This window comes from Oncorhynchus kisutch, linkage group LG13 (genome assembly GCF_002021735.2).
Source record: "Oncorhynchus kisutch isolate 150728-3 linkage group LG13, Okis_V2, whole genome shotgun sequence".
Taxonomy (NCBI): Eukaryota; Metazoa; Chordata; class Actinopteri; order Salmoniformes; family Salmonidae; genus Oncorhynchus; species Oncorhynchus kisutch.
The window spans coordinates 54,430,217-54,489,265 of NC_034186.2; the positions used below are offsets into that span (position 1 = coordinate 54,430,217).

At 41.7% G+C, this 59,049-nt stretch overlaps 5 protein-coding genes across 9 annotated transcripts; 2 read left to right on the top strand and 3 right to left on the bottom strand.

The window, feature by feature from the left end:
- Positions 1-7,313: 7,313 nt before the first annotated feature.
- On the bottom strand, positions 7,314-13,161 carry LOC109902172 (mediator of RNA polymerase II transcription subunit 18). Of its 4 annotated transcripts, XM_020498300.2 has the most exons (8): positions 12,897-13,160; positions 11,956-12,273; positions 11,727-11,855; positions 11,446-11,586; positions 11,264-11,307; positions 10,320-11,143; positions 9,932-10,028; positions 7,314-8,138 (listed from the first exon to the last, which is right to left on the bottom strand). In XM_020498300.2, the coding sequence occupies exons 7-8, from the start codon at positions 10,002-10,004 to the stop codon at positions 7,585-7,587; spliced, it is 627 nt and encodes a 208-aa protein (XP_020353889.1). In that variant the 5' UTR covers positions 10,005-10,028; positions 10,320-11,143; positions 11,264-11,307; positions 11,446-11,586; positions 11,727-11,855; positions 11,956-12,273; positions 12,897-13,160; the 3' UTR covers positions 7,314-7,584. The 4 variants fall into 4 exon arrangements, with proteins under 4 accessions (XP_020353889.1, XP_020353891.1, XP_031642438.1 ...); XM_020498302.2 differs by lacking the exon at positions 10,320-11,143 and having other exon boundaries at positions 12,897-13,161; XM_031786578.1 differs by having other exon boundaries at positions 9,932-11,143; positions 11,264-11,586; positions 12,897-13,161.
- Positions 13,162-13,878: 717 nt separating this feature from the next.
- Positions 13,879-21,268, top strand: LOC109902171 (cytochrome P450 4B1-like). The gene is made up of 12 exons (XM_020498299.2): positions 13,879-14,169; positions 14,313-14,457; positions 14,584-14,628; positions 15,355-15,482; positions 15,758-15,894; positions 16,554-16,708; positions 16,935-17,041; positions 17,494-17,684; positions 18,576-18,709; positions 19,550-19,614; positions 20,092-20,174; positions 20,676-21,268. Exons 1-12 carry the CDS (start codon positions 13,978-13,980, stop codon positions 20,851-20,853), a joined length of 1,560 nt encoding a protein of 519 aa, XP_020353888.1. The 5' UTR covers positions 13,879-13,977; the 3' UTR covers positions 20,854-21,268.
- Positions 21,269-22,755: 1,487 nt separating this feature from the next.
- On the bottom strand, positions 22,756-32,095 carry LOC109902170 (nuclear inhibitor of protein phosphatase 1-like). Its single transcript, XM_020498298.2, has 7 exons — positions 31,961-32,095; positions 31,696-31,756; positions 30,781-30,934; positions 30,350-30,576; positions 29,942-30,086; positions 26,183-26,247; positions 22,756-26,002 (listed from the first exon to the last, which is right to left on the bottom strand). The coding sequence occupies exons 1-7, from the start codon at positions 32,062-32,064 to the stop codon at positions 25,649-25,651; spliced, it is 1,110 nt and encodes a 369-aa protein (XP_020353887.2). The 5' UTR covers positions 32,065-32,095; the 3' UTR covers positions 22,756-25,648.
- A 790-nt stretch (positions 32,096-32,885) lies between these two features.
- LOC109902168 (protein THEMIS2) lies at positions 32,886-42,800 on the top strand. 2 transcript variants are annotated; one of them, XM_020498295.2, is made up of 6 exons: positions 32,886-33,072; positions 37,817-37,957; positions 38,196-38,624; positions 38,917-40,199; positions 42,090-42,207; positions 42,429-42,800. In XM_020498295.2, the coding sequence occupies exons 1-6, from the start codon at positions 32,967-32,969 to the stop codon at positions 42,527-42,529; spliced, it is 2,178 nt and encodes a 725-aa protein (XP_020353884.1). In that variant the 5' UTR covers positions 32,886-32,966; the 3' UTR covers positions 42,530-42,800. The 2 variants fall into 2 exon arrangements, with proteins under 2 accessions (XP_020353884.1, XP_020353883.1); XM_020498294.2 differs by having other exon boundaries at positions 32,904-33,072; positions 42,426-42,800.
- Positions 42,494-53,443, bottom strand: LOC109902169 (replication protein A 32 kDa subunit). The gene is made up of 9 exons (XM_020498296.2): positions 53,234-53,443; positions 52,641-52,738; positions 52,357-52,458; positions 52,072-52,185; positions 51,807-51,881; positions 45,718-45,837; positions 44,463-44,594; positions 44,027-44,121; positions 42,494-43,696 (listed from the first exon to the last, which is right to left on the bottom strand). Exons 1-9 carry the CDS (start codon positions 53,244-53,246, stop codon positions 43,609-43,611), a joined length of 837 nt encoding a protein of 278 aa, XP_020353885.1. The 5' UTR covers positions 53,247-53,443; the 3' UTR covers positions 42,494-43,608.
- Positions 53,444-59,049: the final 5,606 nt, after the last annotated feature.

Consider the following 59,049-nt stretch of genomic DNA (forward strand, 5'->3'; position numbering starts at 1 on the left):
CTGTCAGGAGACGTAGCCTAGCGCCGAGAGTGTGTGTACGGCCCGTCCAGGCAGGCATGCTGCTTTACACTGGTCCCCATACCAGACATTCCGAGGCAGGAGGGCTGGCTTAAGGCGCTCTCTGTGGCTGATCTTCGAAAAGCCCTTCACCACAGCGAACCACTTCAGCCACAAGCGGGGCAGCCGCAGGCTGGGCTAAGAGCTGCTCCACAACAGCACAAGTTGCGCCTGTAAATTGGCACACCGAAAAAGCACTCAGTGGAATTTCATTCACCTACAAAAGATAAAAGGGTTCCCTCCCACTTCCCCACAGCCAAGACCCACCCATCATTCCCCTCCCACCTCCAGTACTCACATCTTTACTTAAGTAGGCCATGTACCCGTGTCGCTCTGGTGGTACTGGGATGAGTGGAAGACTGGAAGTTGGAGGAGCAACAAGGAGGCCCTGGGGAGACCGATGTCCGTCCTGGGAAAACGCCTCCCTCCTCTTCAGTCACAGTTCGCCTCCCTCACCAAGCATATGGGCTCCCAATGACACAGGAAGGAGAGGCTCCTTTCCAATTATCAAGAATGTTCCTGAGTAGGCAAGTCTGGATTTCACCCCCTCCGTGGCACCAGCCCAACTTGGGCTGACTTAAATACTTCCTGCCCTGGGCAAAGAGTCAGGCTTATCGTGGCACAGATCTTGGCACGGGCCCTACCTGGTATGAACACAATGTTCAGAGGCACAAAGATGAGTGGATCCAAGAGGCTATAATTACGACGGAATGCAGCGGAGTGGGATAAAAGTGGTGCGCAGGTAACAGTTTCTTTCCTCTGTTGTTTCGAGGGCTCTGACAGTGAGAGGTTTAACTAATACGATACTGGCCCGCTTAATCCTATTTACAAGTTAAACAATGTCTGGATGATAAAAATCTCCTTGACAATTCTCCTGTACTAGGCTGTTTCTTTGGGTGGCAGAAGATGGTAAGGTGGCATAGATGTGTGTTCTGGTTGTCAAATACATGAACATGACATTGGGGAATACACATTGATTTCCCACTTATTAGAGCCATGGCGGGTGAGAAGAGGAGTGGAAAGGTCAGGGTTATGTCCATGCCCCTCTACAATGGACATATAAGTACATTATCTGCAAGTACATTATCCTGACAATCCTCGATTAATACGATTCATATTTCTTAATAGGGGTAGTCTATGAGATGTCCATAACCTTCTGCTGAGCCAAAGATCGATATATGGTTTACTACTGACTGCACATGATGAACATTACTATTGACTGTGTGCAACCCAAGAGGTCATGTTACTGCATTTACCTCATTGTTTAATCTGGTTTTTAGGAGGAACTCTGAGCTCTATTTTCTAAGAAACTGAGGCACCATCGCTTGGCCTCTGCCTCCGGCAGTGAGTTAAATCACTCACTCGCACAAGAAGAAACCATTGGTTGGCTGGATCCACAATGGCTGAGAGGGCCCGATGCCAAGCAGCTGATTAGCCTGGCTGGGTTCCTCAGGCAGCACGGAGGAGAGGTACACAGGGCGGGGGGGGGGGCTCATGACCAGAGATCAGGCTACTAAACACAAGTTTAAGTGGAATAAAGCCAGCAGAATGTTGTGTATGATGGGCTGGACATAAACAGCCCTGGGCATGAGGCATCTGCTTCTTTAATATATAATTCACTTTACAGGCAGCAAGAAACATCAGACTCAGTCCTTGTCCTTCGGGCCATGAGTCTGGTTTTGGTTGTTGGTCAAAGTGGTAAGAAGGGCTGTGTCTCTATCTTGTACTTTCATTGATAAATCAGCCACTATGGAATTCTGTGCACAGAAAAGGGCTGTATTTGAATAATTACAAGCAGACTTAATGGCCATGGGACAGACATGTTGTAAGGCAGGCCGGAAGTGAGATTAGGTGTTGAAATAAAGTAGTCCTCTCTACCAATGAGCAAGACCTCGCCAACCAAAGCATTGCAGAGTGGTGACTAGCTGGCACAACCACAAAGTTATAAAATCAGATTTGAAACCTAACCTTAACCACACTGCTAGTAACCCTAATGCCTGACCTTAAATTAATTTTTACGAGAATATTTAGACTTTGCAGCTGGCCCATCTAGCCAAAATCGCTCGGTTCTGATTTATGACAATAAACGTCAAACTGTTCACCAACCCTGACATGCTAATAAGTCAAGGAGAGATAGCCACCTGCTTCCCAGCCCCTCCTTTCAGACACAGTCGCCTCTTAACACACCAGGGTCACTTGACATTGAACTGCCAGCTCAGTCAATGCAGGGATACTGCGAGATTTCACAATTTAGGTCATTATTCTACTTACCTACTTTTCCATTACCTGTCTCAATGGCACTGGCCGTGCACTCACAGACACCCTGGTGGGACAAATACAACTTTGCAATCTCTATACGACATCGGAGAATGAATAAGGAAGTGGATAGAATCGTATTTCTTATGTTCAGTAAAAGTAACACATTTATAAAATATCGATGACGACAGTATGTTTAGCTTTGTAAGATTATACATGACCAACCACCCAGCTTTGGAGTAGTTCCCTAAAGCTCGCTACTGTACCGGGAGACATACAGCAATTGTCCTAAGCTAATGATATGCAAACTGCATACAGAGACTAAAAATGGTATCCATTCGTTCGTCTGACTCGTTCGTCTGACTATGGGTAAGTATGAAAACAAAATCTTGCAGTATCCCTTTGAGCATTGGCATGATGTGCACTTGCAGCGACAGTGCATTCGGTAAGTATTTCGACCCCATTGACGTTTTCTACAATTTCTTATGTTATAGCCTCATTTTAAAATCGATTAAATTGCCCCCCCCCCCCACCAACGTACACACACACACACACATCAATGTACACACACACAATACCCCATAATGACAAAGCAAAAAAATGCAGAATGAAATATCACATTTACATACAGTACCAGTCAAAAGCTTGGACACACCTACTCATTCAAGGGTTTTTCTTTATTTTTACTTTTTTCTACATTATAGAATAATAATGAAGACATCAACACTATGAAATAACACTTGTGGAATCATGTAGTAACCAAAAAAAGTGTTAAACAAATGAAAATATACACTGCTCAAAAAAATAAAGGGAACACTTAAACAACACAATGTAACTGTCCACTTAGGAAACAACACTGATTGACAATACATTTCACATGCTGTTGTGCAAATGGAATAGACAACAGGTGGAAATTATAGTCAAATAGCAAGACACCCCCAATAAAGTTCCTATGCTTCCTGGCTGATGTTTTGGTCACTTTTGAATGCTGGCGGTGCTTTCACTCTAGTGGTAGCATAAGACGGAGTTTACAACCCACACAAGTGGCTCAGGTAGTGCAGCTCCTCCAGGATGGCACATCAATGCGAGCTGTGGCAAGAAGGTTTGCTGTGTCTGTCAGCGTAGTGTCCAGAGCATGGAGGCGCTACCAGGAGACAGGCCAGTACATCAGGAGACGTGGAGGAGGCCGTAGGAGGGCAACAACCCAGCAGCAGGACCGCTACCTCCGCCTTTGTGCAAGGAGGAGCACTGCCAGAGCAGTGCAAAATGACCAGCAAAATTTACCTCCAGCAGGCCACAAATGTGCATGTGTCTGCTCAAACGGTCAGAAACAGACTTCATGAGGGTGGTATGAGGGCCCGACATCCACAGGTGGGGGCTGCGCTTACAGCCCAACACCGTGCAGGACGTTTGGCATTTGCCAGAGAACACCAAGATTGGCAAATTCGCTACTGGCGCCCTGTGCTCTTCACAGATGAAAGCAGGTTCACACTGAGCACATGTGACAGACGCGACAGTCTGGAGACGCCGTGGAGAACGTTCTGCTGCCTGAAATATCCTCCAGCATGACCGATTTGGCGTGGGTCAGTCATGGTGTGGGGTAGCATTTCTTTGGGGGGCCGCACAGCCCTCCATGTGCTCGCCAGAGGTAGCCTGACTGCCATTAGGTACCGAGATGAGATCCTCAGACCCCTTGTGAGACCATATGCTGGTGCGGTTGGCCCTGGGTTCCTCCTAATGCAAGACAATGCTAGACCTCATGTGGCTGGAGTGTGTCAGCAGATCCTGCAAGAGGAAGGCATTGATGCTATGGACTGGCCCGCCCGTTCCCTAGACATGAATCCAATTGAGCACATCTGGGACATCATGTTTCGCTCCATCCACCAACGCCACGTTGCACCACAGACTGTCCAGGAGTTGGCGGATGCTTTAGTCCAGGTCTGGGAGGAGATCCCTCAGGAGACCATCCGCCACCTCATCAGGAGCATGCCCAGGCGTTGTAGGAAGGTCATACAGGCACGTGGAGGCCACACACACTATTGAGCCTCATTTTGACTTGTTTTAAGGACATTACATCAAAGTTGGATCAGCCTGTAGGGTGGTTTTCCACTTTCATTTTGAGTGTGACTCCAAATCCAGACCTCGATGGGTTGATAAATTTGATTTCCATTGATAATTTTTGTGTGATTTTGTTGTCAGCACATTTAACTATGTAAAGAAAAAAGTATTTAATACAAATATTTCATTCATTCAGATCTAGGATGTGTTATTTTATTCTTCCCTTTATTTTTTTGAGCAGTGTATTTTATATTTGATATTCCTCAAAGTAGCCACCCTTTGCCTTGATGACAGCATTCCACATCCTTGGCATTCTCTCAACCAGCTCAATGGAATGCATTTCAATTAACAGGTGTGCCTTGTTTAAAGGTTAATTTGTAGAATTTCTTTCCTTCTTAATGCATTTGAGCCAATCAGTTGTGTTGTGGGGGGTATACAGAAGAAAGCCTTATTTGGAAAAATACCAAGTCCATATTATTGCAAGAACAGCTCAAACAATCAAAGAGAAACGACAGTCCATCTTTACTTTAAGACATGAAGGTCAGTCAATGCGAAAAATTTCAACAACTTTGATAGTTTCTCCAAATGCAGTCACAAAAAACATCAAGCGCTATGAAGAAACTGGCTTTCATGAGGACCGCCACAGGAAAGAAAGACCCAGAGTTACCTCTAACAGCTTCAGAAATTGCAGCCCAAATAAATGCTTCACAGAGTTCAAGTAACAGACACATCTCAACATCAACTGTTGAATCAGGCCTTCATGGTTGAATTTATGCAAAGAAACCATTACTAAAGGACACCAACAAGAAGAAGAGACTTGCTTGGGCCAAGAAACATGAGCAATGGACATTGGACCGGTGGAAATCTTTCCTTTGGTCTGATGAGTCCAAATGTGATATTTTTGGTTCCAACTGCCATGTCTTTGTGAGACGCAGAGTATGTGAACGGATGATCTCTGCATGTGTAGTTCCCACCATGAAGCATGGAGGTGGTGGTTTAATGATGCTTTGCTGGTGACACTGTGTGTACAAACTTTTGACTGGTACTGTAAGTATTCAGACCCTTTACTCTGTACTTTGTTTAAGCACCTTTGGCAGCGATTACAGCCTCGAGCCTTCTTGGGTATGACGCTACAAGCTTGGCACACCGGGGAGTTTCTCCCATTCTTCTCTGTAGATTCCTTCAAGCTCTGTCAGGTTGGATAGGGAGTGTCGCTGCACAGCTTTTTCAGGTCTCTCCAGATGTTCGATCGGTTTCAAGTCTGGGCTCTGGCTGGGCCACTCAAGGACATTAGGGAGACTTGTCCCGAAGCCACTCCTGCATTGTCTTGGCTGTATGCTTAGGGTCGTTGTTCTGTTGGGAGGTGAACCTTTGCCCCAGTCTTAGGTCCTGAGTGCTCTGTAGCAGGTTTTCATCAAGGATCTCTCTACACTTTGCTCCGTTCATCTTTCCCTCGATCCTGACAAGTCTCCCAGTACCTGCCGCTGAAAAACATCCCCACAGCAAGATGCTGCCACCACCATGCTTCACTGAAGCGATGGTGCCAGGTTTCCTCCAGACGTGACGCTTGGCATTCAGGCCAAAGAGTTCAATCTTGGCTTCATCAGACAAGAGAATCTGTTTTTCATGGTCTGAGAGTCCTTTAGGTGCCTTTTGGCAAACTCCAAGCGGTCAGTCATGTGCCTTTTACTGAGGAGTGGCTTCCGTCTGACCACTCTACCATAAAGGCTTGATTGGTGGAGTGCTGCAGAGATGGGAGTACCTTCCATCTCCACAGAGAAGCTCTGACCTTATATAGACAGGTGTGTGCCTTTCCAAATCATGTCCAATCAATTGAATTTACCACCGGTGCTCTAATCAAGTTGTAGAAATGTCTCAAGGATGATCAATGGAAACAGGATGCACCTGAGCTCAATTTCGAGTCTCATAGCAAAAGGGTCTGAAAACTTATGTAAACAATATTATTTTAATTTTTTAATAAATGTGAAAACATTTCTCAAAACCTTTTTTCGCTTTGTCATTCTGGGGTATTGTGTGTAGATTTAGGAAAACCTGTATTTAATCAATTTTAGAATAAGGCTGGAACAAAATGTGGAAATAGTGAAGGGGTCTGAATACTTTCCGAATGCACTGTATATGGGAGGGCATCAGAGGAAAACTGATCTCTAGCCAAGAATGGATATGATGACACAATGGAGACAAGACCATTTTGAAATTATGACTGTAGATGAAACAACCTGAGGCCTCAAGTCTTGTACTCACAAGAGCCTCCCTCCACACAGGTTGCCATTGATGTAGTAATGGGTTAAGAGAAATGAGAGGGGAAGGGAAATCAATGCTTATGTGAGAGGAAGAAAGGGAAAGCTTTCACAGGTATATATATCATTAAGCAATTGAAAAAGCTAATTAGAGTTGTGGGATGAGATGTGCAGATCTCGTGGCTAACTATTACCATGGCAACCACAGCTCATGTGTAGATGATCCGAGGTGCAAATATAACTGGCTCTAACCAGAAAGGCTGTTTTTACAAATAGAGTAGGAGAGCTCCCTAGTGGTAGTCAATGGAAATGGCACCTGTCAACATTTAGAATACAAACATTGGGGAATGTTGCAGATAGAAATGTTACTAATAGAGCTGGAATGATGGGGCGGCAGGATGGGCATTCGGCCAGTAACCTAAAGGTTGCTGGTTTGATTCCCCGAGCCAGTGGAAAATATGTCGATGTGTCCTTAAGCTAGGCATGCCCAATTGCACCTGTAAGTCGCTCTGGATAAGAGCATCTGCTAAACGACTTAAATGTTATGATACACTTATTCTACATGTCAGGATATGTTGTGAATATGTAGATTAGAACAAACTGGCCTGTCTGAACATTACACGATGTTGTGTCCTGCTGCACACGCACTTGTTGAGTGCTGCAAACCAAGAGGACACTGTTGAGTTGAGACAAATATTTTTTTATAAACACTATAGCGCTGTGCATTTCTTAAAACATCTCAAAGTTAGAACAAAGCACTTACACGTCCTTCTCCAAATGTACGAGACACGCATCAAGATTGTGAGATCTAGAGTTCATTTACAGAGACTGTGGGAAAGCGCTTTCTCATAGGAATCATACAAAAATAAGTCCCATGTAAAAAAAAAAAATGTTTTCATAAAAACTACACTTTGTCCATGACAGCCAAAAGAGGCTCATCATAAAACACTCCTTCTTACATGTGTCTTTTGGGGTCAATCTTCTCCAGGTGAACCAGGGGCTTGAGCTGCTCAGCGAAGCTGCGCATGTCCTCTGACATGGTATCCTGGCCCGCAGGGGCCAATACACTGAGCTCCACCAGGTAGGAGAGTGACAGCGGCTCAGTGTTCTCTGTATTCCCGGGGACCAGGATGCGAGACAGTTTACTCACTACCACTTTGAGCACACCTTTGCGGAAAATGTGGCCCTTGGCTATGAACTCGTGGTCCATGCGGAAGCCCATTTCATTGAGGAAGTCGGGCAGGCTGTGCGAGGCGGCCACATCCACACAGTTCCGAACCAGCGCGTGGCGGGACTTATCACCCACTTCCGGCTGGCCCAGGTAGCGCAGGTGCCAGGGCACTGTGGGGTGGGAGAGGGAGCGGCGGGCTCGCAACAGGAACGGGTTGCCCTGCTGGCCCTTCAGGAGGTAGACCAGCTCATGGTCGGCAAATGTCTCGGGTTCCATGTTGTCACAAAGGCCCCGGAGGCGGTGCAATAGGCTTTCGAGGGCCTGGTCCAAGACGCTGCCTGAGTGTGGTGACATGACAGAACGGTGTAAGCAATGTTATATTATCAAGTGTAGCTTGAATCAGTGCAACTTGCCATTTGGACTTTTTAAGAGTGAATTCAAATTCAAATTCAAAAATTCAAAAAATGTAAAAGGCCTCAATGAAAATAGACAGCAATTTTCAATTATTGAATCGCAACTAACTGATACAGAGGTGACCAAGCCACAGCACAGGGGCTGGTATGGGTTCTTCAGCTGAACATGCAGTGCATTCGGAAAGTATTCAGACCCCTTGACTTTATGCAGACTTTGTTACGTTACAGCCTTATTCTAAAATTAATACAATACATTTCTTTCCTCAATCTACACACAATACAAAAAATAATGACAAAGCAAAAACAGGTTTATACAAATAAAAAACCAGAAATACCTTATTTACATAAGTTTTCAGAGCCTTTGCTATGAGACTCAAAATTGAGCTCTGGTGCATCCTGTTTCCATTGATCATCTTTGAGATGTTTCTACAACTTGATTGGAGTCCACTTGTGATAAATTAAATTGATTGGACATGATTTGGAAAGGCAGACACCTGTCTATATAAGGTCCCACAGTTGACAGTGCATGGCAGAGCAAAAACCTCTCTGAGACAGGATTGTGTTGAGGCACAGATCTGGGGAAGGGTACAAAAACAAATCCGCACCATTGAAGGTGCCCAAGAACACAGTGGCCTCCATCATTCTTAAAACTGGAAGAAGTTTGGAACCACCAAGACTTCCTAGAGCTGGGCATTCGAGGAAGAAGGGCCTTGGTCAGAGACGTGACCAAAAACCAGATGGTCACTCTAACAGAGCTCCAGAGTTCCTCTGTGGAGATGGGAGAACCCGCTTGACATTTGCCAAAAGGCACCTAAAGGACTCAGACCATGAGAAACAAGATTATCTGGTCTGATGAAACCAAGATTGAACTCTTTGGCCTGAACGCCAAAGCGTCACGTCTGGAAGAAACCTGGCACCATCCCTACGGGAAAGCATGGTGGTGGCAGCATCATGCTGTGGGGATGTTTTTCAGCAGCAGGGGCTGGGAGACTTGTCAGGGTTGAGGGAAAGATGAACAGAGCAAAGTACAGAGAGATCCTTGATGAAAACCTGCTCCAGAGCACTCAGAACCTCAGACTGGGGCAACGGTTCACCTTTCAACAGGACAACGACCCTAAGCACACAGCCAAGACACCGCAGGAGTGAATTGGGACAAGTCTCTGAATGTTCTTGAGTGCCCCAGCCAGAGCCCGGACTTGAACCCTATCGAACATCTCTGGAGAGACCTGAAAATAGCTGTGCAGCGATGCTCCCCATCCAACCTGAGAGGATTTGCAGAGAAGAATGGGAGAAACTCCCCAAATACCAGTGTGGCAAGCTTGTAAAGTCATACCCAGGAAGACAAGGTGCTTGAGCTGTAATCACACAGCCAAAGGTTCTTCAACAAAGTACTGAGTAAAGGTTCTGAATGCTTATGAATATGTAATATTTTATTTATTTTTACATTCGCAATTACCTATTTTTTTGGTCATTATGTAGTATTGTGTGTAGATTGATGAGGGGAAAAAAACGATTTAATACATTTTATAATAAGGCTATAACATAACAAAATGTGGAAAAAGTGAAGGGGTCTGAATACTTTCCGAATGCACTGTATTGACATTGATTATGATCTGGATATATTTTTCAAGACGCCTACAAGATAGCCAACCACAGAATACCAAATAGGTACGCCTGCCCTACTGGAGACTCAAGAATCTCGAACGAGGTAAACTCACCTTGCAGCAGGTACTCCATCATGTTAATTGTGCCCCCCGTGATGGGCAGCACTGAGACTGGTGGGGCCTCCATCACTCGTCAGTGTCAGACAGGTAACTAGAGCAAGGGGAAAAATTAAAACACCTCAATCAATTCGTATTATATAGACTAACGTTATGACTATAAACATAATTTCTTAATGATTGCATCTCCAACCTAGCCATATTTCCCGACTCGCTAAGCTATCAGGCTAGTTAGAGCTAGTTTAGACAGACAGTATCTCATTTCATTCAAACAAATAGTTAGCTAGCCAGTTAGCTAGCTAGCCAAATAAGCTACAGAAAAAATGAAACAAGTCACCGATAAGAAAAAGTCACTGAGAAATAAGGCAAAATGCACTTAACTCACCTTATGTTTGGCAGCTTGGATTGCCGAGTACCTGCTTCTTCCTTCGCAAACTGCCACTGCAGCAATTCAAGCTAACTTGTAACCTAGCTAACTTTAGCTCATAGTTACATTGAAACAAGCTAACTAGTTTGCTAGGCAGGTACAAATAAACGTTTTCAACGTTCACAGTGACAGATTGGCTAGAGTTGAGCCCCTGTGATGGGGGAGGAATAGCTAGCTCGCTATCATACTTCTCACCCAGATCCGCGTTTGCGCATTGTGCAACGATATGCAGCAAGGGGCATTCAAGAACGAAAACGTTCCGAAAGCATCTGAAAACGTTCTGAAAGCAACTCAGCGGATCGATGAGTTCAAAATGTTACATTTCAGCAACTTGTTTACAAGTATGTCACAAATAAAATGTATAGACATCTGAATACACAGGCGTTATGCTTTTTGATATATAAAGCAGGCTTTCTTCCTTTTATTTTTTTAAATATTGGTTTAAAGGTTAAAAGTACAGAAGTGCGTGACACAGTGCAATACCAATTTAATACAAACAAAAGGTCATGCCAAAATGTGATTATATTACTTTTTGACATAGAATATAAAACAAACCAATTCAAAGCATAAAAATCAGTATGCCTTTTTGGCATTTTGTGTGCCTGAGCACAATGGAAACACTTGATTTAAACTATTTATTACGCCTCTCATCAAAGTAGTGTCATTCTTAGTTCCTAGACCCTGATATGACTGTACACACAGTCATTGTCATTTCTGATGTCATCTCTCTGTTGGACTCTCCTGATAACCAAGGATGAATAAACAAGTGTAGTTTCTTCCGCCTGTTGAAAGGAGATGCATAGATGTATGTGCATAATACTATACTGATGTGCAACTAAACATCATCAATATCGTTTTATCAAGAATAATAGTAGTAATGTCGGCTAGATAAGATAACTTACAAAGCTGGTCCCCTCGCCACCACAGAGAAGTTGATTGGCAGAAGCTTAATCATTTGAACAAACAGACAAACATTTCCATTAAAACAGATAGGGCCTCAAACTGCATTACCATCTCCAAACAATTGTATTAATCTTGTGATCTCCCCATCTTCAAAGATAACAATACGGTATATTTATCCTACCTGCGAGTATTCTCCATTTGAAATGGCATAATTTAGACAGTGCCAGTGCAACAAGGAAAAGGCACACAGCTGCAGAGACTCCAGCTACTGTTGATGCCAGCCATTGAGGTTCTCGGTTATCTGGAGGAGTAGGCCCATTGTCTGTAAAAGAGGCAACAGTGTTGCGTAGTGTTACTACAGAAAATGCTGTGAGTAAAGTATCTGGCAATCCTGTTGATGTTAGAGAACATGTGGAAAGTCAGTGAGATTGGGGTTTAAGAACTACTCCTTTTGGGTCTCACCTATGCTTTTGTTGGAGGTGTTGTTCAGAGCGGAGTCAAGTGCGTAATATGTGCTGGTAATCACATTCTTAGTTACTTCATGCATAAAACCACTGCTTGACACAGTGGTTATTATTTGCATGTGAGATCCTAAATAAAGAGATAGATGGTTAGGGTGAGCTGTAAACTAATTTAGTGTAGACGATCAATCTGCTTGCAAATTATCTCCAATTATAATAGGCTGACTAACCTTTTTCAAGAACAACTGAAGTGGACAATCCATATGTGATCTTGTCATTTTTATACAATCCACATAAGTATATTCCTTGATCCTCCTCTGTAAAAGGGCTGATTACAAGTGAACGATTCCTTAAAACACTCTTTCTATGCCAAAAAATTTTGGAAAGGAGATGTAGGCCACTTTTATCCTCATGAAAAATCTGGGTGCGGCGCCAACCAACATTGTTTGTACTGTAAAACCAGCTAAAAGATTCTGGATGACTTTCATTACTTATGCAGGGTATCAACAATTTTCTCCCAAGCGGTATGCGAAGAGGACTTGAAGATTCTACAACACATTGATAAAAACAATAAGAAAGTACAATAGCGTTACATGAAAGTACTGTTAATAAAGTGTTTATAAAAGGTTTATATGTAAGGAATGGATGAATAAATGATGGATTGATAATTGAAATAGTTAGCAATTTCTCTTATGCCTAATAGAAAACAATAACAACATCATGTTAATTCAGCTTCATCAATCGCCTAAACAAATCACTCAATGCATGTCCTATTTGATTAAACTGATTAGCAGGTTTTCAACGTTCAGAGAGACATTTGAATATTGAAATTTCAAATGAGTATTCAAAAACATCTATTTTTAAGTTTCTGTGGTAAATCAAATCAAATTTATTTATATAGCCCTTCGTACATCAGCTGATATCTCAAAGTGCTGTACAGAAACCCAGCCTAAAACCCCAAACAGCAAGCAATGCAGGTGTAGAAGCACGTGCAGTGTACATCTGTATACTAATTGTTTGGCTGTATAACAGTGTACAATAAGGTTAAACACTGTAGCCTTTTGAATTTTCAATAAAGGCCCATACATATGTGAGAATTCTAACCCCCAGGTAGTTTCACTCAGCTAAGTATTGAGTGATATTAATGTTTTTGTAAATTTCAGACACTTACCTGATGTTGGAAATGAGGCCCAAACCATAAATACAATAATTATGGCAGAGGTAGCGATCATGATTACAATAAACACTGTTGAGGCAGAGATTAGTCCCTACTTAAGCATTGTATTTAAAACAGCCACAAGTCATCTGCTTTAAAATGTGCAGGCTACAGGCCTACGCCGAAACTGACACTTAATGATTATAATTTAAAGCTATAGGAAATTAAGCAGAAGTTACAAATCACAAATCGAACAGTTGACTCAGTAGGAAACAGAGATAAGAAAAAAGACTTTACATAAACATTTATCAACACCGCCCACACAGATGTTTCCTCTGAACCAATGGCATAGGCTGTGGTGTAAGTGTCAGTGGCACAAAATGGGGTCCTTGACTAATGTGGTCTGGAGCTCCATTTTCCATCAGCGGGTTTGCATGCAGCTTCTTGCAAGGCGTTAACACCAAATGTGACATCTGATGTGTTAATTGAGAGCATGCCATTAGTCACTAGGCTTATAAGCCTTCATCGGAAATGTTGGTTCCCTTGCGTTGCAATTGCTGTTAGATACAGTATGTTTCGACCTAGACCGTGGCCTTTATGTTGTTATTCAGAGAGGGATAGCCAATCAAAGGGTTAACAGGAAGTCAACATGTGCTACCTGATTACAGTATATCATCTACTATATAATATAGTGGAGGTTGATGGCCAATGTCCAACATTTGTTTGTATTTTGTCCAGCAGTGTCCTCCTCTTGGGGTTCCCCATGGTTGTGTGATCTCCTGATAATATAGAGCTAATCAGTCATGATGACTGTCAGATGGGAAAACATGATTCTGATATTTGCAGAGCTGAATATTTGAAGATATCAAGGATTTAAGAATGAACCAGAATTAGATACATCAAGGCAAATTATTGGTATGCATTGCCTTGTCTGCTCTGGCAGGCTGGACTCCGCCCCTCAACATTTGTCCCCCAATGACCTCAAACCACCCACCCTACTCTCTTCTGCTTCTCGCAGTTATGTCATTCACCAGACCGTTGCCTTTTGTTGTAAAAGTTGTCAATGGTAGCTTTCGGCAGTTAGACGTCCATTGCAATGGAGTTATTTGAAACGTTGAAAAAAGTGACGCTAGATTCCTATCGCATTCATCACTTGGTTGCAATATTTAGCTTGGTCTATGTCATTCTTAAAATCTCTAAACTTATTGTCAAAAGGAATGAATGGATTCGGGCGCTCGAGACATTCCCAGGACCACCAAAACACTGGCTTTTCGGGCATGTACGAGAGGTATGTTAAAATAAGAATTTCTTGAACGTGCACATTGAGTGACTTCAACATTGTAGCATCAGCTTCAGAGGCAAGTTTCGGTGTCACGCTCGTGCGTTTCCTTCTTTATAATATAAGTGCATGTTTTCTCTGTTGTCTTGCAGTTTAAACAAGATGGGAACGACATGTATAAGGTTGTCAAATGGGGAGAATCGTACCCCCTTGCATTTCAAATGTGGTTTGGTCCATTTGTTTCCATCCTCAATATTCACCACCCAGATTATGTCAAAACCATCCTGGCATCAACAGGTTGGTCTCTTTGGAACGACAATACTCTCATCATTATTTAAACAAGTTGCATCTATGTACAGTATGTCTATCTATGGAATCTCAGTACATGTGATAGAATACCTGTTTCACTCTCTTTCTAAATAGAGCCCAAAGATGACCTTTCATATAGATTTCTTATTCCATGGATAGGTAAGGTTGCATTGTCTTTGCCATAATCATATATGTTACAAATATTGAACCAACATTAGATTATATAGATTTAACTGCAGATATTTTAAGAATAGGCATTTTCAAATATTCTTCCTTTTGGGTGCAGTTCTGGTTTTCAATAACGTTGTGACTCATGCTACTTCGGCAATTATACAGTTATGGTTATAATGTCCACTACCGCACTTGTTTTTGAAAGAAAAGCACATATTTGGTCCATTAAAATAACATCAAATTGATCAACAATACAGTTTAGACATTGTTAATGTTGTAAATGACTATTCTAGCTGGAAACGGCAGATTTTTTTTATGCTGAAAACTGTTGTCCTGATTAAAGAAGCAATAAAACGGGCCTTCTTTAGACTAGATGAGTATCTGGAGCATCAGCATTTGTGGGTTCGATTACAAGCTCAAAATGGCCGGTAACAAATAACTACACTGTATTTCTGATCAATTTGATGTTATTTGAAGGGCAAAAATGTGCTTTTCTTTTAAAAAACAAGGACATTTCTAAGTGACCCCAAACTTTTGAACAGTAGTGTATATTCTTTACTTCTATTCTTTTGCATGAACGTACAACATATGTGTTTCTCTCTCTCTCTCTCTCTCTCTCTCTCTCTCTCTCTCTCTCTCTCTCTCTCTCTCTCTCGCTCTCGCTCTCTCTCCCTCTCTCTCTCTCTCTCTCTCTCTCTCTCTCTCTCTCTCTAGGGGATGGTTTACTGGTGTCTGAAGGTCAGAAATGGTTCCGCCACAGAAGACTCCTGACCCCTGGCTTCCATTACGATGTTTTAAAGCCCTATGTCAAAATGATGTCTGATTCTGCCAAAACTATGCTGGTGCGTTTTGCTATCTCTACCCTAATTACTGTATAGGTTGACAACCATAGCCTATATGGGGGGAATTTCTGGATACAAAAAAGCTAATTGCATAACAGTTAACGTTACATATTCTCCCAACTGTATTAGAATGCTGTATAGTTTGACAACTGTATTTGGAGGGAAATTCTGCATGAACACGCTAAAGGGGTAATTTAATAAGGGAGTGATGTACTATGAGTATGTAACTATCCATCTTGTGCAAGTTGACTATGTCTGTCCTTTTTCTGTTCCAGGACAAATGGGAGACTCACTCAAAATCCGACGAGTCATTTGAGTTATTTGAGCATGTGAGCCTCATGACACTGGACAGCATTATGAAGTGTGCCTTCAGCTCCAACACTAATTGCCAGACAGTGCGAGGGGGAGAGAGGTCAGTCAGTTAACTGTTTTTAACCACTGCATTATCTGCCATTTACATCTGTGTAATGGTCTGGGTGTAGCTGGTGCAGAGGATTCAGGTGCAGGACAGCAGAGATGACTTTACTCAAAATGTCAAAATACATGAAGTAATACCAAGCCCACAAACATCGGACAGAAGTTACAATAAACAAACACTCACAAAAACCATGGGGAAAAACAGAGGGTTAAATAATGAACATGTAATTGGGGATTTGAAACCAGGTGTGTTAAAACAAAGACAAAACAAATGGAAAATGAAAAGTGGATCGGCGATGGCTAGAAGGCCGGTGACGTCGACCGCCGAACGCCACCCGAACAAGGAGAGGGACCGACTTCAGTGGAAGTCGTGACAATCTGCCCATGTTGAAAATCTTGTCTTGTCAGTGTTAATGTTATAAAAATTGAAAGCTGATATAGGATCAGATTTTCTTTTTAGATCATAATTCATATGATTATATAGACAGAGGGGACCTGATCCTAGATCAGCACTCCTACTCAGAGACTCTTTGTAAGTACGGGCCCAGAGGTTTTCAGGCCAGATCACATGATCAAGAAACTCAGGGCCCTGCCTATAAGCAATGATTGAGAGGAAGTAACTTATACTTTTCTGTTGTTTTACTCTCATTTCAGTGGAACCAACTCGTACATCAAGGCTGTGTACGAGCTCAGTGATCTGGTGAATGTCCGTTTCCGGACCTTTCCCTACCACAGCGAGTGGATCTTCCAACTGAGCCCACATGGGTACAAATACAGGAAGGCATGCAATGTTGCACACAGTCATACAGGTGCGTTCTGTGAATGAAGGTTGACATTATTATTTTAATCCCCTGCACCAGCAGGTCTCAGCCCTGAAAACATTTATTTTCTAGCCTCTGTGCTTCTACATCTGCATTGCTTGCTGTTTGGGGTTTTAGGCTAGGTTTCTGTATACAACTTTGTGACATCTATGATGTAAATAGGGCTTTATAAGTACATTTGATCGAACATTTTATTGATTCCCTCTGCTTGTAGAGGAAATCATACGAAAACGAAAAGAGGCCTTAAAGGACGAAAAGGAACTGGGCAGGATACAGGCTAAGAGAAACCTGGACTTTCTGGATATCCTGCTCTGCGCGCGAGTACGTCACACCTCTATTACTCTACTACACTATTATCCACCATTATGCCATTTATGCACTCATCTAACCAGGTCATTAGTTAAAACGGCTACATCGGCGATGACATAGTATGTCATTGAATGAAGTCAATTCGAATAGAAACTCATCGTAGCCTCAAGATCGCCAGTGTGCTAGAGTTTCTTTTCTATTCGTTATATTCTCTCTCCGTGCAACTGGTAACACGATAGCCTGAGTGCCAGTTTGTTTTTGCTATCCAACTCCTTGTCAGTCATTGTCATGCCAAACACATGGCGTGGCTTGAAAATGAGCAATGGAGTTGGCAAGAGAACAAACAGATCGGAGACCAGACTAGCACCATTATAGTTCTGCGAGTTATACCTTTTCCATAAAATGAAGCCAAACAAGGAAGAACATGCAAGGATCTCATTGTTCCTTAATGGTTTTCAATCCAGGACGAGGACCAGCAGGGTCTGTCAGATGAGGCTATACGAGCGGAGGTGGACACCTTCATGTTTGAGGGGCACGACACCACAGCCAGTGGGATCTCCTGGACCCTGTACAGCCTGGCCTGCAACCCGGAGCACCAGCAGATCTGCAGGGACGAGGTCATCAGCGCCCTGGAGGGGAGGGACACCATGGAATGGTAGGTTCCACTGTCCAGGGCCTGTATTCATAAAACGCCTCAGAGTAGGAATGCTGATCATGATGATTTAAAAGACAAAACTGATCCTAGATCAGCACTCCTACTTTGAGATGCTTTATGAATAGGGGCCCTGATTTACTGTCCTGATCCTGTTGCATGTTAGATATGCATTCATTTGGCTGGAGGAGAGTGACATGAAGTGGAAGGCTGTACTGTCCAGATGTATTTTTCAGAGATCATGCTGTAGGGTGTATTTCAGTTTCAAGGTTTTATTTGGTTATTTTACAGTCCGCAGCTACAGTATATATAAATTACTATTTTGTTACTTTGGAGATCATTTAACCTTTCACTGCAGTGGGCTAAATCAGGGTCACTCAGAGTGATTCTTGGTAGTCTTAAACAAATCTACTTTGAAGCAAAAGTCTAGACCTCACACACATGGTTATGGGCTGTACCGTGTTACCTGTACCATGTCAGATATAGAGTTAAAATGTATTACATTTTGAGTTTGCATCCCAATATTACACTTTATATACATCACAGAAGACTGAAATATAACACAATAGATTGACATAGAAACACCAGATTTTCTTCCTATATTTAAAAAAATATTGATTCAATTATGAAATTATGCAAAATATTAATAACATTCCACCCATGAGGCCAAAGAGGGCGCTTTTGGTCATTGAGGGCTACACAATCACCAGGGCTACACAATCACCAATAGGCTCCATGTTTGGAACTAGTTACCAAAGCCGTTCCTTTATTCTAGATATAGAGTAAAGGAAGGGAAATCAGCCTGTATTTGCTCTTAGATTGGAGCAACACAATACATGGCAACATGTTTACTAAAAGAGAATTGATATAAAGATAATGTTCTGCATTCTTAAGGGAAGATCTCAGTAAAATACCATACACAACCATGTGTATAAAGGAATCCCTCCGCCTCTACCCTCCTGTACCTGGGATGTCCAGGAAGATAACCAAACCTATGACGTTCTTCGATGGGAGGACTGTGCCTGAAGGTAAATGTGTACATTTAAAAAACATGTTGCATTGTGATGTACTGAAGGGGACTTTTTTGTACATTTTACTGGACTGAGGCGAGACAGTGGTAGGAGAGTTGGTCACACAGGCAGTGGGTTGGAATCTACTGTAGGCAGTGGGTTGGAATATACTGTAGGCAGTGGAACTAACCACGACACCGACCACTCCAGGCCATGCAAGGGACTTTTAAAAATAATAGTTTTAAAGGCATAATGGCTCTGTGCCTTAACATGAGGCCATAAGGGGTTGCAATGGAGTCCTCCCTAACCTTTGCCTCAGTCATCGGCTATAACAAATTAAATATTAACTCATGTTTGTTTGTCTCCAGGGCTAGTTCTCCTTATTGCATTGGGATTGTCACCAACTAGTTTGTATGTAGAGACTGTGTCTCTACAATCAGTGTGTTTATTCATCTTTTTCATAAGCAGTGATATATTTTCTAGTGCCAGTTTCTTGGACACACATTAAGCCTAGTGATGGACTAAGTCAAATATTAATTGGAGGTCCTCTGTTTAAAGTGATTTTAGTCCAGGACTAGGCTTAAACTGTGTCCTGGAAACTGGCCCCTAGTATTTTTTTAAATATCAAATGAATTGGTGCTGTTGAAGCATTCTCACCATGTCCTTCTCATCGTGTTTATTACTGCCAATGACCAACAAAAATCTGTCCCAGATAGTCTCTCTTTCTGCCTCAGCAGATGGATCCTTTTGCAGCATGGACAATATTATCACTGTGTCCATAGGAAACTAAACAGATGTCAAGCGCTAACACTGTGTAACACTGTGGAAGTATAATTCGTCTCTCTTTTCTCCCTCTAGGTTGTCTTGTTGGAACCAGCATTTTTGGCATTCATAGGAACGCCACCGTTTGGGAGAACCCTAACGTGAGCACACCATCTTGATGAACACCATTTTCTCATTTAACAGGGTTAATATCATTTGTGATTAGTAGTAGAAGAAATGCTAGTTTGAACAGCTGAACATGCGTCATAAAATCATGTGTTTCTGGTCACAGAGGACAAGGTTTAGAGTATTGACAGAGGAAGGGGCTGTTGCTGAGTTAGTTTGTAATGAAATCCATATGACCTAGCAGTAACCCCATGGGTTTGATTTTGACTAATCTATCGCTATAAGATTCAGGGTATACACAATAGGGAACTGAAACCTGTTTATACAAGCCTGGTGGCAGTTTGTCTCACCAGCCTGGTTTGTTTGTGCTGTCTTGCCAACTCATATGGTCATGTTTGCAGTGACAATGAACAAGACAACACAAACATATTTGGGACTTGCTGTCTACCTATATACAGTCTTTTCCACTGTTTCTATTTACTATTTGTCTCTTCTATTTTGTATTCTCGTAGGCATTCGACCCACTACGATTTCTGCCCAAGAACTCTGCAAAAAGGTCACCCCATGCCTTTGTCCCTTTCTCTGCCGGCCCGAGGTTCGTTACCACACCAGTGCCATGTGACTCAGCCCTTATTTAAGAGAGCAGCATTGGCAGCAGGGTTTGGTTCTCACATTAGTAGGCTGGGACTAGGATGGAACCATAGACCTACTCATTTACCTGACTGGATTTTGGAGCCTTTCGGTCCCTTGATGCCTGTGACCTAGATCCAACCTAACTATAAAAGGGGGATGGGACCTAGCACGGTCCCAGATCTGTCTTATTTGGCATGACAATGAAAGTAGGAGTTGTCAAAATAGCACAAACGGATCTGGGATCCCTCTGACACAACAGTAGTTATTATAGGTCTGTAGAGTTGGCACAGGCTGAACTCACTTCAAAGAGCTGTAGGGTCTGTCTGATGATATGGTAATGTTTTATTATATAAAAGAGCTATAAACCATTGGTAGTCTTACCGCATAACTTCTTTATTACACAGGGTGAATGTACAGGAGTTCTACAGCATAATTATTTCAATGTCTTTTTCTCTGTCTGTAGAAACTGCATTGGGCAGAACTTTGCCATGAATGAGATGAAGGTGGTGGTGGCACAGACACTCAAGCGATATCATCTGACCGAGGACCCAATGAAGAAACCAAAAATGATTCCAAGACTGGTGCTCCGCTCACTCAATGGGATCCATGTGAAAATCAAACCTGTCGATCTTGAACCATAAGGAATGTTATAGTTGCACTTTTGTTATCAGGCATAGGCTACTGTTTGTGGAATGTTCATATGAATTTGTTTTTAACATGCTAATTCACCAGGAAATGGGAAATAAAACTTACATAAGGAATATTTTTTTAATATGAACTTCAAAGCTATATTCAGAATTTTAATTTAAATATCCATGTAAGGAGAATATTATGTCTTATATACAAAGATGAATTTAACACTAATTTATGTTACTAATATTTTGCTAGTAACTAACTGCCTAAATGTTTGTTTTTCCTTTTGACATATAGCCTATGGTAAGTCAATGTCCCTTGTCAGTGATGTGACAGTTTGAAAAGGAATAGACATAGGATTGAGTTAATGTTATTCTCACTATTTCAAATAAACATGTGGTGCAAACCACTCAGGAAAATGTGTATTTTGCATGGTGTTTCCAGCACGCTACCACACGTAACTTAACACTTCTTCCCTCGCTGCTACTTGAATCTACATAGCACTTGAAATGATTTGTGTTTTATTTTACCTTTATTTAAATACATAAAACAATCAATTGAAGTACTATGGGATAGTTCACCCAGATTACAAAGTTAATATTGGTTTCCTTACCCTGTAAGCAGTCTGTGGACAAGGTGCGACAGCAATCCATGCTCTGGTTTAGTTTCCCTGGCACTGTTTCCACACGCTTTCCCATTCAAGTCATGGGACCGGTATTAGCATTTTTTCACGCATCATGTTCAAATAATCTAGAAGTGAGTTTGAGCTTCACAATCAATTTGGAGATACTGTTGGACGACTTTAGACATGATGCACGAAAAATGCTAATATCAGTCCCATGACTTGAATGGGATTTGAGCCACAAATGCTAAAACGGTGCCAGGGAAATTCAACCAAAGCATGAATTGCTGTCATACCTTGTCCATAGACTGCTTACAGGGTAAGAAAACCAATGTGTCATTTTTTTTATTGAGTAAACTCGCTCTTTTACAATGCTTATAATTTTGGATGGTAAATCCTACCATGTGGTGAAGTGAATGTGTTCCTTCCTGGTTGTGGTGATTTGGGGAACTAAACGAAAAAATAGATGGTCAGAAACCCACTGAGAAAGCAGAAGAAATGGAAAATGATTCAATACTAGTGAGTTTGTGTTGGACAGGTCACTGACCTTAACTATATTGTTGTTAAATGATTCTAAGCTTGGCTTGTTGGACTGGTATTCATAATGACTAGAGAAAGCAGCCATCCTGAACATGAACAATGCATGGTGCCACATCAGGGGCCTGTGCAGGAGGATGTAATGTTGCCGAATGTTCAGATAGACAATTTCTGTTCTACACAACACATTTGTCTGATAGATAGGGAATCGTGTCAGCTCCTATTCATTCTGCAATAATACAGTGTTTTCCAATCCCTAAATACACCCAAAATGCTATGGGTTGGGGTCAATTCCAGTCAATTCAGGATGTGCACTGAAATTCCAATTCTCTTCAATGAGGAATTTGGTTTACTTTCTGAATTGACTGGATTTGAAATGGAATTGACCCCAACCCTGCTATGGTGTCGCCATGAGTATGTAAAGAAGTCTGAACCACTAGATGGGCATCTTCCAGCTGATGGATTGAGAAACATTAAGTGCTGTTTGGGCTGAAAGACTGGCATGCTCTGACCAACACCGATGGCTGTTTTCAAAGTCCTCACAAATGAGTCTGCCTGGTCAATGTTTGTTTATGGAATATTCTGTACCAGGCCAAACACTTCATGCAATCTGCTGGTAGATACTGAGATGGCTACTATCCTTGGAATGCAAAAAAATAAGACAAAATCCCCATTTAAATCGTGGCGTTTGAAGATATAGGCCTACTACCGCGTAAAAATGATACTACTCTATAAACCGTACATAAAGACGTTTGTGACAAAATTCAGTTTTTATTTACAGTGTATTATGTGAATAAAAAAAGCAATCATCAGCCAAGAGGGACAAAAGGTCTGGGCACACGTGTCTGTACAAAGTTGATACAAATAGCATGGCTTTTGCAAGATTGTTATATTTGAGTTATGTTTACTTAACCAGTAAAGGGGGCAATCTAAGAATTTATTTGGCTGGTGTGAAAACTAACGCAGTTCTTTGAACATCAAGAAGCTCAATTTTGAGAGCCCTTTTATGGCTGTGATGCAAGACCATGTGTACCATATTTAAAAATGAATAATTTCAAAGGCCTGCAAAACAATAATCAACAGCAAATAGCACCAACTTAGAACCTTACCACCTTTTATTTCATGTGACCGGTGGCTCAGATCAGGCAAATTAACAATGTACATATCGCCATCTAGAGGACCGACTAACATTCAGGCAGAGTTGCAACTCACAGGTCACACCGATATCTTTTTGATAACGGGCTGACAGCATTTAAAAACACTCTGTGCAGTCTATTAACGTTTATTTTATTACTGATATTGATTGTGAATGTAAACCGATTAAACATAACATTCTCTCCTCACGGCACTCATCTTGATAGAAGTGTAAAAATATAAACCTTACAGTCCTATTCCGTCTTTAGAAAATGACATTTTTCAGAAACTTTGAACTGCTTATGTCAATTCCTATAATAATCCATCTTGTATCTATTTTACAAATAGATATTAAAAAAAATGTACAGTGCATTTGGAAAGTATTCAGACTCTACTTTTTCCAGTGTTATGTTAAAGCAATATTCTAGAAAGGATTCAATTTAAAACATTCCTTAATCTACACACAATACCCCATAATGACAAGGCAAAAACAGTTTGACCTTATTTACATAAGTATTCAGACCCTTTGCTATGAGACTCTAAATTGAGCACAAATGCATCCTGTTTCCATTGACCATCTTTGAGATGTTTCTACAACTTGATTGGAGTCCACCTGTGGTAAATTCAACTGATTGGACATGACTTGGAAAGGCACAAAAACACCTGTCTATATAAAAAGGTCCCACAGTTGACATTGCATTTCAGAGTAAAAACCAAGCCATGAGGTCGAAGAAAGACCGAGACAGGATTGTGTTGAGGAACACCAAAAAATGTCTGCAGGACTGAAGGTCCCCAAGAACACAGTGAAGTTAGGAACCGCCAAGACTTTTCCTAGAGCTGGCCAAGAACCCAATGGGAGTTCCTCTTTAGAGATGGGAGAATCTCCCAGAAGGAAAACCATCTCAGCAGGCGGAAGCCACTCCTCAGTAAAAGGCACGACTCTCAGACCATGAGAAATAAGATTCTCTTGTCTGATGAAGCCAAGATTGAACTATTTGGCCTGAATGTCAAGCGTCACGTCTGGAAGAAACCTGGCACCATCCCTACGGCGAAGAATAGTTGTGGCAGCATCATGCTGTGGGGATGTTATTCAGCAGCAGGGACTGGAAGACTAGTCAGGATTGAGGGAAAGATGAACGCAGCAAAGTACAGAGAGATCCTTGATGAAAATCTGCTCCAAAGCACCCAGGACCTCTGACTGGGGCAAAGGTTCACCTTCCAACAGGACAATGACCCTAAGCAAACAGCCAAGACAATGCAGGAGAGGCTTCGGGACAAGAGCCTAGCAAGAGCCCAGACGTGAACCCGATCTAACGTCTCTGGAGACCTGAAAATGGCTGTGCGTCGAAGCTCCCCATCTAACCTGACATACCTTGAGAGGATCTGCCGAAAAGAATGGGAGAAACTCCCCAAATACAGGTCTGCCAAGCTTGTAGCGTCATACCCAAGAAGTTGAGGCTGTAATCACTGCCAAATGTGCTTCAAAGGGTCTGAATACTTATGTAAATGTGATTTCAGCCTTTTATTTTTAACTCTGCTAAAATTTCTAAAAACCCGTTTTTGCTTTGTCATGGGTTTTTTGTTTAGATTGATAAGAAAATAAAAAAATCACCCATTTTAGAATAAGACTAACGTATCAAAATGTGGAAAGTCAAGGGGCCTGAATACTTTACGAATGCTCATGTTTACAGTGAGCAAAAATACTACGCACAACTTCAAACCAATACTGAGACCGTATAGAAGGAAGTGGAGATAGTAATATGGAACTCACAGTGACCAACCATATAACGATTAGGCTGTGATGATACCAGTATCGCAACGTTTTATTCCATGGTAAAAATGATAACACGGAGCAGGTCCTTTAAAAACCTCCTGTAATACTTGCGCTGTAGCTTGGAAAATAAATACATGTGAATCTGGATGAGAACATAATGTTTGTTTCCAACATAAGGGCTGTTTTCCTAAGTTACATCCGCTTCGATGCCCGACTATCAATTAGAGATAATATACCACGGCCATTTATGCCACAAGTTACTCTTACTTGACCAACTGACTTGGTCTGCCAAGAACTGCCTTTTATTTTTTATATATATGACTTAATTTGTAAAACGCATCAAACATTCAGCTCCCGAAGGAGTGGTGTTTCTGTCTTCATGGAATGTACTACTGAAGTCTTTGGGATAATCTTTAGGAGAACGAGGAAGTAACGTAGAAAACATTGACAAAACTATAAAATCCCGAAAACAGTTTTATAAGTAAAATTGATCCGCCTCCAACGGGTCATGGTCCCTGATGTCTCCGCCCATACCCTGAGAGTCAGCCCTGTCTCCACCACATAGGCTCTTTCCCAATTTGTCTTTCCTGGATTCTTCGTGTCCTCTCGCCTCAGACTCAAAATACATTGGAAAAGATCCAAGAGGAAACACCTTGGATCTTCTCCAATGCATGAGAGAGGACACAAGGAATAGAGGAAAGACGAATTGAGAAAGAGCCGTAGTGTAGGGAGAGGGTTAGATTAGTAGGGAGGGGGTGGGCTTCTTGCCTGGCCATGCCTCTTTGGCATACTTTTTCTTGCGGGGCTCGTTGAGGACCTCGGAGGGATAGGGGCCTGTGACGGGGACAGGGTTGAGGGTGACAGGTGGCTGGGGGGCGTCCGGGGCCAGGTTCACCTCTGGGGCCGGGTTGGGGAAGGGCAGAGGGAGACCGCCCAGAATAGTGGCTCCGCTCGGGGGCCCGGTAGGGTGGCCCTCGTGGCTAGTGGGTGGCAGGTCCCCGTAAAGGCCGCCGCCGAAGGTGTAGTTGTGGATGCGCCTCGTCACAACGTCATCCATACTAAGTGAGCCGTGCCTCTCCATTTTCTGTTTCTAGAGTGGAAATGACAAAATATTGAGTAGCAACTCATCTGTAGGCTGTTTCTGGGATTACATTGCAATTTTCTTAATCATAGGCTTCCTTAAATCGCAACGTGATTGTACAAAAAGATATTGACACCTCAGGCAATCAATGCACTTTAGCGGCTTACTATGGATATAACCCAGGCTTACCTTTATAGGGACGACAGCAGTCTGCACCATGTTCCTGAAGCGCCCCACTGAGGGGTCAATGTCCTCTGTAATGTTTCAAGAAGTACCGAGTTACCGCATGCATTACGAGTGAAGCAACAGGTTTAGATTGGTACACACACACTTCATTATTTTCACCCAACCAAATCAAATTTTATTGGTCACATACACATGGTTAGCAGATGTAATGCGAGGGTAGTGAAATGCTTGTGCTTCTAGATCCGACAGTGCAGTAATATCGAACAAGTAATCTAACAAATTCACAACGACTACGTTACACACACACACACACACACACACACACACACAATGTAAGGGGATGGAATAAGAATATGTACAGTTGAAGTCGGAAGTTTACATACACTTAGGTTCAAGTCATTAAAACTTGTTTTCCAAACACTCCACAAATTTCTTGTTAACAAACTATAGTTTTGGCAAGTCGGTTAGGACATCTTTGTGCATGACACAAGTCTTTTTTCCAACAATTGTTTACAGACATATTATTTCACTTAATCACAATTCCAATGGGTCAGAAGTCTACATACACTAAGTTGACTGTGTCTTTAAACAGCTTGGAATATTCCAGAAAATGTCATGGCTTTAGAAGCTTCTTATAGGCTAATTGACATCATTTGAGTCAATTGAAGGTGTACCTGTGAATGTACTTCAAGGCCTACCTTCAAACTCAGTGCCTCTTTTCTGACATGGGAAAAATCAAAAGAAATCATCCAAGACCTCAGAAAGAAAATTTCAGTCCTCCACAAGTCTGGTTCATCCTTGGGAGCAATTTCCAAACGCCTGAAGGTACCACGTTCATCTGTACAAACAATAGTACGCACGTATAAAAATCATGGGACCACGCGGCCGTCATACCGCTCAGGAAGAAGACACGTTCTGTCTCCTAGTGATTATTGTACTTTGGTTTGAAAAGTGCAAATCAATCCCAGAACAGCAGCAAAGGACCACAGTAAAACGAGTCCTATATCGACATAACCTGAAAGGCCGCTCAGCTGGGAAGAAGCTACTGCTCCAAAACCGCCATAAAAATGCCAGACTATGGTTTGCAACTAGACATGGGGACAAAGATTGTACTTTTTGGAGAAATGTCCTCTGGTCTGATGAAACAAAAATAACTGTTTGGCCATAATGACTATCGTTATGTTTGGAAGAAAAAGGGGGAGGCTTCCAAGCCGAAGAACACCATCCAAACCATGAAGCACGGAGATGGCAGCATCATGTTGTGGGGGTGCTTTGCGGCAGGAGGGACTGGTGCACTTCACAAAATAGATGGCATCATGAGGCAGGAAAATTATGTGGATATATTGAAGCAACATCTCAAGACATCAGTCAGGAGGTTTAAGCTTGGTCACAAATGGGTTTTCCAAATGGACATTGACCCCAAGCATACTTCCAAAGATGTGGCAAAATGGCTTAAGGACAACAAAGTCAAGGTATTCGAGTGGCCATCACAAAGCCTTGACCTCAATCCTACAGAAAATGTGGGCAGAACTGAAAAAGCGTGTGCGAGTAAGGAGGCCTACAAACCTGACTCAGTTACACCGGCTCTGTCAGGAGGAATGGGCCAAAATTCACCAAACTTATTGTGGAAGGCTACCCGAAACGTTAGCCTTTAAACAATTTAAAGGCTATGCTACCAAATACTAATTGAGTGTATGTAAACTTCTGACCCACTGGGAATGCGATGAAAGAAATAAAAGCTGAAATAAATTACTATTATTATTATTATTATTATTATTATTATTATTCTCTATTACATTTCACATTCTAAAAATAAAGTGGTGATCCTAACTGACCTAAAACAGGGAATTTTTACTAGGATTAAATGTCAGGAATTGTGAAAAACTGAGATTAAATGTATTTGGCTAAGGTGTATGTAAACCTCCGACTTCAACTGTACATATAAATACATGGATGCGCGATGGCAGTGCAGGATAGGCAAGATGCAATAGATGGTTTAAAATACAGTATATACATATGAGATGAGTAATGTAGGATATGTAAACATTATTAAAGTGGCATTATTTAAAGTGACTAGTGGTACCTTTATTAAATCCATTTATTTAAGTGGCCAGTGATTTAAGTCTGTATGTTGGCAGCAGCCTCTCTAAGTTTAGTGATGGCTGTTTAACAGTCTGATGGCCTCAGTTTATGTAAATACTTACATTACCAGTCAAAAGTTGACACACCTACTCATTCAAGGGTTTTTCTTTATTTATACTGTATTGTAGAATAATAGTGAATCAATCAAAACTATGAAATAACAAATGGAATTATGTAGTAACCAAAAAAGTGTTAAACAAATCAAAATATATTTTATATTTGAGATTCTTCAAAGTTGCCACCCTTTGCCTTGATGACAGTTTTGCACACTCTTGGCATCCTCTCAACCAGTTTCATGAGGTTTCATGAAATGCAATGCATTTCAATTAACAGGTGTTAAAAGATCATTTGTGGAATTTCTTTCATTCTTAATGCATTTGAGCCAATCAGTTGTGTTATGGCAAGGTAGGGGTGGTATACAGAAGATAGCCCTATTTGGTAAAAGACCAAGTCCATATTATGGCAAGAACAACTCCAATATGCAAAGAGAAACGACAGTCCATTACTAAGACATGAGGGTCAGTCAATTCAGAAAATGTCAAGAACTTTAAAAGTGTCTTCAAGTGCAGTCACAAAAACCATCAAGCGCTATGATGCAACTGGCTCTCATGAGGACCGCCACAGGAAAGGAAGACCCAGAATTACCTCTTCTGCAGATTATAAATTCTTCAGAGTTACCAGCCTCAGAAATTGCAGACCAAATAAATGCTTTCAAGTAACCGACACATCTCAACATCAACTGTTCAGAGGAGACTGCATGAATCAGGCCTTCATGGTCCAATTGCTGCTAAGAACGCACTACTAAAGGACACCAATAATAAGAAGAAGAGACTTGCTTGGGCCAAGAAACACAAACAACGGACATTAGACCGGTGGAAATCTGTCCTTTTGTCTGTAGTCCAAATTGGAGATGTTTGGTTCCAACCGCTGTCTTTGTGAGATGCAGAGTAGGTGAACGGACGATCTCCACATGTGTGGTTCCCACCGTGAAGCATGGAGGTGGTAGTGTGAATGGCATGGGGGTGCTTTCCTGGTGACACTGTCAGTGATTTATTTAGAATTCTGCAGCGATACCCCCTCTCATCTGGTTTGCACTTAGTGGGACTATCATTTGTTATTCAACGGGACAATGACCCAATACACCTCCAGGCTGTGTAAGGGATATTTGACGAAGAAGGAGAGTGATAGAGTGCTGCATCAGATGACCTGGCCTCCACAATCACCCAACCTCAACCTAATTGAGATGGATTGGGATGAGTTGAACCGCAGAGTGAAGGAAAAGCAGCCAACAAGTTTTCAGCATATGTGGGAACTACTTCAAGACTGTTGGAAAAGCATTCCAGGTGAAGCTGGTTGAGAGAATGCCCTTGAATGAGTAGGTGTCCAAACTTTTGACTGGTACTGTAAATCAGGGCCCATGTTCACAAAGACTCTCAGAGTAAGAGTGTTAATCTAGGACCAGTATTTTCTTTTAAATCATAACATTTTAAAAAGTCTTAGACACTGTAAAATTTGAAGACAGGCACAGAAACACTTTTCCTCAACTACAGATAAAGAACCAATACTTCAACAGCAATGGGGTACTGGTGCTAGGCCAATGGAGTTGAAGAGAGAGCTTACCCGGGTTGATGACCTCATCGTCCTCGTTGAAGGTGACTCTTGAGTTCCGCCTCTTCCTCTTGGGTCTCTGGATATCTAGGTTGCCCTCCTCGATGGTCAGGGTGGAAATGCGCTTGTTGTGGGCCGTGTTGAACTCCGTCAGGTTCTGTCAGAGCCCAGACAGGGGATGGATAAATGTTTGGGAAAGGAGAAGTAAAACAAAGTTAACACTAAACACACGGAATTGGAAACAGAGAGAGCTAAAAATAAAAAATAAACACTAAAGACACTGACAGAACAAAAGATAAACTATGTAAAGCGGGACATCCTGAGTTATCTTTAGCTACTGTGGTAATAGTACACTCCCTCCTTACCAGCATGTCCAGACAAATGCCCAAGTAGACAACTACAGAAGACACACAGACACACCTCTAGCTCGGTCTCCTCCTCTGGTAACCCTAAGAGACCCTTAGACCCCTCCTCGTCATCTCCGGCCTTGCTGTCCCCCGTGGCGGAGTTGGTTCCTTGCTGGCTCTGAGGTTTCTCCCGGATGGTGTAGGCTCGCGTGGACGCCCCAAACGACATGGTGGAGTCTATGGGGACCTGCTGAGGCTTATTGGGCTCCAGGCGGATGTGTCCCAGGAAGGTACCATGCGCTGAGAATGTAATTTACAAACTTCAAGTCCACATGTCATGTACGGATGTAATTTAGAAAAAGTAAGTGAAGAGTAATAGTTGCACAGCCTTTATTCGACAGTGCACTCCTCTAAGGCAATGCAACTGTTACATTTTGAGTACTTTTTACTAGCTGAGGTAAGATAAACTATTTTACAGACTGATGTACACGACAGTTCACTTACTGCTGTTGTTATCGATAAGGAACACCCTCTTCAGGTGCTTGTGGTAGACCAGGGCAGCATGCACGCGTGAACATGACTGGTGGTCGATGGTGAAATCACACATGTCCGGGTTCCTCCCGAATAAGTAGTACTTCTTCTCGTCAATGATCAGTTTCTTCAAGGATTCATCATCATAACAACAGATTGGGCAATACATGTATTTTCTTACGTCACAACATCATAGCCTGCTGGTCCCAGATATAGTTCTGCTTTCTTGACAACTCCTCGTCACTCATTCTCACGCCAAGCTGTTTTAGCATGACAATTCCATAAGGAGTTGGCAAAAGATCCTAAACAGACACTCAGGCTAACAACACTGATAACATTGAATGATATCCTTGCCAGCTGTAAGACAGTTTAAAGCCCTGTGCCTCTGAGCAATAAATCAAGAGTGCACTCCTGAGCTTAAATATCAGGACTGATGTTTCTGTGGCACCTTTCTTAAAACCCAACAGTCACGGAACTCAGGCACCAGGATGCACTGGGCTGAGGACAGTAGTGTCCGTATCTGGTGCATGCATGTATGATCAATTTGTTTATTTAGTTAAGTACACCATGACACCTAGCTACCTATATTGAAGTATACAGACTGAAGTAGCCTATATTGTATATTGAAGTAGACAGTCTATACTAATAGACATTTATAGGTAAACTACATCACGTAGGACTACATCCTATGGTTCTCTATCACAGCTTTTGATAGAGCTGGTACAGTTGGTTAGTATAGAAAGTAAGTAAACCCATCAGCTCCGTAATGACTGATGTATTATGCAAGATAATAGCCACATTCTAAGGAACCATACAGAATATCTAGCCTTGTGCAGATAATACAGATAGGCGGTTCAAATGTTCGCCACAGAAGCCCTAAGCTCTTACCTCGACCATTTTGTCACCTTTCATCACGTCCAAATGGAGTCCTGGAGGGGGCTTGCCTGCCCTGAAAACAACAATGACCAAAAGCTAAGCACACCATTCAATGAAATGAATCAGCTAGCTAGCATATGTTAGCTAATAAGACGTGGCTAAAAGGAATACATACGTTTCTAGCTACAACATTTTAAAAAGTAATGCTGTTTTGTGATTTTGCATGCACTTGATGTCTTTGTACAACGTAAATATACCGGTAAATGCATTTTCTCACCATGTTGGACAATCAAAAGATGGTAAGTTTGTAGCAGTTGCATTAGTCGCCATCTTGCATGATTCTCCATTCACAAACCCGCTGGGTAAAATGCTCCCTTGCATTGGGAATTGTAGTTTTGTGGGGTTAAACACCTTGACAGCAAAATCTCTCTGTCGCTGCACAAATGGATGAAAAGAATACATTCCATTATCTACAATGATTTGATTCGACTCTAGGAAAAAAGGTTGCCTACTGAAATGTAATGGCAATGGTTCATAACGCTAACGCTAACAGTTATTATGCTTAGCTTTCATTACCGCTCATTCACTTGAATCAGATTGAATAGCTTCAAGAATAGTCAATAGTATAGACGGTTTTTTATTGAAAAGCCACTGGGTAGAATAACATAGACTACTATAGCAACATACTCCTTGTTTCATATTACATCTATAGACTGCAAATTGTAGGAAGTTGCGGTGTCACATTTTTGGTGCACATTTTTGGTGCATGTTGATGTAGCTTCCCATTTATCACAGACCATACACTTTTGCAGAATGTATTTTAATTAGACCTTTGAACTGCTATGGAGTAGAGTATAGAATGTTTATTATTCCCGAGGGGCTGCTTTACAGCTGATAGTGAGACATCTATAAAATATATATTCACAATACAGCAAACATGAATATCATTTTAAAAATCCACAATGCAATACTGTACTGCTAGGATCCATCATTTTTTTTTATAGGAAACATGGTGAGTTGTACCTTCCTTTTTTGATTGTAGGCCAATAATAAAATTTGAATAGTTGCATAAAATAAGCAAACAATAAATAAGTAAAAGTCCAGTTCACATATCTTTATTGGCAACACAAGCTAGTGTCACTGGGTAGGGGTTAACTTTACTTGAAAATATCTGGTTGCCTACTTCCTCATACAATTGTTGCTTTTGATTGTTAGATCAGTGGCACCTCTCTTGGAACCACAGTTGAGCCTTGACAGCACAACATCGAGGCAGCACTGCAGTGATGGCAGGCACTGAAACAGTTATGACCCTGCAAGAATTAATTGCATCCTTGGATAAAACATGTCTGCCACGGATTCTGCAGGTTTGCTCTGGGGTATACTTTCAAGGTAAGACTTTTTCATACTTTCTTTCATAAACTCCATGTGTGGGCAAACCAGTTTTTACATAGCCAGAAATTAGACAGAGAGGCAGAGTAGAACTTACTGATTAACAGTCAGTGGCAGTTTAGAAATGACAGAATCTAGTCCCCACATTTGAAGGTGTCATCTATTTGGACAAATGTAATTATATGTGTATTAAAGTAGTCAAAGTGTAGTGTTCGGTCACATAGTCCTAGCACCCATGACTCTACAAACTTGTTGGATGCATTTGCAGTTTGCTTTGGTTGTGTTTCAGATTATATTGCGCTCAATAGAAATGAATGGTAACTAATTTGTGTCATTTTGGAGTCACTTTTATTGTAAATAAGAGTACCATACGTTTCTGAACACTTCTATATTCATGCAGATGCTACCATGATTATGGAGACTCGCCGGTTTCATTATTTTCATCATTTCTATACCATGCGTGATCAAAGGTTGATAATTTAAAACATATTTTACAGTAATAATCATTGGCGCAAAAAGTAAATGTATTGTTCAGATATCATTACCACATAGGTGTACTCTATTAAAATTAAATCAGTTAAATGAATGAAAGAAAAATAACGTTTAGCAGGCACTAATTCGCATCAAGCCTGTCTTGAGCATTTGGCCATAGGTTCTCATCGACATTGCAGTAAATGCCTTCGTTGTTCATGTACATGTGGAAACACCTTTTGGTATTGTGAATCCAAGCCTGACATACGTCTAGACTAATGTGAAAAGAAGTGGAGAGCGCTTGTTGAGGTGCAACCAAAAAATGTGATAATCTTAGATAGGAAAAGCTAACCATTAAAAATGCAATGTTTATTTAAGTTAAAAGATAACATTTTGGCCTACAATGGCCTTCTTACAAACATTATCTTCCAACTTTGCTAAAATAAAACATTGAGTTTAACAGTTATTTTCAATCGCTTTGTTTTGCTATTTTCCTCTTGGGAAATGTGGTGAATTTTGTGGTGAATTTTCAAAACTCTTAGTACAAAACTCCAAACTGTTAACACTTCTAACGCAGTCAGTCTTACATTCAAAACCTTTCATTGTGCATTCATTTAGTTTGGAAACATCTTTCACCACACAACCATTCATCTAAAATATAAGTTGACTGAAAATATTGGTTAAATCACCAAAATACAACATAATGAAATATTCTCAATTTAGTTGTTTTAATAACCAGTTGATCCAATGGCAAAAAATGCAAGATACACTATATCTTCAAATTAGTTACCTTCAAATTAGTGGATTCGGCTATTTCAACCACACCGTTGCTATCATGTGTATACAATAGACCCCACGCCATGTAATCGCCATAGACAAACATTGGCAGTAGAATGGCCTTACTGAAGAGCTCCGTGACATTCAATGTGGCACCATCATAGGATGGCACCTTTCTAACAAGTCAGTTCCTCAAATTTCTGCTCTGCTAGAGCTTCCCCGGTCAACTGTAAGTGCTGCCATTGTGAAGTGGAAACGTGTAGGAGCAACTTTGCCTCAGCTGCGAAGTGGAAGGCCATACATGCTCACAGAACGGGACCGCCCAGTGTTGAAGCGCGTAGCGTCTGTCCTCAGACCATTCTTGATACACATGGGAAACTGTTGAGCGTTAAAAACCCAGCAGCATTGCAGTTCTTGACACAAACCAGTGTGCCTGGCAACTACTACCATACCCCGTTTAATGGCATTTAAATATTTTGTCTTGCCCATTCAACCTCTGAATGGCACAGAGGTTGAATCCTTCTTTAACCTGTCTCCTCCCCTACACCTACACTGAGTGGATTTAACAAGTGACATCAATAAGGGATCATAGCTTTCACTTGGATTCACCAGGTCAGTCTATATCATGGAAAGAGTATGTGTCCTTAATGTTTTGTACACTCAGTGTATATCATACTTTATATGTATATATTTTACAAACATACACTGTAATTCTGTAGTTCTCCAAATCTATATATAGTAGACAAACCAGTTTAAAATCTATAGGTTTACCAAAAGATTAGGTGATTATCTAATAAGAGCAGTTGGATTAAGTAATAGGGGGGGGGGGGGGGGGGGGGTCTTAGGGATGAGCACGACTGTGGCTTCTTTCCACTGGGAAGGGAATTCACCTCGCTGAAATGATGAGTTGACTCAACTCGCAGGCAAATTCTCATAGGATCTGCTGTGGCACACCGTAGGGGCCAGGGGCTTTGTTGTTTTTGATCACACGCAGCTTGTCATACACCTCCCAGGGTTGGATTTCAGGGAGAGGCTGCAGGGAACGTAAGAAGGCTGGGATGGCTGTTGTGTCCAGGGAAGTTAGTTATTGGCTGACCTGAGAGAACTAGTTGTTAGTTTCATTTGTTATTCCTACTTTGTTGTTTTGATCATTGGCAGGAATATACATGTTCAGAGGGGCCTTGATTTCAGCCAGAGGAGGCTGGTGGGAGGAGCTATAGGAGGACGGGCTCATTGTAATGGTTTGGAATAAACGTAACGGAGTCAAAGATGGTTTCTATACGTGTTTGACTAAGGTTTCCATATGTGTTTGACTCCATATATTCTGTTTCAGCCTTTACATTGAGCCTATCCTCCTATACCTCCTCCTACCAGTCTCCTCTGCTGTCATCCAGGGTCTGTCAGTAGGGTGCATTTTCACAGTTTGGACAGGGAAGTGGTCATTACACACAGCAGTCCATGTTATAGAAGGCAGCAGTCTTGGATGTAGCATCAGGGGCATTGTATACTTCTTGCCAGGAGTGGTTTGTGATCCACTTTCCAAAACTGTCCAGGTTAGATTGTCGGATAAGGCGATGCTCTCACTTCTGGTTTGTTGGGCTTTTCAAGACCATAGGACTGCCTGATGATCACTGAGGCCAATGGCTGGTAGGATGGATGGTTTATAGTAAACCTGGTTCATGTCTAATGCTTAGGTCCAGTATTGCATCACCTCTGGTACCTTCAATGCCTCTGGTCCCCAATACCTCAGTGAACTCCTCAGCCTGAAACAGTCTTCATTGGTCAAAACATTTTTGTATTATTTTAAATCTAACCTTAATTTAACTAGGCAAGTCAGTTGATCAAATGATCAAAGAATTATTGCAGTCCCAAAGACACGCTCAAAAACAATGGCTGACTAAGCATTCTGTTGTCCCCCAGCTCTGGAACAAGCCCCCACCTCTGCATGCCCCAGACCACAACTGCCTTTAAGTCTGAGCTCAAGAATCACTTCTTCAAACGTCTTTGCTAAATATGATCTGTCTGGTTGGTGTCTTGGTCATATACGTTAGTTTGCGTTCTGTAGTTTTGTCCTTGTTGCCTGCTTTATTTTAATGGTTGCTCTCAATGTAAAGAACTTTGTGATTTACATCTGTAAATGAAATTCACTCTACAAATCTAATCATATTATCCTGCACAACTTGGGTAAGCCCATCTATTGAAGTCTCCCAGTATGGCAAGACCACAGTTAGGATACCCATGTCTTGAGCATATGATCTTTGTGCCGCTAACTTTCTCACTCATTATTCACGATTATCCGTAATCATGTTGGCATCCACATGAATGTAGACGTGTTCAGCAACATTCTTAATTACAAAAAGTGACAATACATTATTTACCAGTCACACCTTTTCTATTCATACTGTCTATATCCCTCCATTCACACCTTTTCTATTCATATCCCCCCCCCCCCCCTATATTCACATATTTCTATTCCGGACTCTGACGTATTTAAAAAAAAAAAAAACGAATTAAGACTTTTGGGTATTGTGCGTATTGTTATTGTATTGCTAGATATTGCTGCACTGTTGGAGCTAGAAACATAATGGCACGTTGTATAATGATAGGAGACAGGCGCAGGAATCCGAAATAGTTTTTTTCTCTACACAAAAATGCGTACCTCATGAACATGACGGGGACGAAGCCCAAAACAAACCCACACACACAACATAGGCCTATAAACAAAGAGCGAGGTGTAAACCTCTAATAAATACACTGGACGAGACCCGTAATACAAATACACGGGACGAGACCGGTATTAACAAATGCACCGTAACGCGCAAGCCGATACAACGGCGCACATGTACTCACAAGACCAACGGACATGGAACAATAATCAACAAGGACAATGAGGAACAGGGCACATATATACACATACTAATCAGAGGGAATGGGAAGCAGGTGTGCATAATGAGATAAGACAGTCCGGGGTTGGCGGTAATGATCCAGTTCAGTGAGACAATAGGTGACATTCTGTACTGTCGCCTCATGAAACATTTGATCTCAAATCCAAAATGCTGGAGTGTAGAGCGAAATTAAATGTTTTTGCTTCACTTTCTAAATAAATACGTAGAGGACTATATGTAATATCACATGTTTAAAGGTTTATAGATAATAATATGCTTGGTTATATGGATGGATGGTCAGTCAGTAGACAACCTACAACCAGGTTGATATTGAGACAATGTATCAAATAAATGACCTGCAACCCACAAGAAAAAGCTATTTAATTCCAAATAAGGAAATGGAGGGAAAATGAAAGAAGCAAAGCCTCATGAGTGATGTTCCTGGAACAGATAAGTTAGTACTGTGTACTGTATATCTATTTCCATCAGTTCAGGCATGCTTTGTAACGGTAGAGTATTATTGAGTAAACAACTGCGATAAAAACATTTTTAAAATCAACCCAGTACAGTATGTGCATGAGCTGAAATTGTGGTGTGTTGATGCTTTATAGGCTCTGTTTATGAGCTGTCGGGAAGCGAGGTGTGCCTGTCCACGGGGGACCTGGTGAAGGTCATCGACATCGAGCTCCTGTCTGTCAGCTGTGAGGACACCAGCAACAATGATAAGTTTGAGCTGCCCATCAACCATGCAGGTGAGGCTTACAGTTTTCAACAAATGCGCTTAGGCAGGCCTAGAAAGAGAAAAAGAAATGCCTCCGGTCCACCTAGCACAGATGATTGACTTGACCAAGAATGGCAGTTCTAGTAATTCTATGTATGTGAGCCCCCCTTATTCTTTACTAACCATGGTAATATGTTTAATTAATTTGAATAAAATCACTTGATCAATGCTGTGTTATTAATGGCCTCATTGTGGACTCTCCCGCTCAGATCTGTTCAAGCTGGTTCCAGAGGAGATGCCATACAGCACAGTGGAGGAGATGGTGAGTCTGAGGCCTGTAGGCCTGGACACCTGCTTTCCCTTCACCTTCACCAGCCGATGTGAGCTGACCTTACAGAATTTCACCCTCGGCACTGGGATGGCTGTGACCATGCTACACATCGAGCAGCAGGACGGGGGTGAGGAGAGCTGCGTCCGCTGTCAACTCAGAGGCCAGCAGGGGGCTTCGGCCGACGTGCTAATCCCCTTCTCCTGCCGTGGGGAGTTCTATGAGTGTGAGAGTGACCAGACCTACACCCTCCAGGAGATCATGTCCTCGCCCCACCTCTGCAGCCGGCACTTTTGCTTCAGCAAGAAGACCAAGCACGGGGCATCGCTAGTCTTCAGCCCCATATACCAGGTCCAGGCCATCATGCACTGTGAGTAGAACCTGGTTCTGAGTCAACCAACGGCATACTTCCTTAGCCAATGAAAAAACATTGAGATATCATGTTAGAATCTAGAACTGAGAGAAGTGTTGCCTTAGGAGCACATCATCAAAGCTATTGGCAAACTGTAGCCTGCATTTCTTTTTCACAAATCATTACACTACAAGATTGTGCAATTTGAACATACAGCTTAGTTTAAAAAAAATTCTGCTCAACATCAAGTTTAGTACTTTACTGTATGGGTCTTCAGCCTTTCAACATAATTTCTCAAATTTTCTCACAGTGAGGAAGAACATAGTCAAGTTCCCCTCCAGCCTGGAGGTGGATGTGGTCGACGTGACGATGGAATCCCAAGACTTGACATTTGTGACCCCGCTCACTCTGCTCGAGGTCTTTGCACAGCCAGACGAGGCCTTCCCCACAATGGCTGAAATACTGGAGCACCATGAGGGCCAGCCACTGTTCCGTTGTACCTGGCTGGCTGAGCTACACAAGGGCCATCCTCTAGTCCTTCACAAGCGTGGTTCCTCAGCCATGGTTCTGGCTTCGGGTCTCAAGGGGCGCAAGGCCCGCCAGTACTTCCTAATGTCGCAGAGCTACGGGGGACGGCTGCGACGGAGGCCGCGGGAGTTCGAGTCGGTGTACGAGCTGTACGCCGCCTCGACCCAAGCGCCGTTTCTCACGGTCAGGGTGACGCGGCACAGTGAGGAGATGGAGGAGGAGGGGCTTCTGGCACTCAGTGTGGGCGAGCAGCTGGAGGTGCTGCGCTGCGAGAAGGTGAAGCTGCCCGGAGGAGGAACCAGCCAGGAGGAGAAGAATAACCAGACCGTGGAGGTCCTTGTATGTAGACGTCTCCAAGAAGTGGACGATGATGAGGAGGAGGATGAAGAGGAGAAGGAGGAGAGTGAGGTGGTCCATTTGCCCCTGTACATGCAGAGCCACTTTGTGGAGAAGCTCACGGACAATAAGAAGTACAGCCTGAAGGACTTGTGCAAGGCCTTTGCTCTGCCACTGGACGTTAAGGTGGTGAGCGGTGACGCAGAGCTGGAGAAAGATCCTCTGGTGGGGTTCTCATCCCTGAGGCTGCAGGAGGCTACTATACAGCCCATGGTCCAGGCCAGCCTTCCAGGAAAGCCAGAGAGGTGCTTTGAGATACCCACAGACTGGCTTAACATGTCTTTGTCTTTTACTAACGACCCCTTGCCTTTGACCCAAGAATATCACCTGGAGACAGTTACAGAGGTGACAGACTCATTCTATTACGAATTTCGAAAGCTCACCGCATCAGATGAGCCCCCTCCACCACGTCCACCAAAGCCGAAGCCATCATCAAGATCAAATCCACCCTCAGGCTCAAAACCATTGTCAGGCTCAAAGCCATTGTCAGGCTCAAAGCCATTGTCAGGCTCAAAGCCATTGTCAGGCTCAAAGTCTTCCAAGGCAACCCCTTCACCCTCACACCCAGATGCCCCCTGTCTTCCACCCAAAAGCGGCACCCTTTCCCTGTTGAGTGATCTAAGTCTTGATAGCAAAAAGACTCAAAGGCCCCCTGCTCCTCTGCCTCCGGTAAGCTCTTCCTTTCAGACCTCATGTACTTTCTAGGCAGGATATAGCACTGCTCATCTCCTGTTGTCACTCCTGTCTTGCTGGACTTGTTTACTGTCCTACATGTCCTGCCTACTGTCTTGCATCCCATGTATTGCCCTTGTACTCTGCCTTGCAGCCCCACATCCCTTGTCTTAGCTGTGAAATTGTCAAACAAAAATGTGTCACTGTACTGTTTCTATGTCTGATGTTTCTCTGCTTTAACTTACACATTTTCTCTGTAAAGTATGTTGAGATATTGTGAAATACACTTTTAATCATTTGAATAAATTGTGACTTGATTTGACTAGGACTAAAATGCTGTCTCATATAATAGGGTCTTGGGTTGCTCAATCAATGTATTGTATTACGGTAGACCATTCCATTCTTGTGGGCCGGCTAAGGAGTATTGGTGTCTCTGAGGGGTCTTTGGCCTGGTTTGCTAACTACTTCTCTCAAAGAGCGCAGTGTATAAAGTCAGACAATATGCTGTCTCAGCCACTGCTTGTCACCAAGGGAGTACCCCAAGGCTCAATCCTAGGCCCCACACTCTTCTCAATTTACATAAACAACATAGCTCAGGCAGTAGGAAGTTCTCTCATCCATTTATATGCAGATGATTCAGTCTTATACTCAGCTGGCCCCTCCCCGGATTTTGTGTTAAATGCTCTACAACAAAGCTTTCTTATTATCCAACAAGCTTTCTCTACCCTTAACCTTGTTCTGAACACCTCCAAAACAAAGATCATGTGGTTTGTTAAGAAGAATGTCCCTCTCCCCACAGGTGTGATTACTACCACTGAGGGTTTAGAGCTTGAGGTAGCCACCTCATACAAGTACTTGGGAGTATGGCTAGATGGTGCACTGTCCTTCTCTCAGCACATATCAAAGCTGCAGGCTAAAGTTAAATCTTGACTTAGTTTCCTCTATCGTAATCGCTCCTCTTTCACCCCAGCTGCCAAACTAACCCTGATTCAGATGACCATCCTACCCATGCTAGATTACGGAGACATCATTTATAGATCGGCAGTTAAGGGTGCACTCGAGTGGCTAGATGTTCTTTACCATTCAGCCATCAGATTTTCCACCAATGCTCCTAATAGGACACATCACTGCACTCTATACCCCTCTGTAAACTGGTAATCTCTGTATAGCCGTCGCAAGACCCACTGGTTGATGCTTATTTATAGAACCTTCTTAGGCCTTACTCCCCCCTATCTGAGATATCTACTGCAGTCCTCATCCTCCACACACAACACCAGTTCTGCCAGTCACATTCTGTTCAAGGTCCCAAAATCACACACATTCCTGGGTCGCTCCTCTTTTCAGTTCGCTTCAGCTTGCGACTGGAATCTCTTCATTCAAAGACTCAATCATGTACTTTTACTGACAGTTGTGGCTGCTTTGTGTGATGTTTTGTTGTCTCTACCTTCTTCACTTTGTTGCTGTTGACTCTGCACAATAATGTTTATACCATGTTGTTATGTTGCTACCATGCTGTGTTATGTGTTGCTGCCTTGCTATGTTGTCTTAGGTTTCTCTTTATGTAGTCTCTCTTGTTATGATGTGTGTTTTGACCTATATTTATATTTGATTTAATCCCAGGCCCCCATCCCCGCAAGAGGCCTTTGCCTTTTGGCAGGCCGTCATTGTAAATAAGAATTTGTTAACTGACTTGCCTAGTTAAAGAAAAAATATTAGAACATTCACACATAACACACCCCGCATTTGTTACAGTAGTCTCATCAGTTATGTGAAAATGTTTGCTGATGCAGACTCCTCGCACCATGCAAATATGTGGTTCCTGTTTTTTCAACATAGTATGTGCACTTCCTAGAATAACGGTAGTTTCATTTTCCTGTTGTCGTGAAGGATTTCAAGGATGATGCCCCTCCGCTGAATCCAAGAAAACCTATGACCGATGTCAAGTCAGGCAAGGCTCAGCCAAACACTTACATCAAGTCTATAAGTCACAAGCCCAACAATACAGGTACAGTATGTCTTACATTGAAATGACTTGAGCTATTTCATCAGGGAAGTAAAAGTCAACGGCAAAAATTACCCCATTCATCTTTTCTGAATTTGGTGCATATTTTTATACAACATTTTACTGTTATCTGTAGTTCTCTGTTAGGTAAATGTTTTTGCACTGGGTGACCACTTCACACAAAACCTCAATTGTTCGGTAAGCCTAAAATTGTCTTTCAGCAGCGGCGAAATATGAAGTTCAAGCAGATGTGGACAGTGACCATGATTATGAGCAAGTGGACGACAAGTTGAGAAGAGCACAGGACAATTTTTTATTTTACTGAACCAGCCAGAGGAATAACTATTAAAAGGCTAAAGTCTCATTGCATAAAATAGACGAGACTATAGGGTGCAAAACAATGTCAGAACTACGCACTGATAGCCAGCCACTGTAACCGTGAATACTTTGAGATGGGACTGTGCAAAACAGGATACATGTCTTATTGTACCCATATTTTGTTACTTGGTTTTCATTTTCTACATTGCTACAGTCACAAGACACACTTGCCAACCGATTATCCCAAATGCTTATCATAATAAAAGCGTATTGGTGTTTATGGTTGTTACATTTAATAATTTAGCCATGTATTTTGTAACTTAAAATGTCCCCTTATTTTAAAACTCAATGATGCTATTCTGGTAGCGTCAGTGACCTTACTGTTAAGAGTGGAGGTAAATATAAGAAAGCCGGAGTGATAACAGTGGGGATATTCTTCCGCAACACAAAGCTTTACTGGTGCATATGCATCACTGCTTTGGGTATCGATACTGCATGATATTATACTTCTGCATTCTAAGGTTACATACATTGTAAGAGATACTTTCCAATTGACTATATAAAATAGTAATATATTGAGAACAAATTACACATTTTTCTGAAAATATATGTTTACTAGAGACAAAAACAAAACAGAGACATAAGAATCTGAATAGTAATGACAAAGTTTTGCATTCTGTTCACTATTTTTAAACAACTATCAAGACCAATGATTGAGGAACTGGTAGTCACAGATTGCATTCATTGTGAGAAAAACCATTGGCCTATGGTGCGCCCACTCTTACTGTAATATCATTAACGGAAGTTGAAACAGGATATGTGAACACTGGCCACCATGTCAGTCAAACCAAGGCCTAATTTCGCAGAAACCCTCAGGATTATATAGACATCCCATGATGATCCTCAGTATGAATCATGCTTCCATGAATGACTACAGGCTCTATTTTCAGTGTTGAGATCTTAAAATTCTAAGAGGACTTTGGGTGTTATTCTTAAATACAATCGTCCGCTCATAGCGCAGTGTGTTGAGAATGGACCCAAGACTATGATCATGTTCTTAGTGCTAACAGGGAATGGAGAGATGCTTTAGTCGTCATTGTCTGTAGACTTGAAGTGATCCTCGTCGATGGTGGAGAAGATGTGTCCTTCGTTGCTGAGGAACTCCACTGCATGCCTATGATTAGACAAAGGACAGTAAGATAGGTGCCAATGCAGCATGCTTAATTATGCAGTCTACTCTTGTGCCTTGCACATGAGAGTGCACTGGGCCACGTTCAGTAGGCAAATGTTGAACGTTGCAGATAGAAATACAATGAATAAAGCCAATATGACTTATTCTACATCCCAGAAATACATGTTTTTTTCTATAAAATATTTTTATCTGAAAGCCGACCAAAGTTGTGCCCTGCAGAACACGACCACTGTTGTGGTCCAACAGGACACATTCAAGCATATCAATAACTTCAGAAACTGATTTGAGGATGGAGGGAAGGGAATGTCTTACTTGATGACAGCCAAGCTCATGCCGCTGAGTCTCTGCTTCAAGTCCTGTGTGCTGACACCCTGCGCGTCTGGACAGCTCCTTATCAAGCTCAGCACCTTATGAGAGGACAAGAGCATAACAAAAACCATTCATATAGAATATTGTGCCAATCACATGTAGAACAACTCTTGAAAACTTCCCAATTGTTATGCCAGTCCTACAGATGGCAGTATGGTGAGGCAATTTTAATAAAAACCGATGAGGCCCAATTAATTTTGTAATCATTAGACCAATGTGCTAGATTTTTTAAATAAAGTACACTTTTTTCTCCTTTCACCTGGTAACAGGTGCGGGGGTTTACTTTCCAATTGGTATGGTCGGTGCGTTTAGGCTACCTGTTTATTCTACCAACTATTTAATGTGCCCAGCCATTTTCTTTAGTCCATTGCAGACTCACCTGGTTCTGGCTTGGGCTCAGGCCGTTAGCGGACATGTCGTTGGCACCCGAGTATCCACCTCCCATGTTGCCACCCATTCCCGGCTGCGACAACGGCACCATGCTAGTGTTCATTCCCCCTCCTCCGCCCATCTAAAAAGGTAACCAGAACTGTGTGTGAGTGGTGCCAAGCAGGAAGAGAATCAAAACAAAACTTTATTCATAAAAAGCACAAGCAGCTGATTGTGGCATTACTGAGGTTGAATGGCCTTATTCAAAGCTAAGTTTATTTCATTTATCTCCATTTAAATACGTGGCAGATGGGCCAAGGCCAACTCGTCGGCTCTGTGACTACTGTTATACAGGTGGGATATTTTTTTATTTTTATTTTTTACATCAGGCATATTGGTGCTCTTCAGGGCCTAAAATTTACTTTTTGGTCCACCAGCCACTGTGTCAGTCAGGTAGATTTAAAAATCTACCAGCCACTACATTTTTTACCAGTCAAAATATTTCTTCACCCCTAAAATTACATCAACAAAACAAAAACAAAAAACAGATGAGCATGCTTTGTAATGTTTCTAAAACAATAATGTATTACTAGTATGAAGTAATGTGGTATATTGTTTAATTTCATATACATTTTTGTGACCAGTGTTAACGAAAATAATCAGATGTTCACATGCCCCGTTAAGGGCAGGAGGTTACCGCGGTAACACTACTCAAGAGTCATGTGTCTAAGATTCAGAGTCTGACTAATAACTGCATTGTCTTCTCTTCCCTAGCAGTTGAAAAATACCTAGATTGCGAACAAAATGTAAATTGCCAAGAAACACAAGGACAAAGTATCAGTAGACTTCCGAGTCAAGTAAATTAGACCAACATTATGCCTGTGCACAGCTCTTCTAAAAAAGTATCTTTCACTCAGCTCTTCATGGATGCACAGCCCCTAGACAGGCAGTGTGGCAGCTCGAGGTGGGATAGGCTATAGGATACGTAGTTTTGACTTTGTGTGATTAATTTACCAACTATGAAACAAAATGGCAGAAATACTAGGAAAACAGCTACTGCAGCATTTATTTTGCTATAAATATGATCATACTTGACTTCTTATTAACAAACGTGAGTGAAACTCTTGAAGTGTGAAGCCCTGACCACCCGCCAACATGGCTGGTGAAGAAGGCATCTTACCCACCAATGCCAAAATCTACCCGCAGGAGGCGGGTGTTAATTTTAGACCCTGGTGCTCTTTGTCATGTGTGAAGGAAGTTCTCACCATAATCGTCTGTGGTTTGCTGAGCAGCATGTGTGCCTGCACCACCTCCAGCATGTGGGAGGTGATCTCGTTCATGTCGTCAAGGGGCCGGACGCTGAATGCTACCATGGACCTGTGGTTCTATCGAAGACAGGAAGTTAGACACAAACATCCACAGTCAGTGCATCAGACACAGAGAGACACACAGAACTGAATGTGCAACGCACACTTTCAGTTAACATGAATGCATTTGCACAGGTCAGTGAAGGATCCTCAGAGAATGGAGAACCATCCCACTCAGTGAATTGCATTAAAAAAATTAAGTGAAACATTTTAGATAAAACTATACTAAATATATTAATGTCAACAAATAACTGAAAAAAAACACTTTTGCAATGAGGGGCTATAGTAGACGCAACAGCACCCTCTAGGGTAGCACCATGGTGTAGCCAGAGGTAAGGCATTTTCCCTCCTCCTCTGGGTACATTGACTTCAATACAAAACCTAGGAGGGTCATGGTTCTCACACCCTTCCATAGACTAACAAAATAATTATGAAGAATTCCGGAGGACATCCTCCAACCTATAAGCGCTATCAGCGTAAACTGACGTGCTGTCCATCCAATCAAAGGAGCAGAGAATGAATCTAGTACTGAAACCATATGCTACAGCTAGATAGCACTGCAGTGCATAAATTGTGGTGAATAGTTGACTCAAAGATCGAGAAAGAAAATAGTTGATCAGTTTGCACAAATTAAATTCTTAAATTAAGCAGCAGCAGAGAGAGCTAGCTATACGATGAGTGTACAAAACATTAAGAACACCTTCCTAATATTGAGTTGCACCACCACTTCTGCCTTCAGAACAGCCCCAATTCAGTTCTTGACACAAACCGGTGCTCCTGGCACCTACTACCATACCCCGTTCAAAGGTACTTAAATATTATCTTGCACATTCACCCTTTGAATGGCACACATACACAATCCATGTCAACTGTCTCAAAAATACTTATTTAACCTGTCGCCTACCCTTAATCTACACTGATCAAAGTGTATTTAACAAGTGATATCAATATGGGATCATAGCTTGTCAGTCTGTCGTAGAAAGAGCAGGTGTTCATAATGTTTTATACACTCAGTGTATTTTTAAATTATTGGTTTAGCTTTCACATACTTAGCTAATGTAGCCGATTTAACCTACACAAGAACCTGACAGAGAGGAATGCAATTTGTTGGCTAAGGCTATTCAACACTGCAACTCTTCCAAGTCAAGGGGAGCTTTCTGTTTTATAAATGTATTGCCACAGGGGCTCGCCGGAGTAACTGCTAAACTGACTGCTGTACTGCGTGATTGTACACAGGGATTGATTGTGGGTTTACTAGTTCTACTTGGTTGATTATGACGTTAGCTCATATGGTGACAGCGATCTAGGCAGTGTCGCAGTTTTGGTTTGGCTTGGGGAGATTTTTGCACCTGGTCATCGAAGTGATGATGCTGTACGTGGCTGCTATGAAAGTGAACCATGTGTGCTTGTGATCAACGGTGTATTCACTTCACCAATTCTGGTGCAAAACGTTGCTTAAATGGAAGCAAACGGAACTGGACCTACCCAAATTTGTCCAATAGAAACTCTTGATTAAAACGGAACGTTTTGTAACTGTTTGGACAAATGATTACACACCAGATCAGCTAGATGCAGGCAAGAGTGTGCAAGGCAATATTTAAAGTGTCAAGGTCTCACCTTGATTACTCCAATTTGCCTCTCGACCTGTGTACCAAGGCTATAAACATTCAATTGTAGGCTCTCATGATAGGTATATGGCAAATTTGCGTATCATGTAATCGCCTAAACCTATCGATGATACATTGAGCTGGGTGAATAGAATACAAATTACAGTCATCCAATATTCTGTAATAGAAATAAGGCCATGCTCAAAAATGAATTGTCCTCCCTAATGTTAAACTGCACCGACCGCCACTGGCATGGTGAAGTTCACATTTGTGAATCAAAATGCCAGCGGCAACTCCCTGCCCTAGACGCATATACAGTTGAAGTCGGAAGTCAACATATACCGTAGCCAAATACAATTAAACTCAGTTTTTCACAATTCCTGACATTTAATCCTAGTAAAAATATGCCTTCCACAAGCTGAAGTTGGGCGAATTTTGGCATCCTGACACAGCTGGTGTAACTGAGTCAGGTTTGCAGGCCTCCTTGCTTGCACACGCTTTCAGTTCTGCCCACATATTTTTCTATAGGATTGAGGTCAGGGCTTTGTGATGGCCACTCCAATACTTTGACTTTGTTGTCCTTAAGCCATAACTTTGGAAGTTTGCTTGGGGTCATTGTCCATTTGGAAGATCCATTTGCGACCAAGCTTAAACTTCCTGACTGATGTCTTGAGATGTTGCTTCAATATATCCACATAATTTTCCTACCTCATGATGCCATCTATTTTGTGAAGTGCACCAGTCCCTCCTGCAGCAAAGCACCCCCACAACATGATGCTGCCACCCGCCTGCTTCACGGTTGGGATGGTGTTCTTCGGCTTGCAAGCCTCCCCCTTTTCCTCCAAACATAACAATGGTCATTATGGCCAAACATTTCTATTATTATTATTATTTCATCAGACCAAAGGACATTTCTCCAAAAAGTACGATCTTTGTCCCCATGTGCAGTTGCAAACCGTAGTCTTTTTTTATGCCGGTTTTGGAGCAGTGGCTTCTTCCTTGCTGAGCGGCCTTTCAGTTTATGTCGATAAAGGACTTGTTTTACTGTGGATATAGATACTTTTGTACCCATTTCCTCCAGAATCTTCACACGGTTGTTCTGAGATTGATATGCACTTTTCACACCAAAGTACGTTCATCTCTAGGAGACAGAACGAGTCTCCTTCCTGAGCGGTATGACGGCTGCGTGGTCCCATAGTGTTTATACTCAAGTACTATTGTTTGTACAGATGAACGTGGTACCTTCAGGCGTTTGGAAATTGCTCCTAAGGACAAACCAAACTTGTGGAGGTCTACAATTTGTTTTCTGAGGTCTTGGCTGATTTCTTTTGATTTTCCCATGATGCCAAGCAAAAAGGCACTGAGTTTGAAGGTAATCCTTGGAATACATCCACAAGGTACACCTCTAATTGACTCAAATGATGTCAATAGCCTATCAGCAGCTCCTAAAGCCATGACATAATTTTCTGGAATTTTCCAAGCTGTCATCCCGGATCCGAGATCGTGAATAAAGCCTCAAGCTCATTACCATAACGCAACGTTAACTATTCATGAAAATCGCAAATGAAATGAAATAAATATATTTGCTCTCAAGCTTAGCCTTTTGTTAACATCACTGTCATCTCAGATTTTCAAAATATGCTTTTGAACCATAGCTAAACAAGCATGTGTAACAGTACTGATAGCCTAGCATAGCATTAAGCCTGGCATTCAGCATGCAACATTTTCACAAAAACAAGAAAAGCATTCAAATAAAATAATTTACCTTTGAAGAACTTCAGATGTTTTCAATGAGGAGACTCTCAGTTAGATAGCAAATGTTCCGTTTTTCCAAAAATATTATTTGTGTAGACAAATCGCTCCGTTTTCTTCATCACGTTTGGTTAAGAAAATTAAGTCATTACAACGCAAACTTTTTTCCAAATTAACTCCATAATATCGACAGAAACATGGCAAACGTTGTTTAGAATCATAAAATATAATATCTAGTTTAAAACAGGAATGTTTTTTTTATCCAAAAATTAAAAGAGCGCCCCTATCTCAAAGAAGTTAACTTCTTGGATATAGGGGGCGCTATTTTAATTTTTGGGTGAAAAACGTTCCCGTTTTAAACAAGATATTTTGTCACGAAAAGATGCTAGACTATGCATATAATTGACAGCTTTGGAAAGAAAACACAGACGTTTCCAAAACGGCAAAGATATTGTCTGTGAGAGCCACAGAACTGAAACCCAGATAAAAATCCAATCAGGAAGTGCCGCATTTTTTGAAACCGCCTCATGCCAATGACTCCTTATATGGCTGTGAATGGGCCACGGATGAGCTTGGGCTTTCTGTCGCTTCCCCAAGGTGTCGACAGCATTGTGACGTATTTGTAGGCATATCATTGGAAGATTGACCATAAGAGACTACATATACCAGGTGGTCGCTTGGTGTCCTCCGTTGCAATTATTGCGTAATCTCCAGCTGCAGTATTTTTCCATTTGCTTCTGATGAGAAACCAACTGCCACGACTGATATATTATCGAATAGATATGTGAAAAACACCTTGAGGATTGATTCTAAACAACGTTTGCCATGTTTCTGTCGATATTATGGAGCTAATTTGGAAAAATGTTTGGCGTTGTGGTGACTGAATTTTCCGGTCTTTTTCTTAGCCAAACGTGATGAACAAAACGGAGCTATTTCGCCAACACAAATAATCATTGAAATCATCCGAAGTTCTTCAAAGGTAAATGATTTTATTTGAATGCTTTTCTTGTTTTTGTGAAAATGTTGCCTGCTGAATGCTATGCTAGGCTATCAATACTCTTACACAAATGCTTGTGTAGCTTTGGTTGAAAAGCATATTTTGAAAATCTGAGATGACAGTGTTGTTAACAAAAAGGCTAAGCTTGTGTTTGAATATATTTATTTCATTTGCGATTTTCATGAATAGGAAACGTTGCATTATGGTAATGCAGTTGAGGCTATGATTACGCTCCCGGATACAGGATTGCTCGTCGCTAGAGGTTAAAGCACAGTCAACTTAGTGCATGTAAACTTCTGACCCACTGTAATTGTGATACAGTGAATTATAAGTGAAATAATCCGTCTAAACAGTTGTTGGAAAAATTACTTGTGTCATGCACAAAGTAGATGTCCTAACCGACTTTCCACAAATTTGTTGTTAACAAACTATAGTTTTGGCGCGTTTAAAAAAATAGTTTTAACCTCTATGGTATGTGGGACGCTAGTGTCCCACCTGGCCAACATCCAGTGAGATTGCAGAGCGCCAAATTCAAATACAGAAATACTCATAATAATTCAGAAAATATACAACTATTTAACATAGGTTTAAAGATTAACTTCTTGTGAATCCAACCACTGTGTCAGATTTTAAAAATGCTTTACGGCGAAAGCATACCTTACGATTATTTAAGAACATAGCCCAGCAGACAAATCATTACAAACAGTAACCAGCCAAGAAGAAGAGGTACACAAGTCAGAAATGGAGATAAAATGAATCACTTACCTTTGATGATCTTCATATGGTTGCACTCAGAAGACATTCATTTATTCAATAAATGTTCCTTTTGTTCGATAGTCTCTCTATATCCAAAAACCTCTGTTTTGTTTGCGCGTTTTCTTCATCAATCCACATCCTCAAATACAGTCACAACAGGCAGAAAGAAATCCAAATAGTATCCGTAAAGTTCGTAGAAACATTTCAAACGATGTTCATAATCAATCCTCAGGTTGTTTTTAGCCTAAATAATCGATAATATTTCAACCGGACAATAACGTCATAAATATAAAAAGGTAAACAAGAAAGGCACTCTTTCGATCATGCGCATGAAATGAGCTTACTCCCTCATTTTTCAGAATACAAGCCTGAAGCAATTTCTAAATACTGTTGACATCTAGTGGAAGGCATAGGAACTGCAATTTGAGTCCTAAGTCAATGGATACTGTAATGGCATTGAATAGAAAACTACAACAACAAAAAATAATTTTTGAATGGATTTTTCTCAGGTTTTCACCTGCCAAATCAGTTCGGTTATACTCACAGACACCATTTTAACAGTTTTGGAAACTTGAGTGTTTTATATCCAAATCTACCAATTATATGCATATCCTATCTTCTGGGCCTGAGTAGAAGGCAGTTTAATTTGGGCATACTTTTCATCCAAAATTCCAAATGCTGCCCACTACCCTAGAGAAGTTAATGACTCCAACCTAAGTGTATGTACACTTCCGACTTCAAATGCAAAATAAACATTTGCAAGGTTACACATTGTTTGAAAACAACAACAAAATAAACGTGTAGAATGATGTGGTCATGGGTGTGATTTGACCTACAGATAAAGGTATGTAGTTGTGTGGGGATGATGACCTCACCTGGAAGGAGCGCAAATTGCCAGAGACCTTGACGTAAGTGCCTGGGGGGATGACAGTGCTGTCCACACTGGGATCCTATGAGTGAGGAGAGAGAGCAGGACAGAACCATAGGTGAGTTGAGTTAGCAGTTGAACTCTCATTTGAGTGTAGCCTGATGTCACAAAATATATGTTTATTGAACATTATTTGGAAATTATACCGCAAGTGTTGACTGTAGTGTATATCCTTCCTGATCCTAGTACTTAGCAGCTATGATGAGTCTCACCTCCGTATCTACCCACTGCTTCACGTCCATAGGGGCCCCTGTCATGTCATCGACTTTGTACTGGATGTTGGTCATGGATTTGTCAGTGGTTCTGATGATGCCCACAATGGTAACCTAGCACACAAAAAGAGAATACTGTCATAGTATATCAAGGCACACCTCACATTTCCATTTGTACATGGAAGATTAAAATCCTAATCAGTCTTTGAGTCACCGTATCGCAACACACCACAAACCCCAACAAAATGGCCACCATCCTCATATTTAAGATGTATTTTGGGTTACCTGGGCAACCTCTACCTCTCCCACTCTGAAGACATCCTCTGCTTGGGCAGCAGACATGAGCTGGGACACTGTGCAGGGGACAATATGTTGGGCACGTTGTCTCTGTAAACATACATACACAGAAAGCCTGAGTAATTCATAGAGCCAACTTTAACCTACAAAAAAAATTACACAATGGCAGACCCAATAGTGCGTTATGCTACTAATATTACAATGACAGACCTTTTCCACTTGCTGTTCGCTAACTTTGTAATATATGGAGTTGGTGAATGACAAATACAGACCCCTTTCTTCTCTCCTCCCTGGGAGGCAGCAGGTGATGCGAATCCTCCCGGGGACTGAGTGTATCCACCACCCATGTTTGATTCACCGTATGATCCACCTACATGAAATGACAGTCTTTAAAAATATATATATTTAACTAGGCCAATCACCGACGGTTGTGTCAATGAGACAACTGCAGCAATAATTCACTGTCTGACTAAAACCATGGAAACAAGCGTGCATTACTAGATAACGTTAGGTAGCTGATTGGAGACTACACACTAGTGAGCCAAATAGCTAACGTTAGCTGACAAAAGCACTATAGTAACAAGTTAACTACAGTAGCTAAGGTTAGTTAGAGCTACCTAGCTAACGTTTGCTAATGTTGTTTCCTGTTACTGTACGACAAAAAGCTCGGTGCCTTTTAGTTTACAGAAGAAATAAGGTCAAGTCAGCTAGTAGCTATCATTGCACAAAGTCAGCGCACAAACTTTGCACAACAAAACAGACCTCAAGAGCTGGCTACAACAGCAAGCTAACGTTATTTACAACTAGGCAACTTTTGAGCTATTCTTGACAGCCATATAAACCATTGCTACAAAGACAAACTCACCTTGGTTCCACATGGTGCCGTTACCTTACGTTATATGATAAAATAATGTTTAAACAGGTGGCAAGACAATAAAACGTGTAAAAAGTATTCACAACTATTCCCCTTCCTGAACAATTCCGCGCGCTGGAAAGTTGACAGTATAGAACGCATGCGCCCTACAGAAATGCCGCGAAATCCATTGTCCAATGAGATTCTGACTACATTTGGTAGCCAAACCAATGAACATGCGAGATTGCTAGACGCACTAGTTTACCCAGAGATTTACCCAGAGATACACTACATGAGTATGTAGACACCTGCTCGCATGACATCTCATTCCAAAATCATGGGCGACCCGTCATTCTGCCTCTTGAGTAAGGCAGCTCCAAAATGCAGGTGTTTCAGCCTAGCTCAGTGCTTTCTGTGGTGGAGGGTCAGCGAGGAATATACAGAGCGTAGGCAATCTTCTTTAGTTGCGCTGTGATTGGCTTAGTGTTCTGTCAGTTTCGAATATGGTAAGCGCTTTCATTGTCTGTGTGTGTTGGGTTTTCCACAAAATCAAACCTATTTTAATAAATGTCACCTTAAGCAAGATAGAACTTATGCAGCAGGTTAGGATACTGAGTTTTAGGTTAGGAAAAATGAGGGGGGAAATCTTTCCCTTTCAATTGGTCAACTATCACATTTACAGCTACCCCAGTAACCACCCTTTAATTGAGAGCAAAACAATTCACATTTCTTGCCCCCATTCGTTTAACACCGAGTGCCTTCTCCCTCTGACCAGCAGAAACACAAACAATTATCACAAGACCACTTCTGGTTACCCTCACTGATTCCACAGTACCCAATTCTGTTTTCACTCACCCTGAAACCACAAATGGATCAGCCAAAAGGCAAGTGTCCACTTTTTCCAAAAATTTCACTCCTACTGTCAGACTCATATTTATCCTCACCCTCAGTGCAAGCCTCAAGAACTTCACCACACCTACTACCTCCGATCCTTCGCCCTCATTCACTTCCATTTCTCCTCCTGTCTTCAGCTTACTCTGCTTACATATTCTATCTACCATTCTTCTGTAGCAAACCATCTCCCTTTTTCCAGCCATTTTTCACTGACTCAAGCTCACCATCTTCCTCCCTCTCGCTCTTTTAGACCTCATCTGCCTCTCTTTTCCCCTCCATTCCTCCTCCGTATTTCAAGAATTATCCTTATGATAATGCTGCAATTCTCCTGACATATCTTGTTCTTGCTTTCTCAAGGGACCCCATTTAACCGGCTGTCACAATCTCCGTACAATCAGCACGAACCCGTCGGGATGTGGCGCTCAACAGTACATCCCACTTATAACGCAGCTGCTTCGTCTTGATGGTAATATTTATCAAAAGCTACCGCAACACTTTTCAATTTCAAACAAGCGTGCTCTCCGCCTTCCTTATCCCTTGTCTGTCACATGACATGTTCCACTTCCTTGAAACCAACACGCATCTTCGGGTTATGCGGTCCTAACCTGCCACGAAAGTCACTTTTTATCGAATTGGCGTGAAAAGGGTGTGTCCCCTGTTGCAGAGGACATGCCTCTGGGAGATAACACTGACAGGAGATTTACGATGTCTTCAGGGATACCGCATTCCAGAGCATGAGTTAATGTTTCTGTACTGGGGTACCAGGCGGAGATGGCTGCAGTATAGAGTTGGGGTGCCAGACACTGGTCTCTACACAATGAAAACTTTTTACAGCAGATACAGTCTTTCATACAAATCTTAACCTTGTGACCGAAGGAGGATGGACTTTGTTATAAAATGCTCTGGCTCAAACCAGCTTGAGTTCTCAGTGATCAACTCCAGGGGTGATTACCAACCAGCTCCATTACTGCAGTAATTAAATAATAAAGTGATTGTTGAAGAAATCTAAAAGTCTCTCCTTTTGATTACAATAGTTGTACCACCATTTTGGTGACAAGGATGGGATGATAAACTTAATTTTTCTGATTTTTCCCAGTGAAACTCAGGTTAACCGTGCACACGGAGTTGCATTAGATGCAACCAGAGGAAAGCCACTCTCCACTATTTGGAGCAGATCGGATCCCCACCTGGCTGGTAGCGTCAGCTGAATGGATACATAATTTTGAACAGAATTGGATTAAGGGTGAGACTGGTTTCTTTCAATAATTGAACTTAAAGTGCACAGAATTAATAGTACATATTAGACATTAACTGAACATTTAAGTGATAAATATAATATATATATTTTTTAATAACAAATGCGCCTGTTGAGGGTGTACTCAGAGTTAGGTCTTTTAACTTGTTATGGCTGCAATCCCCCTATCGGGATAAGTGTCATCAACAACCGCTGAATAGCATAGCACTACATACAATAAATATTACTATAAATATTTATATTCATGAAATCACAAGTGCAATATAGGAAAACACAGCTTAGCCTTTTGTTAATCCACCTGTCGTGTCAGATTTTGAAATTAAGCTTTACAGCGAAAGCAATCCAAGCGTTTGTGTAAGTTTATCGATCGCACGATAAAACATTAAGTACACTTAGCATCAGGTAGCTCTGTCACGAAAATCAGAAAAGCAATCAAATTAATCATTTACCTTTGATGATCTTCGGATGTTTTCACTCACGAGACTCCCAGTTACACAACAAATGTTCCGTTTGTTCCATAAAGATGATTTTTATATCCAAAATACCTCTGTTTGTTTGTCGCGTTATGTTCAGAAATCCATAGGAAAGAGTGGTCACGACAACGCAGACGAAAATTCCAAATAGTTTCCATAATGTCCACAGAAACATGTCAAACGTTTTTTAATCAATCCTCAGGTTGTTTTTAAAATATATAATCGCTAATATATCAACCGCAAATGTCTTTCACAGTAGGAGAGGGGAAAACAATGGCTGTCCAAATTCTGTTGCGCAAGCAAAACTCATGTGGCCACTTGACGCGATGTTATCGTTCTGGCTCCTTTTTCACAATAAAAGCCTGAAACTATGTCTGAAGACTGTTGACACCTTAAGGAAGCGATGGGAAAAGGAATCTGGTTCATATCCCTTTAAATCCAGCAAAGGGAGGCTATGGAACATGGAGTTTTCAAAATAGAAGCCACTTCCTGTTTTGATTTTCCTCAGGGTTTCGCCTGCAACATCAGTTCTGTTATCCTCACAGACAATATTTTGACAGTTTTGGAAACTTGAGTTTTCTATCCAATACTAATAATAATATGCATATATTAGCAACTGAGACTGAGGAGCTGGCAGTTTACAAATGGGCACCTTTTTCATCCAAGCTACTCAATACTGCCCCTGCAGCCATATGAAGTTAAGAGGGCCACAGCTGGGGTAACTAGCAGGACTGAGTTGAGTTGATGAGTGTTCTTAAGTGAGGTATCCTTGGGCATTAATTGTTAATTAGCCAGTTGCGGGCAACCAAAAGTCCAATCCGTAGTACTGACTTGATCACAGTAGGAATTGGTGAGGTTAATGTAGAGTGAAGGACTAGAGTGCTGGTAATCTTGCGAGAAAACTCAGCTTGGCAAAGCTCATTGAATGAGGGACTATAGTGCAGGTGACGCCTTGCGAGGGCATCTGACTTGAAGTTCAAATTTTAAAGTGTATGTAACTGATCAAATGTTTTGTTGAGATAAATAGGTATGCCCTGGGTTACTATTGTTAGGTGTAATTGTGCCTGTTTTTGATATTCCTGGTACTTAGAAAATAAGGTAAAATAGGATTTTGGGACCGTGTTACAAAGTTAAACAGGCAACAAGGGTACTCTGTAGGTAGTTTTGCACACCTGGTTAGATGTCAAATAATCTATACCATAGTAATTGCAACAGGTGATATCCCAGTGTGGATACAACACCCAGTTCTGGGACCACTAATTAGGCAATATTTTGATAATGGCATAGGTTTCCCTGTTCATATTGACAGGGTTTGAAATCCTGTGTGGGTAATCTCTGTAGAAGTAACTGACAGATGGTCAGCTCGGGGATTTGAACCTTTCGGTTACTAGTCCAACGCTCTAACCACTAGGCTACCCTGCCACCCCAATAATATAGTAAGAAACACTTTTTTAAAGGGTTTGTCTGACCTCGGTCCTGACCTTCCAGTGTGGTTTGATCACCCTCACTGGAAATCCATTTGGATAATGAATTTAAGGTAATTTGTAATACTGATTTGAAGGTCATTTGTAATATTGACAATTATGATGACGTTTATAGTTCTTAGCCATATTTGTGATTTGGACAATGTGAAGGAGAGGGAGTTGCCTTTTTCCTATGACCGTATGGGTACAATTATTTTTCTTTATGACGTTAAGGGTAGTGATTTCTAATTCGATTTTGTTTAAAATTATTTTATTTTGACCAGTAGTAGTGTTTTTTTACACATTACTCACATGGGGAGTTATGTGTCAAAATGGGAGAGGTAAAAGGTTTGGATTTTGTTGAAGTTTTGGATTGAAGTTTACACGCCTTGATATGTGAAGGAGTGTATTGTTGTGGTGTTTGTTCTGATACAAATCTCACCCGATTAGGTCTGCTGGATTGTTAGGATTTTTCCAGATGGGTTATAGGTCTAACTTCCTGTTCCTGTGGCTCTGTGATGAAGTTGACAGTGTGATGGAGCGTATATGCCAATTTGAAAAAATTGTTAAAATAGAAAGTGTTATTCTCTTTGACATATGTTTAGACATTGGTATTAAGAATTGGTAAAAGTAATAATTTATCATATAGTTAATGCTTGCCAAAAATGAATTGAACTGTTGTTCTGATATGATACATACCTGTCTATATAAAGGTCCCACAGTTGACAGTGTATGTCAGAGCTAAAACCAAGCCATGAGGTCGAAGGAATTGTCCATAGAGCTCCGAGACAGGATTGTTTTCGAGGCACAGATCTGGGGAAGGGTACCAAAAAATGTCTGCAGCATTGAAAGTCCCCAAAAATACAGCGGCCTCCATCACTCTTAAATGGAAGAAGTTTGGAACCACCAAGACTATTCCTAGAGCTGGCTGCCGGGGCAAACTGAGCAATCAGGGGAGAAGGGCCTTGGTCGGGGAGGTGACCAAGAACCCGATGGTAACTAAAGAGTTCCTCTGTGGAGATGGGACAACCTTCCAGAAGGACAACCATCTCTACAACACTCCACCAATCAGACCTTTATGCTAGTGGCCAGACGGAAGCCACTCCTCAGTAAAAGGCACGACAGCCCGCTTGGAGTTTGCCAAAAGGCACCTAAAGGACTCTCAGACCATGAGCAACAAGATACTCTGGTCTGATGAAACCAAGGTTGAATTATTTGGGCTGAATGCCAAGCGTCACGTCTGGAGGAAACCTGGCACCATCCCTACGGTGAAGTATGGTGGTGATGAGTTTATGACTCCAACCTAAGTGTATGTAAATGTCATATTTCCATTTTCTAAAAACCTGATTTTGCTTAGTCATTATGGGGTGGTGTGTAGATTGATGAGAAAAAAAGTCTAATGTAACAAAATGTGGAAAAAATAAAGGGTTCTGAATACTTTCCGAATGCACGGTATCTACTATACCCCATACTACAAAAGTTGACCTATTCTATTGGTCAACTTGTCTTTCACCGCATTAAATATTCCAAACATAGCCTACTCTGGGACAGTTGTGGGATGCGATAGATCTCAAATTAATACAACCCCTCACATCAATTTTTTTTTTTAAAGCAATGAGGGTGATGCAACAGACTATCAACATTAAGCTACAAGTTCTAAACTATTAGGCTATTTCTTCACATAAGTGCAGCAATGGCAGTAGGCTATAAGTGCAAATGTTCCTAAATGCAATCAATCAGCGG

Bases quoted from the DNA above. Each gene is read 5' to 3' on its own strand.
- LOC109902172 (XM_020498302.2), bottom strand. From the start codon at position 10,004: ATGGAGGCCCCACCAGTCTCAGTGCTGCCCATCACGGGGGGCACAATT. The intron at 8,139-9,931 runs GTGAGTTTACCT...CACCACACTCAG, and splicing joins GATGGAGTACCTGCTGCAAG to GCAGCGTCTTGGACCAGGCC.
- LOC109902171 (XM_020498299.2), top strand. From the start codon at position 13,978: ATGGAGTTATTTGAAACGTTGAAAAAAGTGACGCTAGATTCCTATCGC. The intron at 14,629-15,354 runs GTAAGGTTGCAT...CTCTCTCTCTAG, and splicing joins ATTTCTTATTCCATGGATAG to GGGATGGTTTACTGGTGTCT. The intron at 17,042-17,493 runs GTACGTCACACC...TTTTCAATCCAG, and splicing joins ATATCCTGCTCTGCGCGCGA to GACGAGGACCAGCAGGGTCT.
- LOC109902170 (XM_020498298.2), bottom strand. From the start codon at position 32,064: ATGCAAGGGAGCATTTTACCCAGCGGGTTTGTGAATGGAGAATCATGC. The intron at 31,757-31,960 runs GTGAGAAAATGC...TGTTGTTTTCAG, and splicing joins TCTTTTGATTGTCCAACATG to GGCAGGCAAGCCCCCTCCAG. The intron at 30,087-30,349 runs GTGTGTCTGTGT...GGGCTCTGACAG, and splicing joins AGGAGGAGACCGAGCTAGAG to AACCTGACGGAGTTCAACAC.
- LOC109902168 (XM_020498294.2), top strand. From the start codon at position 32,967: ATGGCAGGCACTGAAACAGTTATGACCCTGCAAGAATTAATTGCATCC. The intron at 37,958-38,195 runs GTGAGGCTTACA...TCTCCCGCTCAG, and splicing joins GCTGCCCATCAACCATGCAG to ATCTGTTCAAGCTGGTTCCA. The intron at 38,625-38,916 runs GTGAGTAGAACC...ATTTTCTCACAG, and splicing joins GGTCCAGGCCATCATGCACT to TGAGGAAGAACATAGTCAAG.
- LOC109902169 (XM_020498296.2), bottom strand. The intron at 44,595-45,717 runs GTGAGAACTTCC...TTACCTTTTTAG, and splicing joins GCAAACCACAGACGATTATG to ATGGGCGGAGGAGGGGGAAT. The intron at 43,697-44,026 runs GTAAGACATTCC...GTCTAATCATAG, and splicing joins ATGAGCTTGGCTGTCATCAA to GCATGCAGTGGAGTTCCTCA.